The sequence below is a fragment of the Lupinus angustifolius genome, chromosome LG05 (assembly GCF_001865875.1).
Source record: "Lupinus angustifolius cultivar Tanjil chromosome LG05, LupAngTanjil_v1.0, whole genome shotgun sequence".
NCBI lineage: Eukaryota > Viridiplantae > Streptophyta > Magnoliopsida > Fabales > Fabaceae > Lupinus > Lupinus angustifolius.
This window is the reverse complement of record NC_032013.1, coordinates 7,218,787-7,281,644: the sequence shown is the minus strand read 5'-3', so window position 1 is coordinate 7,281,644 and position 62,858 is coordinate 7,218,787. Positions and strand designations below refer to the sequence as shown.

General features: G+C 33.5%; 2 protein-coding genes, 1 long non-coding RNA gene and 1 pseudogene across 3 annotated transcripts; 2 read left to right on the top strand and 2 right to left on the bottom strand.

The window, feature by feature from the left end:
• Nucleotides 2,579–8,051, top strand: LOC109347601 (phenylalanine ammonia-lyase class 1-like). Its single transcript, XM_019587535.1, has 2 exons — nt 2,579–3,124; nt 6,106–8,051. The coding sequence occupies exons 1-2, from the start codon at nt 2,709–2,711 to the stop codon at nt 7,853–7,855; spliced, it is 2,166 nt and encodes a 721-aa protein (XP_019443080.1). The 5' UTR covers nt 2,579–2,708; the 3' UTR covers nt 7,856–8,051.
• On the bottom strand, nt 8,864–9,247 carry LOC109347547. Its single transcript, XR_002107613.1, has 3 exons — nt 9,174–9,247; nt 9,010–9,068; nt 8,864–8,929 (listed from the first exon to the last, which is right to left on the bottom strand). It is a non-coding gene; the product is annotated as an uncharacterized LOC109347547 (long non-coding RNA).
• LOC109346958 lies at nt 24,020–25,660 on the bottom strand (annotated as a pseudogene).
• Nucleotides 50,308–55,487, top strand: LOC109347600 (RNA polymerase sigma factor sigF, chloroplastic-like). The gene is made up of 9 exons (XM_019587534.1): nt 50,308–50,571; nt 51,560–51,711; nt 51,951–52,075; nt 52,192–52,395; nt 52,500–52,782; nt 52,868–53,098; nt 53,556–53,696; nt 53,858–54,058; nt 54,870–55,487. The coding sequence occupies exons 1-9, from the start codon at nt 50,448–50,450 to the stop codon at nt 55,155–55,157; spliced, it is 1,749 nt and encodes a 582-aa protein (XP_019443079.1). The 5' UTR covers nt 50,308–50,447; the 3' UTR covers nt 55,158–55,487.

Sequence of the window (62,858 nt, the reverse complement as noted above, 5' to 3'; positions counted from 1 at the left end):
GAATTCGATTCCGAGTTACGGAACTCAAAAACCACTTTTTGAGCCGTACCGGGTGGATTTCGGCCCCGACAGTGGTTCAGAGCCGACTGTTACCAAAATTTACCACAAAGTAGGAAATAAAATTTCAAGACTAAAACTCAACTAGAGTTTCGTCGAATTATTTACGGAAATTGCCCAGAAATTCATTTTCGAATATATAATTAATAAAAATATTAATAAAATCTTATAATTCGAAATCGTAAAATTCGCGGTGTTATACAATTCTCTAATTTGTTTTCTTAAATTCCTATGCCTCCAAAAGGATAAGTTAATAAAATAAAATAGTGTTGAATTATAGTTTAGACACCTTGAGTTATGATTTAGACTTTAAAATGTGGAAACTAAATTTTATATCCCCAAATGGACTTGTATTTACCAAAATCTGTTTTTGGAATATGTCTAATGCCATTTTGATTCCAAATTATAGTTTAAGTGAAAATCACTTGTTTTATTATATATAAAAAATTACGTTTTCTCTACTCGTTTTTATATTTTTTTTGTTTATACATCGGGCTTGAGATATATTTAATGACAAAAATCAAATATTCAAACTCATTTAATCAAACAAATTAATTAATCACAACCATTTTTTTATGTCAAAATTATCAAATTTATTCAAAATCGATTTTGTTAATTAAAATTCATACACAATACACTTAAAATTGCATGCCAGAAATTCACTATCTCTGTGGAGTATGTCTCCCGACATCTCCACATTAATGATGCAGGTAGGTTGTAATAATTTATTTGGGCAAATTGGTCCCATTCACTAATACTTTTACACTTATATAGAAACAAAGAAAAATATAATTACATTCTTCTGCAGCAATAACTAAAAATAAAATTGTACATAATATAGGTGGGCGGTTAGTAGTTGGTGTTCCTAGTACTTTTTTATGAACAAATTATCATGTTGAAAGGCAAATATTTAATTTTACTTATATTTTTAATAGTAAAAGTGTTATTCTATTATATATAAAAAGATAAAAATGTCTTATATATTATGTTTTTGTCGTTGTAGTATTTGTTTATATATTAATAAAGATGATCTTACTGTTTTTTGAACAATGATCCTCTCTAATAGCAAGTATTTGATTTTACTTGTATTTTTAATAGCAAAAGTATTTTTATATTATATATAGAAAGATAAATATATCTTATCATGTTATGTTTTTTTTGTTTTTTGTAGTACTTGTTTCTATTAATGAAGAGGATTTTACTCTTTTTTTAACAACAATCCTCTCTATTAATAGAAAGATAAATATTTGATTTTACTTGTATTTTTAATGGCAAAAATGTTATTCCATTGTACATAAAATGATAAAAATGTCTTACTATATTATATTTTTCTTTGTTTTTTGTAGTACTTGTCTCTCCACTCAGATGATCTTATTCTTTTTTGAACAAGAGTCCTCTTATTAATAAATAGACAAATATTTGATTTTACTTGTATTTTTAATAGCAAAAGTGTTATTCATTTTAAATAAAAACATAAAAATGTCTTAACGATTTATGTTTTTCTTTGTTTTTTTATAGAATTTGTCTCTATTAATGGAGATGATCTTACTCTTTCATGAACAATGATCATCTCCTCTAACGGAGAATCAAATATTTGATTTTACTTGTATTTTTAATTACAAAAATGTTATTCTATTATATAAAAAGATAAAAATGTCTTACCAAATAATGGAGAAGAATTTAATCTTTTTGAGACAAAAATTTAATTCTACTTGTATTTTAATGAATAACTTACCCAGTTATAATTTCTTGTGTTTTTGTAGTACTTGTCTTTCCACATGAGGAGGATTTTACTCTTTTTTGAACAAAGATTCTCTCTATTAAGGGAGAGATAATTATTTGATTTTACTTATATTTTTTTAATGTTAAAAGTCTTATTCCATTATGTATAAAGGGATAAAAATATATTATCATGTTATATTTTTCTTTGTTTTTATAATATCTCTCTCTATTAATAGAAAAAATCTTACTCTTTTTTTTTTTAACAAGAACTCTCTCATTAATGAAGAAACAAATATTTAATTTTATTTGTATTTTTAATAACAAAGATGTTATTCCATTATATGTAAAATGTTAAAGATATCTTAGTAGAGTGGAGATTTACTTACTCGAGAATTTACTCCTCATCATAGCCATCAATTCTATAAATATTTAATTGTTTAAATTTACTCACTAATTCGAATTATTTAAAAAACTTATCTCTTCTCAACTTAGTATGTTATGTTTTACATTTATTTTATTTTTACTTGTCACCAACTACTTAGTTTCTGTTTCATAAGTTAACATCGCACCCAGCTACCAAGGACGTTCATACGCATCAAACCCCATACGTGGCTTAATTTCTACCGTCCGATTCGACACCATAATCGAACGTCCGTCATATTTTCTCCACCAACCCCATCATCGTGCATCGTGCATCGCTTCCACCCCTTATTCTCACCTACCTACCAAATACCAACGCATGCGATTTCAAATGGCCCCAACACTGTCCATTATATAATCCCTTCTTCTCTCTCCCTCCACCTTCAGGAAAATCCACAACACTCTTAAAAAGATTTTTCCTAACTTCAATTCATATTCTCTCAATCCCTTCCTCTGAGCTACAACTTCTTCTGGTGTAATAATTCAACATTTGTGATTATTACTATAACATGGAGGCTTTCAACAGGAGTAACAGTCACGTTGCAAGCCAAGTTGATTCCACCTTCTGCTTGGGTAATACGAATGATAGTATTGGTGACCCACTCAACTGGGGTGTTGCTGCTGAATCACTCAAGGGGAGCCATTTGGATGAGGTGAAGCGTATGGTGGCTGAGTACCGGAAGCCAGTGGTTCGTCTAGGTGGCGAAACGCTTACGATCTCTCAGGTGGCGGCCATCGCCGCCCATGACCAAGGGGTGAAGGTGGAGCTCTCGGAGTCAGCTAGGGCTGGCGTTAAGGCTAGCAGTGACTGGGTTATTAACAGCATGAAAAATGGCACTGACAGCTATGGTGTCACCACTGGGTTCGGTGCTACCTCACACCGGAGAACCAAACAGGGCGGTGCCTTGCAGAAAGAGCTCATTAGGTAACTTCGTAACTTTGCTAGACATGTAACTATGTATTACTTACTATTGTTGCACTTGATGAATTCCCATACGAACCCACGTGGTCTCTTTTCATCATGGCCGGTGTTTTTTAAATTGTGGGTGAAATTGATGTCATAATTATGGTTATTTGAGCCAGTTATTTTGCAGCCAAATACAATTTTTGTGTTGTGACTCGATCTAGCTATATTATGGCTCAATACGGTTGTCTTGTGGCCTAATTGCATACTATTATATTTGTATTATAATTTGGTACCATATCATAATTATAATATGATTTGGTGGCAATGTTCATTACATATAAATCTTTATTTTTACCAACTTTCTTAAAAATTGTTTTTATGTTGCATTTATCATAGACTATGAAGAATAGGGAAAGCTTTTTTTCTCAAATATCTGAAATAGACATTTTTGCCAGTATAGATATTGTATTTTGACTTGGTCATATTGATATTAATATTCTACACCAATCGACCACAGTTTCAAAAATCGATTTTTGGGTATACGTGCGAGCACTGATTACGTGTTGGTTGCTTACAAGTAATTTGGTTGGAAAGGTATAATATTAAGAGCTGGTATTTTTTGTTTTCTTAACATCATACCTTATATTTATATTTTTATACCATATATAATTTCAAAACTTAAAATAACTACTATTATAATTCTATTTTTTATTTTGCCTTTAATATTTTTTATTTATAAAGTAAAAGCATATAATCCTAAATAATTATATATATCTCATTTTAAGTTTGATATTATAATAAATATAAAAATTATAACATCACATTCAATTAAAATTAAAGAAGTCCAACTGAATCTCTTTGTTTGTTACCTAGCTAAATACATAACTACCTCCATTGAACTTTTAGAAAAAATAATTATTTTCTATTATTCAACAATCATCATAATTAAGAAAAGATGTAGAGAAGCTGCTTACCTTGAAACAAATTAAGATTTTGCAGTTTTTTATTTGTACCATATTAAATTATGAGTGTTGTTTTCGTTAGAGTGGGAAAATAATTTTATGAGTAATATTTAATTATAAATCAATGAATTTTATATCAATTAAAATCTTCAACCAAAAACAACTTTCTCTCTCTATAATTACTATTATAAATAAAATTACAAATTAAAAGTTAATTTTATCATGTTTTATTTACTCTTAGTAAGGAATTTACATTATTATTTTACATCATATTCTTATTATGTATCTATAAATTAAATTTATTATTGTCACTAATAATAAATTTTATATGTTAAAATTTTAAAATTTTATTTTATATTTATGTAAGTTTATATTAGTATTAATGTATAATAATAAATTTATTTCACTAAGACAAATGTGGGTTCTATCAAAAAGCTAGTAGGCCATAATGAAAACCTGACTTTCTTTTATCATTTGGTAAAAATAAATTAGCAAAACTATATGATCCCTAACCTAATAATGTTAGCCTTATTTATTTATAATTGATGCTTTCATAATTTTATAATTATTTTAACTTTAAATATATATGAAAATTATATCAAACCTTTTCAAAGTTCAAGTTGTTATCTTCTAAAAAATGTTTTCAAAATAGTAATACTAAAATTATTATTTTGGCTTACTATTGAAATAAGTGTTATTTAAATTAATGTATTCTTTTTCTGGATAAATTGGGATAATTTTCATCTCTAACAAAAATTCTCTGTAATCAACATAAGAATGTATGTATATACATAAATAAATAAATAAGTATTAAGGTTGAAAATAATAAAATATCTTCTGCTACCATGGCATTAAAGCTATGAAGTGTGTATTATTATTTTTAATTTAAAAATATTTTTATCAAAAATAATTAAATAGAATATATACATAATTTTAACAAGTATATAAAATAATTTATATTATGATACAAGAAGATATTTTATTATATCTATACTAATAACTAATGGAGTAGAGTCCGAATAGTTTTCTGACGATATTAAAAAGTGAACGAGTTGATCGTGTAACACGCGAAATAATAATTTAATGATATACAAAGGTTGTGAGTAGAAACATGTCCACGTCCACTGCCAGCCTTGCCACATGTATCTGGGCTCGTATTGTGTTGGAAGTAACGGTCCAGTGGTGAGTTAATGAATTAATACATGCCGGTCTAAAATTAAACATGAATATATATAATATAGTGCATAAAATTCATCCAATGTCAATATATATATCTGCTCAATTTTTGGATAAGAGATTAACTCTTTTCAGGTTAGTTTGTGATTATCTCTCTCAACAAATATCGATTTCATGAACTGAAGCGTCGATCTAAGGGATCTAATGTGACATTACAATATTAGATCAACATCTTGTTGATAAATACTATTTATTTGTTAATGAATAGTTAATATTTTTTTTTGGCGGGCGGCAATGAATAGTTAATAACAGAGGACATAGTATATTACTTAACAATCAAATAGCCACTATGTAAACTGTTATATCATGAATGCTACAAACATTAAAAGTTACGTTATCATAAATATTTAAACGTAAAATTGAAAGTATATAATACGTATTTGTTGATATTTTAAAATATCATTTAAAATAAACAAAATTAAATTCTCCTTAATTTAGAAGTTAGAGAGTAGGTTTGGTTGCAAGGCACTCGTTGTGGTAGGTAACCCTTGACTGCTTACATTTTAACTTTCCTAGTCTTCTTAGCTCAGCATCGTTGACCACATGGTTGTTCATTTTTTTAATTTCATTTTCCTTTCATTTAAACATGACGGCTTTTATATAATTCGTCACCCAACTATGTATTATATGATATTAATTAATTGAATAATCTAATCCTCATATCTTCTTCTTGTTAATAGTGTTTCATCCATATAACTATAACTAATTCTAGTTTGTGGGACTAATGTTCGGTTGTTATTATGGTAGATATAACTATAACCAATCCTAGATAGTGAGACTAATGTTTGAATGCTGTTCCAGGTTTTTGAATGCTGGAATATTTGGCAATGGTACAGAGTCCAATTGCACCCTACCACACACAGCAACAAGAGCAGCAATGCTAGTGAGAATTAACACTCTTCTCCAAGGGTACTCAGGTATTAGATTTGAAATCTTGGAAGCAATTACAAAGCTCCTTAACAACAACATCACCCCATGCTTGCCACTTAGGGGAACAATTACAGCTTCAGGTGACCTTGTACCCCTGTCCTACATTGCTGGGTTGCTAACTGGCAGACACAATTCTAAGGCTGTGGGGCCCACAGGAAAGATCCTTAATGCCAAAGAAGCTTTTGAGTTGGCAAAAATTGGTCATGAGTTCTTTGAGTTGCAACCCAAAGAGGGACTTGCACTTGTGAATGGCACTGCTGTTGGTTCTGGTTTAGCTTCAATTGTTTTGTTTGATGCAAATGTATTAGCTGTTTTGGCTGAACTTATTTCAGCAATTTTTGCTGAAGTGATGCAAGGGAAGCCTGAATTCACTGACCATTTGACTCATAAGTTGAAGCACCACCCTGGTCAAATTGAAGCTGCAGCAATTATGGAACATATTTTGGATGGAAGCTCTTATGTGAAGGCGGCTAAGAAGTTGCATGAGACTGATTCACTTCAAAAGCCGAAACAAGATCGTTACGCACTTAGAACTTCACCTCAATGGTTAGGTCCTTTGATTGAAGTGATCAGGTTTTCAACCAAGTCAATAGAGAGGGAGATAAACTCAGTCAATGACAACCCTTTGATTGATGTTTCAAGGAACAAGGCCTTGCATGGTGGTAATTTCCAAGGTACTCCAATTGGAGTATCTATGGATAACACTCGTTTAGCTATCGCGTCAATTGGGAAGCTCTTGTTTGCTCAATTCTCTGAGCTGGTCAATGATTTTTATAACAACGGTTTGCCTTCAAATCTCTCTGCTAGTAGAAACCCCAGCTTGGATTATGGTTTCAAGGGAGCTGAAATTGCAATGGCATCCTATTGTTCCGAGCTTCAATATCTTGCAAACCCGGTCACAACCCATGTCCAAAGTGCTGAGCAGCACAACCAAGATGTGAACTCTCTTGGTTTGATTTCATCTAGAAAGACTAATGAATCGATTGAGATCTTGAAGCTCATGTCTTCCACGTTCTTGATCGCGCTTTGTCAAGCAATTGATTTAAGGCATTTGGAGGAGAATTTGAAGAACACTGTCAAGAACACTGTAAGCCAAGTTGCTAAGAGGACTCTTACTACAGGTGTCAATGGAGAACTCCATCCTTCAAGGTTCTGTGAGAAAGAGTTGCTGAAAGTTACTGATAGGGAGTACCTATTTACCTACATTGATGACCCTTGTAGTGGTACATACCCATTGATGCAAAAGCTAAGGCAAGTGCTTGTGGATCATGCATTAGCAAATGCTGAAAATGAGAAAAACTTGAACACATCAACCTTTCAAAAGATTGCAACATTTGAGAATGAGTTGAAGGCTATTTTGCCAAAGGAGGTTGAAAGTACATGGGCTGCATATGAGAATGGCAAATCTGTAATTCCAAACAAGATCAAGGAGTGCAGGTCTTACCCATTGTACAAGTTTGTGAGAGAGGAGTTAGGGACTGGGTTGCTGACTGGGGAAAAGTTAGTGTCACCAGGTGAAGAGTGTGACAAACTGTTCACAGCAATATGCCAAGGCAAAATTATTGATCCTATTCTTGAATGCCTTGGGGGGTGGAATGGTGCTCCTCTTCCAATTTCTTAGCCAATTACTTTGTCAAATGGTTTCTTTGTATCCCTGTATTTGTATTGATATCAGCATTTGGTTTGTCTCTTAAGCTAAGGCAAACCCTTCTAGGTTTCAGACTCCTTCAAGTCATGGAACTTAAATTTCATATGTAATAGTAACACATTTGTTTGCCACACATAGTTATGGATGACAATGTAATATGAAAGATTTTCAAAATTACAAACAAGATAAATAATGGTGCATGATAAGTATGATATGATTGTGTCGCCTATAACAGTTATGTCCTAAGGATTGAATTCTACTTATGGCATGTTTTTACTTTTTTTGACCAAACATTTTATCATAGCGAAAAATTAATTGAAGGTGGTTGAGAAAATTTGAGTTTGGCCACTAGGCCAAAAGTTATATAGTGTTAGTTTATGATCCTTATTGTTACTTAAGTTAAATTTTCGTTGATTGATAAACCTTTTTCAAAAGTTATTTTCTTTTTCCAAGCAACATGAGTTGACCTATAAATAGAACCATCTGCATATGGCGAAGAATATTTTTTTTTAGAATTTCACTTCATTCTTTAACTCCAAATTAGTAATTACCCTAAAATACCATATTAATTATGCTTGGTGTAGACTATGAAAACCAAAGTCAGATACTCCATTGTATCTTGAATGAGATTTGCTGGTATATATATATTGTATCCAAATTGCAAAAGAGATTAGTGATGGCGAATAGAATCTAAAGCTTAATATTCTACCCGCCCTTGAGATTGTGCATTAGTTTGGTTATTTTTATACTTCATTGCATGCTAAAGCCCAAAAATTTCTAACAATTTTTAGGTTCAAATTTCTATTATAATAGTTGTGAAAATTGATTTGAAAATTGGCCTATTTGTAATATATTAATGCAAATTCACACAGATATCTCAGATATGATATGTGATGGACACAAATGGTTGTATCATACCAATGGACACAAATAGTTAAAGTATAATGTAATCATAATTTCATTACCAAATGGTTGCACTAGTTGTCGAGATATGCAAGCCACAGGAGCACGCCAAAACCATAGAACAAATACTATGTATGTTACATACTACATGACACAACCAAAAAAGTGTCACTCTATAAATTTCAAAGCAAAAAATGTTATATATATCTAGAGCATGAAGATACCTTTGAGATGAGGAGCAGCTTCGAATACAAAACATAATCCTTGTTATGTAGATTTCGATCTGCAGATAAGTTTTAATTACAATTTCATGATGTCTATCTTATCAAAATTAAAATAAGGACATGAAAAATAAAAATGGACAAATTGTAATAAGAGATACACTCACACTTTGCAAGTTCCTTCTCCTTGGCAGCTGCTAGTCTTCTGAGTTTTGCAGCTTGTGCAAAGGTTGAAGGCCTAATTAGAGGACAAAAAAGGAACCATTTACTCTTTTTCAGTCTTACAAATACATATAATAATCATTTATTTTTTCAACTATTTTCTAGTTTTTTTTTGTCTTAAGAAATTTGCTCTCACCTCAATGGATGGAGATCACCTGTCCCAAATGGTGTCCCACTCCATGTCCCAAGCCAATTAGAGTGTTCCATTTTATTATATTTTGCTTTTAAATTTTTTATTTTATGCACATGTTAATATATGATTGATTTGGGATAGAGAATGAGACACTGTTAGAACAGGTGATCCCCATCCTAACTTCTCACAGATATTATAGATAAATTCTTCTCATTTTGTACACGCTTATAGAATATTGTGAAAGCTATAAATGTTTTATGTTTATGAGCTAGAAATATGACTAATGACCGTCATCAACAATGAGAAAACTGTATTTCAAACCTATAAAAGTTGTCTTTGTTTGACAAAAAAGATGAATATGTAACATCTCTAGTGATCTTGAAGTACTATTGGAGTTAATTCAATAAAACAATGCTTCAACATGCTTTCCCGTCTAGCATGCACCATAGACAAAGTCTGAATTGAACTTTAGATTTAACAATCCTTTCTCAGGTTATGCTTTTTCAATTTTGAGATATAAATGATGCTTGCATGACCTAAGCGTCTTTTGCCAAATCCATTTCTCATCATCTATGGATATTAGACACAATAACATTTTCAAATCAATATTATATAGATTATGTTGCCTAGGGGTGTAATATTTCAGTTTTAATACAATTTAGGGACGATGAGTGTGAAATTATGCTACATTTGTATTGTATTTAACTTGTATTTTAAGATATAATTAGGACTTTAGGGTTGTTCTTAGCTTTTATTTCTCATTGTTCGGGATGAGCGAGTGTTTTTTGCTATCTTTTCCAGTTTGGATGGATTGAAGCTAAAAAGAGTAAAGATTGAGTGCAACAAGATGAAATTCAGTGTTGAGGCTATGTGAAGACTAATTGAATGGCCAAAAGAAGTTGTGGATGTTATATTCTATTCATATTTTTTAAATTTGTTTTTTTGTGCTTAACCCAATATTTTGTAATTAGGATAAACAAGGGTTCTTCCTCTGACTTTACACTTTATATTACAATTCTCTAATTTGGAATTTGGTATTTTCTTCTCCATCACGAGTGAGTAATTCCCTTTGTTTCTAGGATTGAGCTATGCATTTTTACATTTAATAAATACTTGTTTTTACTTCTATTTCATTGAGTATTGTGATTTGAATAATTAAACCGAGTTTTATTCGTGTGAGTTGTCTGCTCAACAAATTACACCTCTTAGATACATTGGGGAAGGACCAAGAGGTGAACCCAACTATCTGACCATTCAGTTATTCAAATTAGAATTGTAATTCACGAGAGTAATATTAGGATTCTCAGGAGTTTCTGAAATTCACCTTGGGTTGCTACAAAACGATTGGATAGAAAGATCCAAGTAAAGGAACAAGGATTTTCAGAAATTGAACAAGTAAATAATCAAAGAGATAAGGGAGAAGAGAATACACAAGAATTTTTATACTGGTTCACCTTCTTGTCCACCGAAGGCAATGTCCAGTACTCTTGCAGCACAAGAGATTTCTTCACTAAATATTATGAGTTGCAATTACAATATCTCACCCCGAGATCTCTATGTACCTTACACACTCCCTAATCCTAATTGCCTCTTGGAAAAACACATTTCCAAGTGATTCTAATCCCCTTTCTTATCACACCCTTGTGAAAGAAAGTATTCTGCAATAATAATGAAGAATGTACAACAATGGCATATTGCCTTTACAAGTTTGAAAGTGATATAACTTGCAATCCAATCAACTCTTTTGTATACTTAGTAATAATGCTCTTTATAAGTTGGTAAACTTTGAAACACTTTACTTTAAGCAACTTTAGAAAAATCAACTTTGAAAGTTTAAAAACTAGTTGCCAAAAGTGCAGAAAATGATTTCAGAATGTGTGTAAGAGCTTTTAAAATTTGTATGAGAGTTGTGTGTTTGTGTTGTGAGATATAATGCCTTTAAATAGAGTTTCCAATCACCCATAATGCCTCTACGAAAAGGTAGGAATAGATTGGAGTGAAGACATTTCGTTTGGGATGAAAACCTTTCATTTTGAAATNGAAATCTGATGCAACAAATCTCAGTAATCGATTACAACCAGTGGGTAATCGATTACCCAAACATTCTGTCCACTGGGCATTTAAATTCGATTTAGAGTAATCGATTGCAGCAAGTGAGTAATCAATTACTCAACTTCACTAAAACTGGTAATCTGTTACTCAAGGAAAGTAATGGATTACTCTGATGAGTTTTAAGTTGGATAAATCTTTTCTCACACACATAACCTGTTACTTAGATGCAGTAACCTATTACACACTACTTTTGAATTTTTTTTTGAGTATATTGAAGTGTTTCAATTTTCTTTTAAAAATAGTTTGAGAATTACTACTGTTGTATATTCAAGAGTATAAGATAGAAGTACATATTTAGACTGACTAATTTGTCTTGAAGCTTTGTCTTCATAAGTATTCTTCCTTTTCTTCTTTTTGGTGATGTTGGTGTCTTCATCAAAATCGTGCCAAGGTTAGGAGCACAAATCTTCTTCACAAAAGGGGCAAAGTTGATACAACTCTTTTTATACTAAAATTAGAAAATAATGTATTATTAATACATATTTATGTAGATGATATAATATTTGGTGCTACTAACGATTTACTTTGTATGAAGTTTTCTGATCTTATAAAAGGGGAGTTTGAAATGTCGATAATGAGTGAGCTGACATTCTTTCTAGGACTACAAATAAAACAAATGAGCAGCGAGATATTCATTCACCCAACAAAATATTGCAAGGAACTATTGCAAAGATTGGAGATGGATAAGTGTAAAGAAGCAACAACACCTATGGCATCATCCTGCTATCTCGACAAAGACGAAATAGGTAAAGCAATTGAGGTAACAAGATATTGTGGCATAATTTGTTCTTTATTGTATCTAACTGCTAGTCGTCCCGATATAGTGTTTAGTATATGTATGTGTGCAAGATATTAAGCATCACCTAAGGAATCTCATTTTAGTTTTGTAAAATGTATTATGAAATATCTTAAAGGAACAATATCTATGGGTTTATGGTATCCTAAGAATGTTTCGTTGTTCTTAATAGGATATTCCGATTCTAACTTTGCGGGATGCAAGTTAGACCGGAAAAGTACTAGAGGGACTTGCCACCTTTTGGGAAACTCCCTAGTATCATGGCATAGTAAGAAGCAAGTTTGTGTTGCTTTGTCTACCGCTGAAGCGGAATATATTGTCACAAGTGTGTGTTGCGCTCAAATTCTATGGATGAAGAAGCAACTATCAAACTTTGGCTTAAAACAAGTAAAAATTCCTATAAAATGCGATAACATTAGTGCCATAAATCTATCGAAGAACCATATTCTGCATTCTAGAACTAAGCATATAGAGATTAGACATCACTTTTTTAGAGATCATTTACAAAAAGGTGAGTACATACTTGAATTTGTTGAAACCTCGAAGCAATTAGCAGATATTCTCACCAAGCCCCTTCCACCAGATACATTCTTTGTGTTATGCAGAGAACTTGACATATTTGATGACAAATATCTAAACTAATTTGCTTAAGGTAATTATGTGCCTTTCCTTGATCTTGATTATATTTTTATGAATGATATATGTTATGAATGCATGCTTCCTTGTTTAGATTATCTTCACAAATGTTTTTATGTCCTCTTAGTGTGTCAAAATCCTTTAGGTTTGTGTCTTAGCAATAACACTCTAAGCATACTCTAGAAATCTTTAAAATGCACTAAAGTTTGTGTTAAGCTCTGTCAATAATCGATTGTTTTGTGCCTTAATCGATTATTTTAAGTTCCAGTAGCCAAAATAATTTTTCATCTTGTGTTTTAATCGATTAATACTCATTTTAATCGATCACATGGGCTAAATATTTTTGAAAATCTGAAAATTATTACCTGATTAATCGATTATCGTCAAATTCAATCAAATACCTAGGCTCCTAAATTTCAAAATTTTGAAAACTTTAAGTTGGTTAATCGATTAACTTCTGTAGATAATCGATTAATGGCAGTGCTATATCAGATTCAAGTGACATTTTGGGTCATTCTTCACTTAGAACCCTAACCCTTTTTGCTTCCCCCCTTCTAATTCAATCCCCTAAATTGAGTGCTCGTATAGAAATCAATAGAAATTTCAAATACTATCTCGTAGTTCTATCTCTCTATAACACTCAATCACTACAAATCTGAATCCTCACCATTTTCCCTCTTTCAAAACCCTAAAACCTCAATTTGGAAAATCGATTATCAAATTGATTAAATTAGTGTTATACCTACGAAGATGAGTGAACCAAGAAGTATGAGAGTGAAGCACGACGCCAAACGTGTGAGAGGCGGAGAAAAAGGATCTTCCCCGGCTTAAGGTCGACGAAAGAACCATGGAGACCTTGACTACTCTCCCATTCTCCAGGAAGCTAGATTGGCCATGTTTTAAGGCCGAAAACAAACTTACATCTGGCATGCGGATGTAGAATGGTTGGTTTCACAAGGTTTCCAATTCCCACATGAGTTAGAGACCCAATGAGCAAATAAATTCTTGGAATTGAAAGGTAAACTTTATCCTTTGCTCATTAGGGAATTATATAGCAACTTTAGATATAAAGATGAGGTGTCTTCTTCAATGGTAATGGGGAAGATGATTATTCTGGATGAAGAGTTGTTTTTGGATGTTGGAGGTCTTAATAGTGATGGATCGAGGCTATGTGACTATAACAATGATTCATTGGACTCATTTGATGCTATTGAAATGTACAAGTCTTGCCTAAGAGTGCCTCACTTATTTGTGCAAGGGGAATTGACCAAAGCATGGTCATTGTCTATAGAAAACTGACTCTTACACTATCTGATTGCATATATACTAGTTCAGAGGAATATCAACCACGCTCAACCCACCATCAATGATCTGAAGCTTATGTTCACCATACGGGAAGGCATTGCGGTGAACTAGCGTTCAGAGATTCTGAAAGTTATGCAGGGCATAGATTCATCTTCATCGAGACTGCTCGCATATGGGATATTCTTCTCTCGTGTCATTGACTATTACGAGAATGAGACATCACATGTGGACACTATCATGACAAACTCCCGAGAGAATCTTATTGGTGATAATCTGATTCACAAAATGGGCATTTAAAATATGGTAATGAATGGAAATATCAAGAAGATCATAATGTCAGAGTGAACGAGGATAAGCCAAATGAAGATAATGTTGCAAATCCTAGTGAGCCTATCCCTGAGCAACAAACTACCGAGGCATTTGCTGAGCCTCAAGAACCATTGTTTGGGCTTGCTTAGCTGGATGCCATGGAACAGCGCCTCAATGCATGTATTGATGGACATTTTCAGAGTATGAGGGATTCCATGGCCGCTGAATTTCAGCAGTAGCAGCAGTAGAGACTATCCGAAGATCTGGAATGCATCATTTTCATTGTGCGTGCTACACATGGCTCATCCCAACCACCACCTCCACAAGATTAGCCTAGATAGGATTGTCTGGTGTGTCTAGGGTGTGTGTGTGTTATACTTTGGAGATTATCTTCTAGTGTTGATTATAGTTTGGTTGTATTTTGATGTTCTTTCTGTTGAACTCTTATGTACTCATTTGCACTAACTCTTATGGTTGGTAAAACTTTGTTGCTAATTTGGATTACGTTTTCAATCATTGTGTGATCCTTTGATTTTATCTACATGTGTATATCTAATGTTGAATAATTATTTTGCTCTGAATATTGCCTTATCATTATCATTGATCATTCTATGACATTCATGTTAAACTTACACGAATAGATAAATCGTGCAATCAATTATGTCATAATATGATTTATTACTAAATAATCGATTATCTCCATATAATAATCGATTAATGCTAAACTTTTTGCACATGTTCAATTAATTTTTAGGATGCTTAATCGGCTTTCCTTGATTAATTAATCGATTAAGACCAGTAAAATGTGTATATCTTACCTTGCTTTTGGCTTTTAATATCATAATCTACAATAGCTTTTTGATCATGCCAAAAGGGGGAGAAAGGTGTTGTTTGAGTTGTTTTGCATGTTGAAGTGAGCTTCCGCAAGTAATCATGTTGCTAGCCTAGCATTACCTCTTACATGGTTTGAGGGGGAGCAGCGCATTCTGATTCAACCATTTGCAAACATATCTTGTCCAGCTTCAAGAAATCAAACAAAGGAATTGTTTTAGTGGTTGTCATCATCAAAAACGGGGAGATTGAAATGGCAAATAGTCAAAGGATGTCATTATAACCGACCTACGAAGTTTCGATGAAGACAAGGTCTTATATGGAAGCTTGAGGACTTGGACATCTTAACAAACAACATAGCAAGAACTCAAGGTCAACGTCATAGAATCTAGGATTTATTTTTACATTCTATAGTCCTAAGATGATTGCCTAGTATAGAGTCTTAGGTTAGGTAAACCCGAGATGGAAGTGTCTCACAAAAAGTCTAAAATGAAAATCATATAGGATGATGCATAAATCTACATAGATATATATTATAAGTAACACTCATGCATTTGCATTAAGCATACATGATTTTGTCCATAAAAGGTTTTAATCATTTCTAAAATCATGTTGCATGATCATTCATTATATAGGGTGTTTACCATATAGCTAGAAAAACCATTTCTAAAACAATATTAATCGGTTAACCCACTTGGTAATTGATTAAGTCCTGGTCAAATCTGTTAATCGATTAAGGAAAGTCATAATGGATTAAATAGAGTTACGTAAGCTAACCTCCCAGAATTTCTGCACATTAATCGATTAAGCAAGTTTTTTAATCGATTAAGCCATAACTAAAATTTTGTTTTCAAGAAACCCGTTAATCGATTACCTTTCCATTTAATTGATTAATATCAGTTGAGTCACTTGTGAAGTAAATCTATTATTTTGAAACATAATCAAATCAGGTTTTAAAATAATATTTTCACACTTTCATTGAAGGATCGAAAAATACTGAAAGAAAAGAAAAACAAAGAATCATTGTACTTAAGTTTTAGAAGCTACCTTGTTGATTCTTTGAAGTTTTTCTTACATACATTTTCAAGAGTGAAAAGAGAGAAAGTATTTTCAATGTGCCAACATTTTCATTCAGTTGAAATACCTTGCATGATTTCTACATATATTTCTTAGGGCTGTTTGTGAGATCATTTTGTCAAGGGTTATAGAAAGTTGATTTCAATGTCGTTATCCGCACAATCTTGTGTGCAAAGTAACTCGAAAAAATTCAGTAAAATGAGGATAATTCTCGTGGTGTGTGGTATCATCACAAGTTGAGAATTAGTAGTCTTCACAAGGCAGGGAGTCTTGATTCGAGCGAAAGTTTCGGCCGGGTCCAAATTGCACGATAGAGGTCATACCAAACTTGGTGGCTCAAAGATTTCAAGAAAGAAGTTTATGCTAGGATTATTGGAAGTGCGTTTGTAACTGAATTACATTTCTTATAGAGAAGAAAAAAATCTCATAGATCAACCGGGAAGCCTGGATGTAGTTTGTAAGTGTACCCGCAAACGAAACAAGATAAAAATCCTCGAGCACATTCTCTCTTTCCCTATCTCTTTACGTTTTTGTCTTTACTTGCTTTCTGAATTAATTTGCATTCTATGATTAATTGCTAATTGTTGTGAATTGGTTGATAATCACGAACCAATATTAAGATAGTACAGATCTAGATTCATCACTGTTTTACAAAGCAAAGAAAACTATGTTTCAAAGAGTAAACAACTAGTATAATTGATTAACGTACTGATCATAATCGATTAATAGAACTGTCCTTAATTGATTAACCATGTTGATAATCGAGCAACTGCAGCATCTTTGTTTTATGCCCAAATATTGGAAAAGCGGGATTAGTGATCCGCTACACCTATTCACCCCCCTCTAGTTAATTGAACCCCCTATGTGTGATCAACGTGATATTTTATATGCTGAAATTTGTGATTTAAAGGATAAATTGGCAAAGCTCACATATAGTAGTTATAACCTGAACAACCTACTTGCTACATCTAGATATGTAGGTAATCATGGAGGTCTTGGCTATAAACCAAAGAAAAATAGAAGACCATATAGGAGGCAAGTAGATTACATGCATAATATAACTAATCATAAAATGCCTACTTGTTTTTATTGTGGTAAACATGGTCATACATCTATATCATGCTACATTAGGAAATATGGAGTACCTAGTGGTAAATATGTATGGATGTAAAAAAGGCAAGAATCTTTGATTACTAATAAGAAAGGACCCAATATAACTTGGGTACCTAAACAATGCAAGTAAAATTATTTTGCAGGTATGCCTTCGAACTCATGGACAACACTAGTACTTAGACAATGGATGTTCGAGGCGTAAGACAGGTGACAATATTAAGATAGTAAAGATCAGTTGATAATCTATTGATAATCACGAATCAATATTAAGATAATAAAGATTTAGATTCATAACTATTTTAGAAAGCAAGAAAATTGTTTTTCAAAGAGTAAACAACCAGTATAATCAATTAACGTACTGATCATAATCGATTAACAGAACTGTCCTTAATCGATTAACCCTATTGATAATGGATTATCTGCAGCAACTTCGTTTTCTACGCAAATATCAGAAAAGCGGGATCAATGATCTGTTACACCTATTCACCCCCCTCTAGGTGTATTCTTACCTCACTGGTACCCAACACATATAGACTCATATTCAAGCTTCAAGAAAGGATCATCAAGGCTAGAGTAATCTTTTTATTTTTAGGTCCTAAGATGCTTTAAATGGATAAATTCTAAGTTGGGTGAACCTTATGATAATCTCACATAATTAGAGTACGAACATAATGCATATGATATTTTCATACATTATATGATTTTGGTGCATTTAGCATACATACATGATTTTGATGCATTAATACTTATATCATTTTCAAAATCATGTGTCATGCATGAACCATTCATGTTAGTGGTTCATGGAAAAATAACTAAGTCTTTTCCTAAATTCCTTAATCGATTAAAACATTGGTTAATCGATTAAGTTTTTGCAAATGGAAAACCCGCTAATCAATTAAGGACACGGTTAATCGATTAAATCAAATTTTGTTTTGAAATCTTGGACATTTTAAAGAATCGTTAATTGGTTAAGTAGTTATTTTATCGATTATCCCCAACAGAAAACAGTTTGAAATTGAATGGTATTTCACCATTCTTTCCTATAGGCAAAACAACTAGCACACATAATATTTTTACAGAAACTTGATACACAAGAATACACGAACTTTCAAAAGTGATTCTCTGAAAAAAGAGTGATATAAACATCCAGGTGAAAAGAGAGAGTTTTGTGATTATTTGAAAGAGTATATTTTTAAAACATTGAGTGTTTTGCAAAGATTTTCCTTCTGTGATTCATAATCATTAACAATCATATAAGAGATTGTTATATTCATCAAAGGATGATTTGTTAAGGATTAGCACATCATAGGTGCAAAGAACTTTGTACATATTTTATCTGTCGATTTGTAAATTTGTCTCTTTGGGGTGTGAGGCATCACCTTGGAGGAAGATAAAAAATTAGGAGAAATCCTAGGTTGCGGTCAAATTCCAAGAAGAGGTCTTTTTGGGTATACTTGGTTAGAAGTGGTATGGAATAATTAGAAGCTAGGTCCAATAGAATTGTTGGTAGAAGAAGTGTTTGTATAAAAATTTGATTTCTTCATAGTAAAGCATATCTCCCAAGATCAAAAGGGAAGGACTGAATGTATATTGTAGTGGATTGGCAATCGAGCCAAGATAAATCAATTGTGTTATCTTCTCTCTTTCCCTACTCTTTTACTTATATGCAATTATTATATTTTCACTTTATTTGTTACATTCATATAGAGATCATTGCATAAGTGTATCTACATTGTTAATCACTTTCATTAATCTATTTATGTGCATATAAGATCAAATTAATCATTGTTTTCTTGATGTATCAAGAACAAAAACATTTTCAAGAAAACTAGACACATTAATCGATTAAGTAATATGTTAATCATTAACTAAAACTTTATGTTAATTGATTAAGCAATCATAAAATTGATTAAAATCAGTAGTTTTGAGATTATCTTTTGTATTCTAATTTATTTTAATTGTTACTTGAACCACCTATTCACCTCTTCTAGGCGAAGTTAGAGCCTTTGTTAACCAACACTTGATAGCCTTCAAAACAAGTTTCTTATTTCGGATGCTTGATATGACAAATGATCTAACCCTTGGTCTCAGCTTCACATTATTTGTTGATTTATCTAACAAAACATTTTTTGGATATTAAAATCATATTTTAGGTGATTAGTCTAAAATAAGAAATCAGAACGAGTACATAGAGCTAAAGAATGTTACACCATGATCTAAACCGAGAGTATTAGCCACCCAACATGGATGCTTTTGGTTCCAAGTGTTGATCCAAGAATAAGTACCAAGATCACACTTGTTCTATTGCTTGTGGCCTACCTGGGTTCCATTGCTTGTGGCCTACCTAGGTTCCATTGCTTGTGGCCTGCCTGGGTGCACCAGATGTGCTTCGCCCATGATTTTCGGCCTAACTTGGCCCGTGTGTCATGGGTGTGACCGATAATTTTTTAACTTATGTGACACTAAATCTTTTTGGGCCAAGCAGCTTTTCATTAAAAAATTCAAAAAATTTCTCAAAAAAATAAATAAACGTAGGGGGGAAATGATAGAAAGAAAATATATATTTATATGGAAGTTGCCTCCCATCAAACGTTCTTTTTACATCAATAGGTTAAAGCATCTTTCTTTCTCATTCTTTTTCCACCACCCTTTATTCATCAATATCCTTTCCATTCAGGACAACATTAAAGTTCTCCCTTGGATTGGCCTCTACGTTATATGAAAATGTCAGCTTTTAGTTTTTAGTTAATTGATTTGCCAATTATCCTATCTAAAGATCTTCTTGTTCCTCAAGAAAGCATTTCTATTTTTCTGGTTGGACATTGTCATTTGCATATATTAATTAAATGTGTCCTCTAACCTTGTATTTTTGTCCTAATTTGGATTTATATTGATTTTGTCTTTGATATGATGGTGGTGCCTTGTTAGAAGAAGCTCCCTGGTCCTATCTCCAAGTCTGACTGTTTTGATACTAATTACTGCCACCTTGGGTAATTATTATGATATTCTTGTCATGGAGATTATTCACAAATTGGACTTCGTCCTCTCTAGGCTGACAATGACCCATTTGTTGTTCTTCAACATCACCACATTTGTACACTGGTCTCTTTGGAGAGTGCTCCTGCAATTCTTTCAGATATTTAGGGAAATTATTTAACTTTTGTTTTACTTCATCAAACTATTCATTCAACCTATGCTTGGTGAACCACTTTGGATTGACCCTTCTGGTCATTTTGAGCCATAGATTTAATTATGTCAATAACCTCTAGAGGTGGCTTTGAAATCAATGACCCCCAATTGTTGCATATAATATCCACTTCTGTTGTTGATGTAAACCATTGATAAATATGTGGATCTGGGTATGAGCATCAAACTCGTGATTAGGGTACTTCCTGAGCATAAACTTGAATCTATCCTACGCTTCACAAAGGCTTTCTCTCATAGATTAGATGAAGGTTGAGATGGTAGTCTTGAGATCCATATACATCCCTTGGAGAAAGTATATTATCATGAATTTCTCTTCCACTTGGTTTCAATAAGCTTGGACATGTTATGGAAGATGTAGAATCCATTCTTTGGCTTTTCCTATTACAATCAAAGGTTAGAGCCTCAGAAAGATGGTCTCCTCCTCTGATTAAGCTATTCTCATAGTGCCCACTACTTCATTGAACTTAGTGAGGTGATTGTATGAGTCTTCATGGTGTCATCCTACAAAATGATTAGCATATATTAGTTGTGTCGAGCCTATTTTCATCTCAGGTGGCCTTTGAGTCATAATTGGCCTTCCTATATGAATCATGTTCCTAGGAACAAAGTTTACAAAGCCTTCAGTGGCCTCTTCAGTTTGCTTCTCGGCTCTATATCCATTATTGTTGGTTGATTGTGCCATTGATATTGATTTTGAAGGGGTTTAGGAAGACTCAGCTTCTTCACCATTTTTCTTGGAAAACTAGGATTTCTTCTTTGCTTTGCTCTTGTTTTTCTTCAAAGTTCTTTCTATCTCAAGATCAAACAAGAGTTGAGTAGGTAAAATCATGTTTGACATACACAAAGAAACAAATACAAGCTAACTAAGAAGATCAAGTTAGGAAAATAAAGAGTATATATAAGAATAGAAACCGAAAATGATATGCACAAAGTTGTTATACAAACCGAAAATTATTTACAAAATAGTTGACATATTTACACTTGTTGATGATTAAAAACATAATTAGTTTTTCTATAAACACAATTCCCCATCAATGACACCATTTTTTGAAGGGAAAAATAGCTTGAAGAGCATGTGTTTTAAAAAATGGTTTCAATTCAACAAAAACAATTTATATGTCACTTACAATATTAACTCTCAAATCTCTTTCAAGATTCAATTGTAATATAGTATAGGGATATGTAGATTCTACAAAGAATTTCAATAGAAATGTAAGCCATATTTTAGTTTTAGATCATTGAGAAGAAGAAACATATAGTTGGTTTGTTTTGTTGTTTACAAATTAATAAAGTGCAAGATAAGTAAAAAATAGCTATTGACAATTCCATAGAAGAATAGAGTTTGATAATATAGATGTAAATTTATTTAAAATTTCAATATCAAAATAATTTGTTTATGCAAGTTGTTTTTATATTCTTGATTTCACTAGATATCATTTCGCTAACCTCCTCGGGCATGAGCAAAATAGATGATTTTCAAATCTTGTTTAATACACTTAAGAAGATTACTACCATTAGAGGAGGTTTTTACAATTCACTATTTGAGGCGTTTAGAGGAGATTTTTAACCTCCACAACATAAATAGCATAGGCTTCAAAAACTGCTATAGTTATGACCACTAGAAGCGTTTTGTGGATGTTTTAGAAAACCTTTAGTACCTATAAATTCACATTGGTTTATTTTTGGAGGTTTTTAACCTCCACTATTTGAGGAGGTTTTCAACCTTCACTGTTTAAGGAGTTTTTTGTAGTGTTTACCATAGAGGCTTTAAACCTCTAATATTTGAGAAGGTTAATTATGGATATTTTCAACCTCCATTACTTGAAATATTATGGAGACATGCAAATGTTTTTAGCAAATTAATTTCATTATTTCACAACTTTAATTTAATTAATTTATAATGAATATTTAAATATACAATACTAAATACATATGTTCTTAGAAATAATAAAATTTCATTGCAAATAACCAAGGTAGCGTAACAAAGTTGAAAGAATTACAATTTATCATTCGTTATAAATCCAAATACACCATAAAATCTCAAAAAACTAAAAGTAGTCTTATATGACATTTTAAAAACAAAATACATAACAAATATCCTAAACTTTGATGGCTCTGGATGATCATCTTGCACCAAAGGTGTTTCAAGCATACTTGCATCACCATTTTCCTGAAATAATAAAATAAAATCATTTAGTTGGAACAATATATAAAACAATGATAATTATCGCATTATTATATACACTAACTAAGAAAGTAAAATTAACAACAACACTTTTTTGTTCACTATGATGTAATCCATAAATACAATCTTAAAAGTGCAACAAGTGTATAATACTTCATAAAGATATAGTAGTTTTATGTCATTGGTGTAATATGAAGCAATAAGAGGACAGAGGTTGCTTGCGCAAATCTAGCTAATCTGGGACAAGCAATAGAGAGAAGAACAAAAAAGAAGATTTAGATTTGAGAGAGAGAGAAGAGGGTTAAGCCAAAGCCAAACAAAGTAGAGAAAAGAAGAATTATATGATACCCTTCCAAACAAAAAAACACACCAACCAACCATTCATTTTCTCCTACATTTACTACTAAGAGGTCATATTATGTTTTGACAGAAAATGTGCAGAGACCACAACTTGTAGCTTCTTCAACTACACATTCACCTTTTTTTCATTTATTAAGCCAACCAATTTCGCCCCTTCAAAAGAAAAGAACAAATTAGCACATGCATCCCCCTTCTCTCTCTAGTCTCTAAGTTTGAGTTTTATTATTCATATTACCATTATGTACTTATCCCATTATCTATTCTTCTTCATGTTATTCTTCAAATGTATAAAAAGTCACCTTTATTTTGTGGGGTTCATCTGATATGATGGTACTACTATTGTGGCTTGTTGTTGGTTTTAAAATGACTTGCAACTTTCAATATATCATTCATAGTATCACTGCTACTTCAATATAATACCACCAATTAATATACCTAAACATGTAAGTAAAATAAACAAAAAAACAATTATCTAACCAAAAAGAACAACTTTCAAAAGCTTATTATATTCAAACCAGAAAAATCAGACAAATAAACAATATTCTGAATAATATAATGGTACTTGCGCATACATGTGTAAAGAAGTTAGCCCATCCTTTAGAGGTCCCTCCTTCTTTCATTATGATGTAAGACTTAAATGTTGATTCAAATTTTTGCATCTATCTCGCCAATCATTAGAAGATGAAGATGCAGCAACAAATGATGAAGAATGGCTCAAATCACAAACTCAAAGTCTAGTATTCATATATGTATTCATAGGAACTACTCTCATGCCCATGGATTGCACCCTCCTAGAGTGATCTGGTCCCATCACTCTACCAACTTAATCATGAGGAGAAACTTCAGATTCATCAATGTCGGTTTGAGTCAAAGCCTCTTGAATTTGTTCCTACATGCATGCAAAAATGTTATCAATTGTAAAAAAATTGAAGATTAAAATTCAATGCATGCAAAGAAGATTACTGAATTAGATTGAACCTACCACTACAATCATTGCCACTTCATTTACAAATGCTTCATCCATCCTTTTATGAGTGGCAATGTATAAGTTTACAGGATCTGGTGGCTTCCCATTCACCATCTAAATTATAGAAAGATTAATTCAAAATTGAGCTTTTCTAAATAAATAGAAAGTAATAAGTGAAAAGTCTAAATAAATGAAAAGTAACATGATAGTGTCACTACCATCTCACGCCTTCTTCTTGAATTAGGCTTAGAATCACTAGTATACAGAATTACTTGCTTCTTTCCAATTTCTTTGTTTTTCGTAAAAAATTCCTATGAAAAATTAATTACACATTCACACACTAATCAAATAAAAATAGCTATAGAAAAATTCAAATAACCAAAGTAATGTCAATTTATATACCATAGTTAATGCTCTCAGACGATAGTGAACAAAACGAGTCCATTGATCTTTCTCTATACCAATTGGAACATTTCTTATGATTTCATCTCTAGTGTTGACTAGATCAAAGAACTCATCCCATAATATTTGCCTACTTGCACTCCATTTTCTCCTAAGACTAAGTTTACAATATCATCTTGAAATGCGTTCGCTAGTCCTAAAACAAAAGTGAGGCTTCGAAAAAGTGACATGAATTTGCCAATATCAATTTTAGTTATAAATATAAATAATAATAGAGATAAAAATTTACACATGCATAATTACTATACCTTTATGGTTGTATCAAAGCACTCTGTAAAATAAGTAGAAGGTATACCACTACGTCCACCTGACCACTTATCATAATCTATTGGAAACAACTTGTAATCAGGTGCCAATGTTCCTAAAAATCCAGCAAGAAGGCCTTGTGCATCACCATAGGATGTGTCTTGCTCATCAAAATCCACAATGATGCATAGCCGAATAGGTAAGTTATTCACTTATCTAACTTTGACCATAATATGCTTGACAACTCTTTCTGAGTCTATAACAATAAAATAGAACATCAAATATGTCCATTAAGACCCCAAAAAATTAACAAAACACAAACAAATAGGCTCACGTGCAAGTAAATATAACACTTGTACATATTGCCTTGAGAATCCAATAATGTATAGACTCGTGTCCAACCGTCAATGTTTCAACTTCTTCTAGGATTTTTGGAGCTGACACATCAGGAGCTTGTAAGGAATCTACTGGTGGGACTTCCGGAGCTAACACATTAGGAGCTTGTAAGGAATGTACTGGTGGGACTTCTGGAGCTGACACAACAAGAGCTTGTGAAGGGGCTTGAACTGATGGTCAAGGATTTGTAGGATTTATTGCTGGTGAAGAATGAGTTGGATCTACTATTGGACATGTAAAACATTGTGATTGAGGTGCTGATTTTAATGGATTCTGAAAACGCTTCACTTTTGACATGTCTTTAAATCAAATTGAAATTTCGCTAAGGAAATGTGAGATACTCTAGAGACCACTCATGAAGGAACTAAGGAGGTAAAAATATCAAGATTTAATACTCTCTCCCAAAAATATGAAATGTTTCACATGAATCATGGAGAGAAGATACTAGATCTACAAAAGAGATTTACCCACCTTACAAATCATCTAATGGCACTTGGTAAGACATTGTCAAATAGGGACTTGAAATTAAAAGTTCTAAGATCACCCACAAGACAACGACAACCCAAGGTGACAGCCATCTCAGAAAAGAAAAGCATATCAAAGATGTCATTGGCTACCCTATTTGGAAAGTCGCAAGAACACGAGTTGGAATTAAGCCAACTTGAACAACATGAATAACAAGAGAAGAAGACAAAGAAAAATTCTCTTAAAGCAAAATATGAGGTGTATTAATCCTTGGAAGATGATTCAGAAAAGGAAGACATGGAAAATATGAGCATGCTGGTGAAGAAGTTCAGCAAGTTTCTTAAAAGAAACAAAAGTGGTAAGGTTGAACAACTAAGAAGATTCACCAAGAGCAATAAAGTTTCTACTTCAAATCAAAACATTAATTATTTTGAATGTGGAAAACCTGGTCACATGAAGATGGACTTTCCTACACTAAAGAAGAATCCATTCAATGAAAATCCTGAAAAGAAGACCAGTAGACGGGCTTATATTGCATGGGAGGATAATGAATCAAGTTCCACTTTGGAACTAGAAAATGAAGAGCAAGCTCATCTCTCTCTAATGGCGTCAGATCATTCTAATGATGAGGAGGTAAGTGAAACTGAACCTTTAGATAAGTCATCATTTTATGAATTACAAAATGCTTTTAATGAATTTCATAGTGAATACGTCAAACACACCAAAATCTGTTTTAAACAAAAGAATGAGATTGACGCATCCCAAAATAAACAATCTTCTTCTTGTTGTCCAAACTGCATTGCTCTTGAAAATAAAGTTTCTACTTTGAGTCTTGAACTCAATAATCTAAACAAGAATAGTATAAAATTGGATGACATGCTGAAAATGCAAAGACACTCCACCGATCATAGAGGTATCAGTTTTTCCAAACCTTCTCTATACTCATCATGTCTCTAAATCTAAAACTAGGATACAAAAGCATCAACCCATATGTACTTACTGTAAAAAATATGGGCATACACATAATACTTGCACGGTTAGAAAATATGGTGTACCCCTAGGACATTTTCAATGGGTAGAGAAAGGTGTTAACCCTGTAGGACCAAAACTGAATTGAGTACCTAATACTACTTAAACTATTTTGTAGGAATATTTGTGAGCTGCCAGCAATTTATGGTATTTGGATAGCGGTTGCTCAAAACATATGACGAACGACAAAGGAAAGTTCTTTGTCCTTACTCCGAAGGAAAAAGGCTACGTCACATATGGTAAACTCAATAAAGGAAGAATACTTGGAGTTGGTAGAGTCGAGAAGCCACCTTATACTACAATAGAAGGAGTTCTATACGTTGAGGAACTCAAACACAACTTACTCAGTATAAGTCAACTTTGTGACAACGAGTTCCATGTGGCTTTTTATCCCGACAAGTGCATCATTGATAGTAAGATATCCAAAAACTCTAAACTTATTGGTAAGAGAATAAATCATCAGCAAGCGCTAACTTTATTCATCAGAAGGATGCATACATTGCTTTAAAAGTAGTAGAATCATTATTGAGGGAAGGTCCACCTATATATATTGTTCATGATAATTTTATAACTATAGCATCTTACACTAGAATAGATCCTGATATATATACCAATGTATTTATTCAGATGGGTCATCCTATTAACTTCATTAATGATTTGATTAATATAAATATTATTATTCCATACAAGCATCATTATCTAAAAGACCCTTTAAACAAAACTAGTTTAATAAATGATGAACCAATCAATGATTAATATCTTACTAATATATTTAATAACTTATTACCAGCGACCTATAAAAGTAAAGTAAAACGTAAAATATGAGATAATAAAGTATCAGAATTTTTTAAGTGTTACAATACCCATATAGAGAATGTGTGGAATAAAGACTCATCTATCCTTAATGAAAATAATTGGTATCAATTTCAGAAACTTCTAGAGAACAAAAGTCATAATTACAGTGTTCATTATTAAAAACTAATATATACTTATATTTGGAGAAAAAATGCTTTAGCAGAGTACCTTTAGTTGGGCGTTCTATCCTAGTATTCTCAGTTGAAGGAATCCTTTATATCTCTATAAGGATGGCGAGAAGTGGGGGTGTATTATAATATTAATATGATTGCTTTAAATGATTCTTCTCTTCCCATTAAATGTTTAGCTATTAATGATCATGGTGCATGGTTATGGCATAGGAGAATTGCTCATATACATGTGGATCATATTTAAACTGATCAAGAAACATTTAGTTGGTGGTTTATCTAATATGAAGTTTGTTAAAGACAAACTATGTAGTGCTTGTCAAAAGGGTAAACAAACAAAAACTTCTTTTAAACCAAAGGATATGGTTTCTTCTGATAGACCATTGTAGTTACTACACATGAACTTATTTGGTCCCTCTCAGACCAAAAGTTTCAGTGGTAACTATTATGCTCTTGTAATAGTAGATGACTTTTCAAGATACACTTGGACTCTATTCTTGGTACATAAGAATGAGGCGTTTAATGCCTTTAGCAAGTATGCTAAGAGAGTTCAATAGGATGATATCACCAATGTTTCTCAACTTAAACCATCCAAGATTGATGATTCAATCAAGGATGAACACTGGATTCTTGCTATGTAAGAGGAACTTTACCAGTTTGAGAGAAACGAAGTTTGGGAACTTGTTCCAAGACCTAAGAATAGACATGTTATAGGAACACATTGGATCTTTCGAAATAAATCAGATGAAAATAGTATTATTAAAATAAATAAAGCAAGACTTGAAGCACAAGGATACAACCAGGAAGAAGGTATCAACTTTGATGAAACTAAACTGCTAGATTTGAAGCTATTAAGTTATTGCTTGCATATGCATGCTCTTTAGATTTTATGTTATATCAAATGGACGTAAATAATACATTTCTAAATGGTTATATACAAGAAGAGTTGTATGTTGAACAACCTCTTGGGTTTGAAGACTACAAGCATCCCTCTCATGTCTATAAGCTTAACAAAAGCTCTTTATCGCTTTAAGCCAGCTCCACATGCATGGTATGATCATCAAATGAACTTTGTACTTGATAAAGTATTTACTAAAGGAAAGGTCAACACTATATTATTTATTAAGAAAATAGATCATCATACTTTACTTGTTCAAATCTATGTTGATGATATCATTTTCGGTTCTACTAATGATCTATTGTATGGTGAGTTTGGTTAAATGATGCAAGGGGAGTTTGAGATGTCCATGATGGGAAAGTTGAACTACTTTTTTGGACTACAAATCAAACAACTCAAGGATGACATCTTTGTTTATCAGCCTAAATATTGTAGGGATCTGCTAAAATGTTTTGAAATGGATGACTGCAAACCTATCGCCACTCCTATGGGTTCTGGAACATACATTGATGTGAGCCAAGATGGGGTGATCGAACATTCATGGGTTAAGTCCTTAAAATGTCTTAAGATGACCAGAAGCCCAAAATCTGACTTTGGCCAAGAATTTGTCCAAGCCATGCAGGCACCACGCCAGACCAAGTTTCTGACCGAGTTGACCAGGAGTAGGGCCATATGGCCTGGACAGATGCACGAGGATGTTGGACAAGAGCACCAGGGCGCTGAGTGTATGCACCAAAGCGTTGGGCGTTTGACAAATCCTGACCGAGGCACTAAGCCAAGTCTGACCGAGGCACAGGGACCAGACCTGGTCAAGGCGCTGGGCGCATGGAACCAGACGCTAGGCGCAGGACCAGTCCTGACCGAGACAGGACGCACCAGGCTGGGTGTGGGCGTGGCACACAGGCCAGCTAGGCGTGGCCAAGCACCAGGCCAGGCGTTGGGCACACAATCTGGCCAAGTGGGCGTGGCAACTTTTGCCCAACCATAAGTTGGCCAATTTTGGTCCAATGAGTCACGTGGGATCCATGAGCAATTTTGGCACATCATTTCCACATTGAATTTGATTATCTTCAGCATATTTTAATTAGTTTATTTCCAATAAATTGCCTTGTAAATTCATGAGTAAAAGAGCCATTAAGGTGTAACCATCATAATTAAATGATGGAAGGAATGTGGCTGCATTGCAATAATGAGTGAACTAAATGAGTTCTTAATTATGTTGAGACCGTTGTGACTCAATGGCCTTGTCCAACCGTGGAGCTTAGCTACATTTGGAAGAGTATCCATGACTTGTAATCCATTACAAGTCAAGACCATGAGCTAGCACACGACTCATTTGACAAACTTCTTGACCATGAAGAATCAAGAATCATATGCTTACATTTATGCTAACCGTGAAGACCAATTGAAGATAGGAACCCATATTGATCAACATTCCATTATGGCCATGGAGACTTTATGAGGGCATTATGACATGTTTTCGACCATGGGCTCAAAGTTATGACTCTCAAGGCCGGGAACTTCAATGGTGAATAGAATCCAAGGTTTCTAGCCTTCAATGACCCAAGAAACCATGGACAATATGAAGAATTACTCAAAATGGAATCATGTGATAAAGCCAACATTTATGTTAGCCATAAGAGACTTAATGGAAGAATAATTTCATGGTTAACTCATATGATTCAATGCTTAGCCGTGGAATCAATATGGCATCAATGTAAGAAAGGTATCCAATGTGTCCAAGACTTCAATACCATCATGTACACGTGCAACAATAGAAGAACAAAATCTAAGGCTCATCAAAACTCATTCAAACCGTGGAGCACAAGGAAGAATAACATATAGCATCTTATGTTACTCTTTATTTGTGTTTAATGTAATAATGTAGGCAATAAGCATGTGTAGAATTCCTTAAGTTGCCTAGTCGTGTAGTGGCATGAATATACCCATGTATTTCGTGCAAGTTCATAGGAATCATGGTATCCAATGTTGGATAGCCATGAATTAGGCTTTAAAGTGTTTTAATTTCTTGTCTTTACTTGGAGGCCGAGTATGGCTAGCCATCCTATAAATGTAGCAACGTGCACTATGGAATAAACAAGTTAAAGTTGAATTGGAATTGTTTTCCTCTTTATTTGAGCATAGGCTCCTAAAACAATTCTTGGTGGAACCAAGAATTATCAATCTTATCAAGGATCATTCCTTATGGCGATTATCACTTGGCTTATCAAACAACTGAATTATTTGTGGCGCCATCAACTTTCAATCTTATCCATTTCTTGTATCCTATCAAATACATCTCAACTGCCCAAATAAAATTGGCCTAAACAACATTCGGCTCGGCCAAAACCAATTCTGACCCATCCAGACTCGGCCAGACCAAGCCAGACTTGGCCAGCATCACACAGACTTGGTCAGAGTCAGTAGACCAGGCCAGGATCAGCTAGACTCAGCCATAATCAGCAGACCATGCCATAATCAACCAAACTCAGCCAGACAGGGCTAGAAACACCTAGGCACGGTCTGAACAGCCAGCCTAGGCCAGGACTGAATCCTAACTCGGCCAAACAGCACCAGCCCACAAATTGGCTCGGTCCAAGAGAAATTTTTCCAAGCCAGCTTTTATCTACAATTTGTCTCGGCCAAAATAAAGTTAGCCTAGGCCATGGTTCAAGTCATCTCGGCCAAAGGTAATACACCATCCAAGAACGATCGCAACGATGACCCTTTTACCCAAGAGGTTAACATCATACATTGATGCTTATGAGACTGGAAAATGCATTGACATCTCTAAGTATCAAGGTATGATTGGTTTCATTCTTTATCTTACTGCAAGTAAACCTGATATTATGTTTACTATCTGTCTTTATGCACGTTATCAATCAAAGCCTAAAGTCAAATCTTATTTTCATGAAAAGGATATTAAAATATCTTAAAGGCACACTTGATGTAGGACTATAGTATCCTAAGGGAAGTCTATGTGACTTGGTGGGATATTCGTATTCAGATTTTGCCAGATGCAAATCCGAGAGGAAAAGTACAAGTGGCACTTGTCACATTATTGGAAATGCTTCAGTCTAATGGTCTTGTAAAAAGCAAGCATATGTTACTCTAAGTACTAGTGAGACATAATACATAGCAGCAGGTAGCTGTTGTACCCAAGTATTATGGCTCAAGCAACAATTGCAAGATTACGGATTAGACTTAGGATGCATTCTCTTAAGATATGATAATACTAGTACTATAAACCTTACAAAGAATCTGATTATGCATTCCCGAACCAAATATATTTATATAAGGCATCACTTTCTTACCATGTCCAAAAGAAAGATGTTCTCTTGGAATTTGTTAATACACATGAACAGTTAACATATATCTTTACAAAAGATTTAGATAAAGAACCTTTTAATAAATTTATACGATAATTAGACATTCTTGATAAAACATATTTGTCCTAACATGTTTATATATATTTTGTATATTTCATTGTATGTATTTCATGCCTACTTATGCTTAAATGTGTGCTAATTTGCTTTAATTTTATTATTTTGGGGTGTGTAATCGATTGTTATCATAGGGTAATCAATTACAGGGCATCAGATAGCCTTAAAACTCAAACATTGATCAGTGCAATTCATTAATACATTTAATTAATCAATTACTAGCCTGAATAGTAGCTTTGAGCAATCAATTGCTCAAAACGTGGTAAACGATTACTCTCTATACTATATAAGGCAAAAACTCAGATTTTACAAACTTAATCTTCTCTATTTCACTCTCTCAACTGTGGTAACCCCCAACTTCGAAAAACCATTATTCTAAACTGTTTTGAGTGATTTTTGAGTTGATTCATACTACATTTTCAATTCTAAACACATTTCAACCATCATTATCGTGTTTAGAAGCCAAAAAAAAAAAAAAACCCAAATCTCCAAACCTTCAAAACTTAAGTTTTCAAAACTCAACTTCATGGCTTCATCACCTAGAACCAAGAAATAATGTACCAATGTGACTCAAGGAAGACAACAAACCTCTAATGAAGTCAATATATTGGATTTGGCACGTCTTTTGGCTAACAAGGATCAATGCAAAACCTTCAAGGAGCACTTCTTACAAAGACCCATTTTTACTCCAAAGTATGGTATGTTAAGTTCTTTTGAGAATAATGATTTCATTTTCTCTACCTTATTTAAGCAACAAAGACTCTTTAAGTATTATGAAATGCATTGCTCTTACTATCCTGAACTTGTACGGTATTTTACTACAATATAAATTTCAAGAAGAATAAAATCTTCTCTTTTGTCAAAGGCAAAGAAATTGTCATAGACTTCAAAACTCTAAGTTCTATTTGTGGTAATATGTCATACATAAGGACGATATTTGAGTCCAACATTCAATGCGAATTATAAGGATATAATAAGATGAATTTCTAATACTCTATGTCAGATATTCAAAGGGGGAAATTGAAATGCATAAGCAAAGGTTTGTCAGTGATTATGTTAGAAACCGAAATATTTTAGTTGTTGGAAATTTGAACCTAGAGGACTGCTTGCTTCATTACTTTTTGAGTTACATCGTGGTTCCAAAGATTTCAAATCATTCACAATTAAATGATATGGAACTATAATTTATGTATGCAATTAAACATAATGTTCCAATTAATTAGTCATTAATGGTAATGAGACAAATGTGGATCTTTAGAGGTGATAGACCCTTGCCTTATGCTATTCTCATAACTGCTATACTTGAGTATTTTGGTTTTTCTTTTACTGGAGAGTCTAAGATCTCACTCGATGCTCGTGATAACAAATTTGATGTGGATGTGATCCAGAAGATGTGATACTTTCGAGATACCACCGACATGATTTTATAAGTATCATGGTGATCAACAAGCTGCTAATCTAGAAAATCCTTCTATCGACCCTCTTACTCAACCCTCATTTTGTGTTGAATTATCCTCCTCTGACTCCACTACTTCCAATCAAATGATTATGGACGAGTAGTTTTTACTTCGATGTTTGTCAAACCGATTGGATTACATGCACTTGGATTCCCAATGGGCTGATCCAGATTCTTGGGAGTAGTGGTCTAATGATCTAGGATTTTACTTAAGTCATTTTTTATTGTTGTTATTATTTCAAATATGATATTTTATGGTTGTTATTTGCTATCTTACTCATTGTTATGTGTGAACTACGTTTTAACTATTTTAAATGTTATGTTATGACATATTGATTATCTTTTAGCATTTGATATCATTCAAAAATTTATACTGCTATTATTCTGACATTGGCTTTTCAATAGTTCAACATATATATATATATCTTGTTACTCTTTGCTATATATATGTGTCTATTATGCTGGATAAACTAGCTTTTCTTCTTTTTGATGAAGTCAAAAGGGGAGAAAAGTTGGAGTTGTGTATTTTTCTGTCAAAACATTTCAGACACATGCTAACAACTTTTCGATTAATAGACTGTTAAAAATCAGTTTTCTATTACGTCTTAATCGATTATATGGTGTCTTAATCGATTAACATGCTAACAACATCAGATCAGTTAGTAAGTGAATTCTAGATAATCGATTACACAAACTACTTAATCGATTATACTGAGTTAAAATTGTTTTTCTTGATTTATGGTAAACTACCTATATGATATGCACATGCTATACATCGCTTTTCAAAATTATTACCTTTTAATGTATGAGACTATGTATGTGTATGCATGATCCTACTTTTCATAAGATATCTAGAGGTTATGTCTCAATATTAGTCTTATTCACTTTTAGTTCTTGTGAGACTTTCCACCTAGGTTTACATAACCTAGACTCAATCTAAGGTAATCATCTTAAGACTTCTAATACAAGTATATATAATAAAGCTCTAAGTCTATGGATGCAACCTATGAGTCTTCGACTCGTTTTTTGTTGTATGATCTTCAAGCTTTCTTGTATGTGCGTTTTTTTCATCAAAATTTCGGTTAGCCTTAAATGTGCAGGTCTTGACTCTTTGCACTTTCACTTGGTGTTTGTAATAAACATCAAATGATCCATATTACTCACCTGGAATTGTTTGATTTTTTTAAGAACATGGTCCTTTTCTTCAAAGTATATACCTATAGCTTCATAGAATAATCATCAATAAAAGTAACAAAGTAAAGTGCACCACTAAATGACAGTGCCTTCAATGGACCACAAACATCATGATGCACTAATTTAAGGAAGTCTGACTTCCTTGAAGGAGGATACTTCATAAAGGATATTATGCTCTGCTTATGAGCCATGTAATGAGAATATTTCTCTAACTTTGCACTCTTCAATCCAGGAAGTATATCCTTTTTAGCTAAACAATTCAACCATTTTTCATTGATATGACTAAGCCTATAGTGCCACAAAGAAGCTTCCATATCCATGGCATTCACATTGTCTTTAGAAACCAAAGCTTTTGCCCAATATAATTTAGTAATTTTCTCCCCTCTAGTAACAACCAATTTAACTCTAGTGAGTTTCCATTTCCAAAACCAAAGTGATTATGACAGCCACTATCATCAAGCATGTGCATAGAGATCAAATTGAAACATATATCTAGGGCATGTTTAACTCCTCTAAGCAACAACTGCACTCCCATGTTGGTATGCAAACAAACATCACCAATACCAACTACCTTTGACGTACCATCATTACCTATCTTCAATACTCCAAAATCACCATAAATGTAAGATATGAAGAAGTCCTTTATGGTATAATATTCAGTGTAGCCCCACTATCAATTATCCACTTTCTCTCATCTAATCCAGACTAATCGAATCAGTCATAGAAAATAATAAGATCGTCATAAGTAGTAGTGCTAACACGATCACCATAATTGCGATTCTTCTCTTTCTTCTTCCCCTTCTTTTCTTTGCTCTCTCTTTTCCAATGAAACAATTCTCTTTTATGTGCCCTATTTTGTGACAATAGTGACACTCCACTTTCTTGTATTTAGACTTGGACTTACTTCTACTCTTTTCCCTATCACTTTTCGATTCTTTTCTCTGACTTCTCCCCTTCCTTTCAATGACAAACACCTCAAAATGAGATGAACTACCATGTGCTTTCCTTCTCATTTCCTAATTAATAATAATTCCCTTTATACTTTTTAAAGAGAAAATACCATTTGGGGATGAGTTTGTAACTGAAACGCGAAATGTTTCCCAAGAATCTAATAGAGAATTCAATAGCCAAAGTCCTAAAACTTCATCACCAAACTTAATACCCATTCTTTATAATGATCTAGGTACCCTTGGAAATCATTCAGGTGATCTAAATTAGGAGTGCCCTTACTCAAATTCATCAAGGAATTCAAGAACTGTAATTTTACTATACCCTCATTTAGAAACATACAAAGACTTAATCTTCATCCCTAAGGATTTTTCATTTTCCTCATCAAAAATGTGATTGTAAACATTTTCTTCTACATACTATCCAATGAAACAACAAACCCGTTGATATTAAAAACTCCAATACTCATCAGAATTAGAGTCTGACTTCTCAAACATGAAGATTCAAATTCTTCAAAAATAACAAATAATTCAGAGGATGGATCCACTTACACTCTATGAATATAGCTAATATCAATAACTCAATAACGATAAATAATAAAGCATAACTAGAATGATGTATTAACTATATAAAAATATTATACTATTGTGTATACATAGTAGACTCTATATATGGGGAGGGATCCACTTAATCAACTTACTCCTCATCCTAGTCATCAATTCTAGGGAAATCCAATGGTTTCAATTAGTGAGTAGATCTAAATCATTAGATGTCCATATAATTGATGGCTAGGATGAGGAGTAAGTTTAAAAAATTTACTCTTAGAGTAAGTGGATTCCCACTCAATAATTAAATATGCCCTTCCACAAATGATAATTAGTGTCATCCAAAAAAATTGTCCTATTTGTATTTTCCTCCACCATTTAATTAAATTAAATAACCCCAAGCCAAAGAATTATACTACAACTCTGATTAGAAATTCATCAAAATAACAATGTCAACTGAAATAAAGTAGTATATAGCAGATGATAATTTCTCTAACTTACGAGAATCTATACTAAGATCACAAAAGGGAACCAAGATTTTAACATGGAAAATATTCCCAATATGAAAGTCAAAACCATGAGTACAAGCCATATAATCAAGCTCCACTATAACCAAAATAGGAATAAAGAACAAAGAGTAGCATAAAAAACCAAAAAATCAACTATTGTGATTGCTTGAATTCTCCCACCTCAGATGACTATCACCAATCCCTAATTGTTCATAATGTATTACCATAAGTTTTTAACCTACTTTCCAAATTTATCCTCAATCCAACGGTAAACAAAGACCTAGTGACAAATCTAGCACAACTACTTTGAGTTCTATCGGGGTTTATTTCTCTTCTCTACTCAGGGAAAACTTCACTTGCTACGAATGCAGGAACCCTGTCAAATTAATGTTGATTGTCATTCCTTAAAAATGAAGAATATAGTGAAATGAATGACATATAATAAACCAAGAAGAACATATATTGCATGGGAGAATAGTCATGTCAGTTCAAATCAAAACCTGAGAATGAGAAATAATTACATCTTTCATTGATGGTCTCACATCAATCTAATGATGATGTCGACGAGGACTTGAAAGCTATAAGCAAAATGTTATATCTAGATAGTGGTTCTTCAAAGAACATGACAATATACAAGCCAAAATTTTCAATATTAACTCCACAAACGATGGATTCGTTACATATGGAGATAACAACGAAGGAAAAATACTTGGAGAAGGTAGAGTTGGTTTACTACTATTGATGGTGTTTATATGTTCAAGGTCTAAATCCTAATTTACTTAGTTGATAAGTGCCAAATTTACCTTTTTAATATTAACTTTTCATGCTCTTTTTAACTTGAAATTGCTCACAATGTCATAATTTTGATGCATAAGTGTGTCTATATTGATACAATTTGCGATTGACAAAGTCTCATGTATGTTCCATTGTAGGTCAATTAATGAGAAAAGGTGTGAAAATATGAAGAACCATGAAATAAGGACTTTCGCTCAGCGAGCAAGGATCTCGCTCAACAAGCATACATTCGCTCACCAAGCTTAGCTCTCTTTGAATGAGGCTAGAACATGGAGTTTAGGAAAACATGCATAATGAGCCACAAGACTTCTCCTAAGCGGGATGGAAGGCTTTGCTCAGTGAGCCAGACAACATCACTAAGTGAACCCATTTTCACTTATTGAGACAAACATAAGAGATTGTGAAAATGTCGCTCAACGAGAGGAAATACCTCCCTTGGTGAGACGGAAGGATTTTATTAGTGAAGAAATCCTCGCACAGTGAGGATTGGGCAAAAAATCAGATCTCGCTCAGCGAAACATTTCTTGCTCTGCAAGAATGGTGTACCTGGCAGCCTCGCTCAGCGAGTACATCTGAATCCATAAAACTTTAAACGTAAAAAATATTCTTTTTGGGGGTTATCTTTTGGGGATCCAAAAATTCACAATAACTTATCATTTTCTAGGCTTTTAGCTTGATTTTGACTGTTCAATCGAGGGAGGGAAGTTATAAAAGTCAACATAGAAACTTGGAGGAGCTCATTCTTCTCTTCAAGGATATTATTCATCTTTTTCATCTCTTTGTTTTAGGTACCTTGAGTTTAATAACAGTAATGATGTTTCCTGATTTAATTAATCTTTAAAACACTATTAAATTCAACATCAAGAGATTCTTCTACAATAGCAGTTCTACGGTTAATGACTCTACAACTTTTGGATATTTCAGATAGGTTGGACATAACATGAACTAGATCTTCTCCAATAAAATTTTTGTGAGGAATGTCTCTTTCTTTGGTTAGACTTGGGCATAACATGTCAAGTTTTCCCACAAAAGTTGTAGAAATGTCTAGCAAAGGGATATTTAGAGACAAGACTAGTAAATGAAGATTTAGTGACATGTCTAACATGATGCATTTTGGAGATATATCTAACCTTTGTAGACTTGCTATGCTCAACAAACAGGTTTTACCTAGAATAGCCAATACTTTATTTGTTTTGAGAACTTATTTATCTACCAAAGACTTTAGACAAGTTTTCTCTTCCATTTACAAACATAGAAAACTCGAAGGCCAATTCCTCAATTTTATGTTAGAGTTTGATTACCTCTATAGATGGTAGAATATTTTTGAGATAATTTAATTTCAATCTTAAGTTTGTCATTTTCTTCAGGCCTGGAGTATTCTTCAGATTTATGAGTAAACAGAAATAAGATTTTATCATACTTTCTTTTAAAGCTTTGTAAGCCTTAGAAATTTAGTTAGATTGTTCTTTGAAGTTCATCATATGTATTAGCTAATTTACTATGTTCAAAATGTACCTCATCATGTGACTTTTATTCTTTACTATCAGACAAGATATGCTTCCAACTTTTCTTCCTTAAGCTCACTTGAGCTTTCATCTTCCTAAGTAGCCATCATTCCATTTTCATATATGGGTTCTTCTATGAGAGTTGCATCTTGATATTTGGACAATATGCCTTGATGTGTCCTGGTTTTCTGCATTAATAGCTAGTGACTTCATCAAATTTGTTGTCCTCTTCTTCTCCAAGTTACTGTTTTGTCTAAAGAGTTTCTTGAACTTTCTTTTGCTACAGAGTTTCTTCATCTTTCTCCTAGTAGGGATAGTTCATCATCTTCTTCATACTCTTCTGATTCTTCAATGGACTTGTCAAGCTTGAGAGCTTTTGGAGTTTCTCTATTTTTACTATTTTTTTTTCATATTGAGAGTAACGGATTTTAAAGTCTTGCCATTATTATCATCTATTAGGACTTGTTCGTGAATTTGGAGTGTTTCAAGAAGTTCATCCAACTTTATCATAGACAAGTATTTAGCTTGAGACACTACTGCCACCAGAGGTATACATTATTTTGAAATAGTTATGTGGATCTTATGTATGTGTTTCTCAGTCTTGTATACTTTGTCCAAAGATTTCAACCCATTGGTTTTGGTTTTAAGTTGTTTGTACATTTGTCTGATATTTTCTCCATAATTCATTTTAAAGATCTCGTACTTTTTGACAAACTTGCTGACATTGGATTCCTTCACCTTGCATGTTCCTTCGTCGGCAATAATAAGTGAATACCACATCTCTTTTGTTGTCTCACTGGCACAAACTGTTTCAAACTTTTCTTTGCTCAATGCACACATGATAACATATCTAGCTTTAGCATTGAGGTGACATCTACTTTTATGTTCATTCTTCATGTTGGCTTTGAGCATTTCTATTCCTCTATCATTTTTAGGTATATATCCATGGATAGTCTTCTATGATATTCCATCTATGAGAGTTTGTGGATTTTAAGAACCACTTCATCTTTTCTTTACAATAGATGGAATATTCTCCATTAAAATATGAAGGTCTTGTCGTCGAGGATCCTTCCTCGTTATGACTTATGCTTCTTGTTATTATTATAGCTTAGCACAATTATAAATGACATGAAATAATACTTAATGGTTGAGTCACGACCAAGTCGCTCTCTTAAACACGTTTCATGGTACTGCACAAAATGTGCAAGTATACTATCAACCACGTTGTCCCTAAGATAAAACAGGTCAGTTCTCTGTTATTGAATTTTTACTACACTATAAGAAATGATCTTGAATGCACCCACAATATGGCTATCGTTCCAGTCCCATTAGAGAGATCCAAAATAGGATATTCTGAGCCTATAGATCGATCCCGCGTCTATTCGTTCTGTGACCAGTTCCATATACAGGGACCATGTGCCACCAATAGCAAAATAAATGGCGGCCAAATCCAATGCTAGTCCCAGTAGTTGACTCCATTGACCGAGTATAGGCGCCATTCCGCCCGCCCGGATTGGTTGTTATTGTTAGGAGACTGAGCTTGATTGATATGATGCAAGAACCCCCGACGGCTAGGCTACCCATGCCAATTCTTTTCCCATAATCTGATTATCAGTGTTAATTCTCAAAATTCCCACAATTTGGTTACTTGTGCCAATTCTTAGTGCCACAAAATTAAAAGGGGATACATTTGCAGGAAATGCTTCGGCTGAGAGTATGAGGGAGAAAGAATAAAATCAATGAAATATTGCTCGATTTGTGCAAGAAAATAGGAAGGGAGGAGGCCTCTATTTATAGCATGAGGCCTTGGACCATCTTCATCTGACGTCCCAGATGGGAGATGCATTCCCAACAGTTATATGATCCAATGGCCATTTCCCCAACGGTCATATTCCCAATGATCACATTCCCAATAGTCATATTCTCAATGACCATATTCTTTACTCTCCTTTATAGTTTTTTCATTTCACACCTCTATTAATTTAATGATGAAAACCATCAAATTTCAACAATCCCCACTTGAAATTAGAAAACGATTTTCGGGAACTTCTTTGGTCTCAATAAGATTGTGAGTAAATAAAGATGGCATGCGACTTGAACCTTTGCATAGTGAATAAGATCCAGCTTTTATTAGAGTGTCTCGTAGTCTTGAACTCTATCTTTGACATCAAACCAAATATAACCTTTTCAAAGGTGTATTCCGTCAAGTCCATGTGTTAAAGGTCATACACGTCTATCCTAGTATAGTGAATACTCTAAAACTTTATGCCCCTAATTTCATAGGAAGCGGTCCCCACTTCCACATTCACATAGGTGAGTCTATCAAGAGTACTCCTATAGTCTAGGTACTCAACTCCAATTGGAGTATAGATTTCATTAAGAGTTTAACGCATCCTTATCTACTACAAAAATCATGCTTCTCATAATTTTATATCATGTCCACTCTCATATCACTTTGCAACTTGTTATTACCCATTAAACCTATTTCTTGGGATCTTTAGTCAGTTAGGTCGGGTTTCCATCATGAGTGATCTTCGTTCTAAGCGTAATAGTCTCGTACTCTTAGAAGTATTATGGACTTTCTCTCTAGCTAATCCTTTCGTCAAAGGATCTGCTAAGTTATTCTTAATGCGTGCATCATCCACTCTAACAGTTTCACTAAATAGTAAATCTCTAATAGTATTGTGCTTATGACATATTTGTGATTTCTTACCGTTATAAAAATTATTCTCAATCTTTACAATAATTGCGGTACTGTCACAATGGATCAAAGCAGTTGGTATCAATTTTTCTGATAAGGCAATCTCTATAAACAAGCTTCTCATCCAACGCGCTTCTTTACTAGTTGTTAGTGCTATCATCTCAGCTTCCACAGTGGATTGAGCCAAAATAATATATTTCTATGACTTCCAAGAAACAGCCCCACCAGCTATGCTAAATATATAGTCATTGGTTGCTTTAGAATTATCTTAAACAGTGTTCAAATAAGCATCGCTGAATCCTATTAGGACAGTTGGAAACCTTCAGTAATGTAATCCAAAGTTTATTGTTTTCTTAAGGTACCTCATTACCCTTTCTATAGCATGTAAATGCTCCATATTAGGTCTATTAGTAAACCTACATAATAATCCCACGTCATAGACACTATCGAGTCTAGTGCAATCAGCGGCATGCTGAAGGCTGCTAATGAAGTTAGCATACTCAATTTGTCTTACATCTTCACTAGTGTTCCTAAAAAGTTTTATACTTAGAACATATGGTGTGCTAGGAGGTTCACAATCAAAGTATTTATATTTCTTTAAGATCTTTTCCATATAGTGAGATTAATCCAAATAAAGTCCTTCTTTTGACCTAGTAATATTTATACCAGGGATTACACTTACCTCTCCAAGGTCTTTCATATCAAATTTGTTACACAATACTGATTTCACATTATTCACAACATGAGTGTTAGAATCTAATATGAGTAGTCATCTACATAGAGACATATGATAGTGCAAATGTCAATTTTTGATTTGTAATAAATGTATTTGTCACTTTCATTTACCTTAAACCCATTCGAGACAATTAAACTGTTAACTTACAAACCTTACTTTCTTGCCCATAGATTACAAAACCTTGAGGTTGTTCCATATAGATTTCTTCTTTGAAATTGCTATTTAAAAAAACAGTCATAACATCTATTTGATGTACTACTAAATCATGGATCGCAACAAGCGATATTAGTACTCTAATGAATGTTATTCTAGTAACTAAAGAAAATGTGTCAAAGAAATCTATATTCTCTCTTTGCTTGAAACCCTTGGCTACAAGGTGAGCCTTGTATTTATCCACTGTGCCATCGGGTTTCAGTTTATTTTTCAATACTCACCTACATCCAATTGGTTTGCAACCAGGTAGCAAGTCAACTAAATGCAGATCTTGTTAGACTATAGAGAATCCATCTTTTCATTTATGGTCTCTTGCAACAAGTCAACATCCAAAGAAGTTAAAGTTTCTTGGAAAGTTCATGGATCCTCCTCCAATGTATAGACCATATAATTACTTCCATACTCTCTAGTAGCTCTTGTTCTCTTACTTCTTCTAGGTTCTATTTTTAACCCTTCATTTTTATCATTATCTCTAATCACAGGTATGTGACTAGTTGATGCGCCCCCACCATTCCTTAATTCAAACGAGAATTTATTTTCATTGAATTTGGTATCATTACACTCAATGATCACTTTTGTGTTAAGAACATAAAACACATACGCCTTGTTGTATTAAACATATCCAATGAATACACATTCATAGGCTCTACTAGCAAGTTTAAATCTCTTGGAGACTAGTAGCCTGACATAAGCGAGATAACCCCAAGTTCTCAAATAAAATAAATTTCATTGTCTATTCTTAAAATTTTCATATAGGAATATTTTGCTTTTAGCTTTGGGGACTCTATTTAGAACATAGAAAAAATTTAATATAATTTCGACCCACCAAGACGGTGTTGCACCAAAACTTAACATAACAACTACGACTAATTCAATTAAAGTTTTATTCCTTTTTTCAGCTTTACCATTCATTTCAGGTGAATAGGGTGCAGTTCTTTCATCAATAATGTCATTCAATTTATAATAATCATCAAATATGCTAGAATCATACTTAGTGCTTATATTGCTTCCGAGTTTCTTTATTTTCTTATTGAGTTGATTTTAATTTCAGTCATATATAACTTAAACATGTCAAACGCTTCACTTTTATTTTTCTTAAGATATACATAAGTAAAATCAGAGCAGTTATCAATAAAAGTGATAAAATAATGTCTACCATTTCAATTTAACATTCCATCCAATCCACATATTAGAGTGTATCAAATTCAAAGGCTCAAATTCTCGTACTACTAATTTATGTGGTTTTTTAGTTATTTTAGCTTGACTACATGATTCACAATTTTCAAAATCATTTTTAGATAACTTTGGAATTAAACCTAGTTACTCAACTTTGAAATTGCACGTTTATTAATATGACAAAGTGATGTGAACTCTTTTTGGAAGGTTCTTATGCACAATCTATCTTGGTTAGTGTTGGCCAAGATCACAGTTAAATTGAGCCTTCTATTAATGAGTAAGCAGTAGAATTGATTAAGTAAGATAAAAGAAGATGAATTAGATTTGAGGTGATAGAGCGCCACAACACTTGCGATGTTGATAAGCCTTGGTGATGCTCATTAGAAGAACTTGGTTCTTGATGAGAACTTTTAATCTTGGTTTAGCGAAGAAGATTTGGAGAATACACATGCTATACTAACAAGGAATTTATCCTCAATTCAGTATGAATTATACTCAACTTAACCTATTTATTTCATGGTGAATAAGCTTACGTATATAGGCAAGCCAAACTTGGATCCCATGAAAAGAAATGGACAAGACATTAAAGTCCTAATTCATGGTGATCCAACATAGGATACCATTTGACTCATAAATTATTCCTACACATGCTTAATTCGGGTAACATGTGTTTTATTACAATGAAGAATAGAATTTAAGACATTAAACATAAGAAAGAAGACATAGGATTCTTGTGTGATGCTTATGAGTCCACGACTTGATGAGTTGAATAGCATGAGATCATTTGCCTTATTGATGCCATGGTTTAAGACATGAATCAAGTGATGAAATTCTTGTCTTAACTTCAAGTTATGGGTCCTGATTGAAGAATGAGTGTTGGTAACATATGATTCTTCTTCCACTTATATGTCACGGCTAGAAATAACTTCACCTTGAACACATGGAGAAATAAGAGTTAATTCACAACTTAAATGTGTCCCACGGCTTAGAATTGATGAACATATGATGTCATCTTTAAGAGTAGAAGTTCCCTTGTCCAAATGAAGTTTGTTAAAAAAATAGCATAGGATGTCGTTGGAATGATTTATGTCCAACAAGCCAAGTCCCAACGGCTAGAATGAAGTTAGAGTGATGTTTGAGCACATTAAGGCTCCCAATGTGCACTTCAAGTTTCCCATGAGCAACTCTTCTCCAACAGCTCTAAAAATGACTTAGGATGATGTTTGATGATTTGTGCCCAGATGAATTATACACCAACGGTCTAACACATGGTGTAAACTCACCATTATGACCCATTTAATTCCTCTTCAGTCATAATCATGATTCCCACGAGCATTTCCTCTCGAATAACTTTATTAGTCTTAATTTACCTGCCAAATAACAATAGACAAAGTGAGTGTGTCGTTGGTTCACGAAAAATAAAATGTTGGTCCAAGCATTTAAGTGTCGATTATACTCTTAGGCTTGTTTTAATTCCCACGAGCCATTGTTCAAAATATTCATTATTTCTGGGAAGATTTATTAAATAAACTCTAAAATGGAATATACTAAGAGTTGGTCCAAACTTGGGCCACACACTTATGATTGAAAATAAAAATAACCCATACTAAAAATGTTGGCTAAGCCTAACTCTATCAGGCTACGCCCAGCGTGAAGCTTGCCACGCTAGATGCATGCACCTCGATTAGAAATCCCAACCAGGCCAGATTAGCACAACACCTGGGTCATTGCGCCAAGCCCCTTGCCTCGGTCAGATGCGCCTGATGCGCATATGCATGTGCCTCGGTCAGGCTTGGTGCCTGATGCACCTGGCCCCATGCCACAGTCAGATTTAGCGCATTATCCAAGTCTTTGGCCTCTCTCATGCGCATGACCTGGTCCATCCTTGACTCGATTAGAACCATGGACCATGATGCAATTGAGCATCTTAGCACCCCCTTGGGCTAACTTTGGCTCACCATCATGGATCAAACTTATGAGTTGTCCAAGGGAATTTGGAGCACTTTTTGCCTACGCCCTAGTCATTGGACCACTCATGCCTTCAAGACCATAATTGTCAAGCTTGGTTTCCTTGGGTATTGCATCACAAAGCCTAGCATGCCAAATATTAAAATCACACAACCTGTAAACTGAATCAAAAATTTTATTCATCAGAACATCAACATTTACTTTAAACATGTCATCAGTGGTGTACCATTTCTCTACAAATACCTAATTCATAGTAAGAGTTACAAGTTTGCCACTATGGTATGGGTAAAACTAGCTTTATTAAGAAGAAAACCAAAAAATAAATTATTCCTCATCTCTAGAGTGTGCATCACATCTTTGAGAATTAGAGTCTTTCCATATGTAAACTTCAGCTCCACATCACTAGTTCCAGCAACAATTGTAGTGTGGGAATCACCCAACAATATTTTCTTGTCATCAACATTCGTGTATGTTTTGAACATAACATAGTCATAGAAGACATGGCGATAGGCACCAGTATCAACTCACCACCCATCAGATGTTCCAACCAAAGTGATCTCAGATAACACCGCCACAAATGACTCATCAATCATGTTGGCATGTGGAGGACGATTCATTGGTTTATTTTTGTACTTGCATACCATATAATCGGGCTTCCCACATTTGAAGCATATTAACAAATTGATAGAGTCATTCTTAACAAGCGGGTTGACATATTGGACCTTCTAGGGGTTCCAATTCTTATTGTGACTGGTGTTCCTGGTCTTCTTCCCATTGTGGTTCTGATTCTTAAAATTATTGCTAGTAGGTTTCAGAATCGCACTTGAGAGTTTCTTCTTAGTGCTATTGTTGAAGACAATCAACACCTCATCTCTTTGATCTTGTCTACGAGCAACGTCTTCAATGTGAAGACGGGTAATCAGAGATTCCCAAGAGAATTATTTGGTCTTGTGCTTGAGAATATTTTTGAAGTCCTTCTAGCCAAGTGGTAGTTTATCATGAGCAATTCTTTGTATCTCATGGAATTGCGAATCAACTGATTTATCATCAATCATATGACACTTGAGGTAGCGGCTAACAACATATTTTTTACTCTCAACTTCCTCAGTATCATATTTCTTCTCAAGTGCATACCAAATTAAATTGGCAGACTTTATAGGTTGTAGTAATCATAAATATCATTAGACAATCCATTCAGAATGAAATTCTTACAAAGGTAATCATTTTCATTCCAGAGAGCTATATCAATAGCTAGTTTATCCTTCTCCTCTTTTTCAGCTTCGTACGACTTCATTGGGATATCAGTTTTCAAAATATGGGCAACCTTTCTCATAGTGAGAAAAAATTCCATCTTATGTTGCCACCATTTGAAATTAATCTCATCAAACCGGAATGGTTTGTTAAGGTCAAAGTTGTTCGGTCTAGTAATACTATCTATGAATACCATTCTAGTAGGAAACGTCTTAAAATTGTTGTTACCGTAGCTTGCAACAATTCTAAATGGCACAAAATAATACTTATTAGCTGAGTCACGACCAAATCGCTCTCTTTAAGATGTGTCAAAGTACTGCCTAAAATGTGCAAGCAAACTATCAATCACGCCATCCCCAAGATAAAACAGCTTAGTTCTCTATTATTGAATTTTTACTACACTGTAAGAATCAATCTCGAATACACCCACAATATGACTACCAATGTCAATTCTCAAAATACCCACAATATGGTTACCCGTGTTAATTCTTTTTCCACAATCTGATTACTAGTTTCAGTTCTCGAAATTCCCACAATTTGGCTACATGTGTTAATTCTTAGTTCCATGAAAAGAAAGGGGGGGAAATTTGTCGGAAATGCTTCGGCTGAGAGTATGAGGGAGAAAGATGAAAATCGAGGAAATATTGCTCGATTGGTGCAAGGAAATATGAAGGGAAGAGACCTCTATTTATAGCATGAGGCCTCCAACGACCATCTTCATCTGACAGCCTAGATGAGAAATGCATTCCCAATAGTCACATGATCCAATAGCCATATCCCCAACGGTCATATTCCCAACGACCATATTCCAAACAACCATATTCCCAATGGCTATATTCCCAATGGCCCATTAATTTGTTGTGGAAAACTATCAAATTCTAACATTCATGCTATCAACTCTTGTCATGTTTATATTTTTTTCCAACCGAGAGGCTAAGCTCTAATTCCTACTAAAATAATAAAAAATAATGCAACAAGGAGTTGAATTGTGTTTACCAACATTCTACTAAACTCAAAACTTTATGCGAGTTAAGAATTGATTTAAACAATAGTTTAAAAATTTAGACAACCGACTTTTTTGTTTTATTTCAAACAATTAAGCCATCTTAATAAACACTTCATGTTTGAATAAACACTTGATGTTACAATGAAAAGCTTAGAAAAAAACTATAAAAGCTTTAAATAAAAGGTGTTAAGAGATTTAATGTTGAGACTAATTATATATTTGTTCACTAGTATTGTATGTTGCATCTAGTTTCTTTGAAGCATCAAGATTTTACTATAATCCAACATTGATTACAAAAATTGTAAGTGTTGTTATCACATTCAACTTCTCTAGTGTCAACAACTCAAGTATTGTTTGCACAATTAGTCTCTCCATGCTCAAAACCAAACAATGGTTTATGTTAAAATAAGTTTTATAACTTTGCAAGTCTTTCAGTCACACTTATAGTGGAATAAGTATGAAAGATAACAACTTTGAATTTTGTAGAAAAATATTGAACACAAATGTTGAGTTCAGCTCAAAGCTATTTAATACAAGTGATGAAGAAAATCTTTGAAATAAATAAGAGTTTTGAACGTGTTTCAAATTATTCTCTCTTGTTCTATTGAGTTGTATGTTTTATTCTATAATTTTGAGGCTATGTATAGATGAGACAATTAACATTAGAATACTCAGAAAGGCTTATTTTGGAAGGGAGCATACTGATATGTGAAAGAGTTGTTAAAGAAAATTAGGAATTGAGCAAGATAGAGCCACATGTTTGCTAAGGTGGAGGTTGTTGCTTAAATTTCCCAAAGAACGTCATATTTGTCTATTTCATTCAAGTTAAAGATTATTGGGGTGCTTGAAATATTTGTATAAAGTCCCACATTATAAGGTCAAAGATTTGATTCCTGAGAGCGCACTTGTTAGGAGGGGCAGCCACACACCCCAAAAGAGATTAGTTCCTTACCCAAAAAGTGAGAGAATACTCTTGGTTGTACCCAAAAAATGGAGATGAAAGACCAAGCTTATATATTGGGCTTAATTTTCTTGTTACAACTTGCATTAATTATAAGTAGTGTTATAAAACTCGGCTCGAACTGGCTAGTCCGACTGGTTCAACCGTGAATCGGACATCTAACCGGTCCGAGTCTATCATCTAACCGGTTTTACATCAAAGTCGGGTTGATTCAGTTAGTTTAAGCCTAAAACTGACGACTTGGATGGTCAGATCGGTTGGACCGACCGAGTCAATCAAAGAATATTTTCTTACAAAAAAACAACCAAATTGATGTCATTTGTAGGTGAAAATCAATTAATTTTAACTAGTTATGTTTGTCATTTGTTAGCTTATGTTATAGCATTATTTAATTAAATTTTAAATTTATTATACGTTTTTGTTGTAGTAAAAACATAGTTTATATGTTGTGTGATGATGTTTCAAGTAATTTATGTCATTTTTAGTACTAAAATCTTCTTTGTTAGTTGTTTAATTAGATAAACTAATGTTTTTAAATTTTGAGTATATAATTATTAAATATTGTTATGTAGTATTATGAATTTTTTAGAAATTTTAATGTAAACTGAGTTAACTGATCCAACCATTGACTCACGTTGCACCAATGACTCATTGACGTAATGTCATGACCGAGTTATTGACCGGTCTGAGTTTAATAATACCGATTATAAGTATCAATTAGAAGCACTAATTAACACTCCATAGGCCTCAGGCTCATCGGTGTGCTAGAACTTACAATCCTCCAATAATGTACTCATAGTTGCTCCATGCTTTCAAGTACATAGTCACAATTGGACGAACTCCGTTAACAAATTCTTTTTTTACATCTTTTATTTATTCTATACCATTTATTTAATTATTTGTTACTGCACAACAATTATTTTTGTTTCTATAACAAAACATACTGCTCCTTTTACAAAGGCCGGTGCCCAACATTATAGGAATGTTTGAGTAAATTGGAGAATATTAGAAAATAATCACAACCATAATTTAAAATTTATACCCATATAGCAATTTTTTTAAATGCTCTCGCTATCTGGGCCTAGGCCCATTCGACATCAATTCATCACATTATTAAATGTTAAAAAAACAACCTAATCCATTGTCGTAATAAACCAGAAATTTGAGGTCTGAAATAAGCTACGAAGCCATTTGCTTTCACTCTATGTCTATCTTATCATCACGAGACCATGAAAACAAACTACACATATATCTCTAGAGAATGGATAAAGTGCAGCTTATTACTCATACTACACTAGTTTAATGATATGGTACTATAATATTTCAACCATGGAATCTGTGAGGAGCATGTTTTGTTCATCTCCACCGTTTTCTCAGAGAACTCACCATGGGAACACTCTTCTACCATCTTCACCTTCTACTTCAGGTACTGTATTCGAATTCAGTACTATATATCTTCCTATATAAGTATATCTTATCCATTCAGTTTATTTTGTCTTCATTTCTGTTTCTTAGTATTTTATTGCATAATAATAATAATTAAGTCCTGAACAAGGTGACATATATCTATCCTCCTGGTACCCTACTGAGTAGGAGCCTCGTACATTGGGATACCCTTTTGCTTAATACTGATAAACACAGCACAATAAGATGCTTCCACTTAATCGGGTCTAGAGAAGGTAGAGATATACACACCTGTTTTGACTTAATTGTACTTGACAATTGTGTTTATGTTGTAAATGTTGTTAGCATAATGTTAACATAAACTTCAAGTAAGTTAAGTGACAGCATAAACCTCAATGGGCAAGTTTAATTGCAACTTAAACCTTAAAAGGAAGGTTCGCGTAATTTCTGAACAGGAGAGCATGGAGGTTGATGCATCAAGTACATTGCTCTTAGTGCCTATTTTCTAACACTTGTAGGATTCCAATATTGTATTTATGCATGATTTTACATTGGGGACCCCGTCTATGTTTGTATACATTGTATATTTGTATTGTAATTCTTCACATATGCTTTATGAAATTCTTTTTTTTTGTACTACCAATGGTATTCCCTCATCCTATGGATAATGAACTAATCCCTTTTGGGGTGTGCGACTGCCCCTTCCAATAAGTGTCGCTCCCAGGAATCGAACCTTTAATCTATCTGGGGATCTAGCGGGACCTTACATCACTGGACCAATGTCTCATATCCTTGATGAAATTCAATGTTATTGAAAAATCCCATAAGCTAATTAATTTTATAGGCCAGTTTAATTTCCAAGTGTTTAAAGGATTCCTTCTGCTAATTTTTGTGTTTTCATTTACTTCTAGTCTCCATATAAATGTTCCTCTTGGGATTAAATAGTGTGTGTCCCTCTACCTACCTGTTGGTCTAAGTTGAAAATGTGTTACCTGCCTATGCATCTGCAGTTTTGATGATTTGCGAACAAGCTGCCCCTGCAGTTGCTGCTCGGTCTCGTGGTTGTTCAGTACAGCATTTTCCCACTTCGGTGCTTTTACAAGAGCAGCGTGATGAATATAGGCCTGCACTGCACATGTATAAGGAAGACAAGATATCCCAGGTTCAAAATTTTGTTGATATAATGACTTCATCAAACTTAGGCTTATTTAGTTCTATATAATGAAATACTTCCTTCTTTAATTCTGTATAATGAAACCCTTAGCTCTGTCAAGTGTAATGATCCTATTTTTTTGCTTGGAATTCACCATCTGGTTTCTTATGTTGTAATATTTAGATTCTTCCAACTTCATCACATAATCGATGCACTGTCATTAATCTTCACTTTTTTTTTTACCAAAGGAAATATTAAATATGAGGCAGATGGAAATGGCCTCGATTCATGAAGAGAATAATGCCGGCAATGTTGATCAGTTAGTGCAGGACTTTAGGCGGCAATTGCATCTCTGGCCTAGTTTACAGAACTTGTAAGACAAATAAAATTGTTTTGCCGTGTACCTTTAATCAGTTAGTGATTGTTAATACAATATTTTTGCCCATCCTGAATTGTCTCCTTATAGGTGCATAAATGTTTTTATTGCAGGTTGACTTCCTCACAAGTAGGAGAAATTGCTGCTGCTTCTTCAACTCTAGAGAATGTTACTGTTGAATCAGAGACGCCTGCAGATGGTGTGCAATGTAATACAGTTCCTCTTGCTAAAAAATCTTCGTTAGTCTCAAAACAAGCAGCCTCGGTAGCTGAAGACTTGAAATCAATTAAAGCTGATGATGATTCACATCCTTTTGGGTTAGTTCTATCTCCTCGGCCAACTCTGACATCCTTACTATGGTTTTGATGTTTACAGGTTAATTTCTTTGGAGTGTAATGTTTAAATAAAAACTTCCTTTCAGTCTGGCCTCCACTAGTTTGGTTGACTCTTCAGTTGGAAGCAAGAGAACTGTGAGGTCAGCACGGCTTCTAGAGAGAAGATATAAACAAAGGAAAGCACCAAAGTCTAAAGTTAAAGATGAAGAAAGTTATATTGCAAGGAAAAAAGATGTACTTGTAAAAGAAGAAAAGAAGATACATGAAGGGTTTGAAAAGGATGACCCCCTGCGCTTGTTCCTTTGGGGTCCTGAAACGAAGAAACTTTTGACATTTGAAGAAGAATCTCAATTGGTTGTACAGATACAGGTGTTACAATGAATTCCTTATTTCATTATATGAATGGAATGCTCTATAAGTTGCTTATTTTGCCTTAATGTGGACTGAGGAACAGGAATTAATGAGATTGGAAGAAGTGAAGACCAGGCTTCAATCTCAATTTGGACAGGAACCAACTATAGCGAAATGGGCTGAGGGGGTGGGACTTAGCACTCGAGTGCTGCAGACAAAGCTTCATTTTGGTAACAGAAGCAGAGAAAAGCTGATTCAAGCCAATTTGCGCTTGGTAGTGCACATTGCTAAAAGTTATCAGGGGCGTGGTCTGAGCCTTATGGACCTAGTACAGGTAGCTTTTGAGAAATTAAATATCTTCCCTCCCCCATAACAAAAACTGTTTACATTTTATTACTTGGTCAGTTTGAAATTGTTGGAACAGTTACTATTATTTATTGTTGGAAAGTATGTCTCATATCGCCTACCTCATTATCTCGGGAATGGTTTAAATACCTTTTGGGCTACTTCTCTCACTGTCAATTGGTTTTGAGATGGAACCTTAACATTTATTACTACTTGTTTACCGTATATATGGCTACATTATGTGTGATTGTGCGAATAAAGAGCCCATAAATAAATGTTTTAGCTAGACTTCGATCATAGATTGGGGGAAAATATGCTTTGCTTTAGGGGTCTATTATTAATATATTTCTTTTGAACAGTGTTGCAATCATTGTCTTTAGTCTGTAGTAATGTCAATTACAATTTGCAACTACATATCTTACATTTGTTTTCTGGTGCTGATGCAGGAGGGAAGTATGGGCCTTATTAAGAGTGTAGAAAAGTTCAAGCCCAAAGCCGGTGGCAGATTTGGTTCTTATTCATACTTGTGGATAAGGCAAGCAATACGGAAAGCCATATTTCGACATTCCAGGACAATTCGTCTCCCGGTAAATTTAGCTGTTCAAATTTAAGCTTTCATCATTTTAAGTGGCTTTCATGAAATTTATGTTGGAAGAGAACAAAAATGATGTCGCCATTGCATTCATATTTTTGTAGTATCTATGTTATTTTAAAAATAGAAAATAATTATATTTGTCCATCAATCCAGGAGAAAGTATATCGCCTTTTGGGCAAGGTAATGGAGGCAAAGAAATTGTACATTCAAGAAGGAAATCTTAACCCGACTAAAGAAGAATTAGCTAGAAGAGTAGGAATTTCAGAAGAAAAGATTGGTGAATTGCTATTTGTTGCAAGATATCCAATTTCTATGCAGCAAACTGTGTGGGCAGACCAAGAAACAACTTTCCAGGTATTTATTATTAAGTAGCTAGTGTAATCCTCCTCCCCCAATATGATGTAAGATCTTAGATCTATGAAGTGAATCAGTAAAAAATCAAGTGCTGTGTCAATATTTAGAATGTTTAGAACAGCTGAAGGTTATTGAGCTTCCTATTTCATTAAGGTCAGTGTTAGTACTGATGGTCCACCTTTCGCTGACAATTGCAAAAGCAAATCGGTGAAGCCTAATGGCCAAACTAGGAAGAATCTTGACTTTTCTTAGTCATTGCACTCTGTTGAGAGTGATGGAATAGTAACACCAGTAGCAGCTTATAGTTTTTTAAGGACATGGAGTAGCTGTTAGATCAGAGAATAATATTTTTCAGTATGAGATTAGCCACCAAACCATATGGCCGACTTTGTAAAAGACATGACTGAATATTGTTTAGGAGTTGTTGTGATGAGACTGAAGTCACAACTCTGTTCTGTTAATTACCAAAGGCGAGATCATTTAAATTTGCATGTGTTAATACCTACCACTTCGTCTTGTCTACTTTTGTTGACTTGTAGAGACAATTGAGGACCTAATATTTTCTTCTATTAATTCAAAATACTTTTCTACTTTTTTTTTTGGGTTTCTTTTTCGCCACTAAGAAAGTCAGTCACATTATCCTATTTTTCTTTAGCAGCCCCAATACTGGATTGTTAAAACTATTCCCATATTACTTTCTTGCATTTTTTCTTTTCAACTAGTCTCTAAATGCTGTCTACTTCTTAAGCAACATTATTTTTTAAATGCTCCTCACATATGAATATTAATTACTATTTTCTTATAATTGCAGGAGATTACTGCAGATGCATCAATCGAGGCCCCAGATACGAGTGTTGAAAAACAGCTTATGAGGCGTCATGTGCTCAATGCCCTACGTATCCTACGCCCTAATGAAAGGAAGATAATCCGTCTAAGATTTGGTATGAAAGATGGTGAACCAAAAACTTTATCAGAAGTGGCTGAGATATTTGATTTGTCTAAGGAAAGAGTGCGTCAATTGGAAACCCGAGCGTTATACAAGCTCAAGAAGTCCCTTGTCCATCAAGGACTTGATGCCTATACAGACTTGCTTGTATAGTTGAGTATACACCAGGGTTTATGCAGTTCATTTTACACTGCTGAGACTTTTGCTAATTACGTTTTCATACACCGGTAAATGCATCGATCATCCGAAGCCAAATCCAACACTGCAACCACTGTAATTGAGAGCTGATTAGAGATCCTAATAGCTGGAAGTTGGTAAGAGAAACTTCCAAGTATTTAAAAGACGAGGCTTATATAGGAGAATATCTATAGGCAAAAATATTGAATTTCCATAATTATTTGTCTCTACCCTACATATGTATTATTTTGATTGAATTTCGAGTTCCCTCATAGTGCTTACCACGAAATCCTTTCATATGCTTTCTATGAGGTGGTTTAGGTTTGTTTCATAGCATTATATATTACGTTCTTTTGAAGGAAAAAATTATGAAAAATTGTGTTCATACATCTAGATATGAAATCAGACCAAATCCCCATCTATATACTAATGTAACCGTTAATATAAAAAACTACGCAATTAATTTCATTATTAACGTCGGAGAGCTGCAAATCAATGAGGATGTCATTGATATAATAAGCACAAAGAAGACGATTATCCATCATTTCAATGTTGAGGCGGTAAAGAGTAAAAAGCTCCAGAGGAATTTGCCAACATTTCTTAACTTCTTGGTGTAGATTGTGCACCATATCGATCTCCTTGATCTTTACATACCGGTTGCTCCCAATGTGCTTCACTAGAACATGGAGTTTCACATGGGATGGTAGTGAACTAACACAACGGCTAAATGTTGAGTCTTTGCTCAAGCCATAGTCTTCAATGTACTCAAGGTCTCCCAACTCTGTGTTGTTATATTAGAGGCTTTGCCTATGCGCTTCTATGTTCAATACCTCATGAATCTTCTCTTTGAAATCAAAACTGGTTTTAGATAATGACATTTCTATCCCAAGCACTACCTCTCCACCAATTATTGTGAATAAGACCTTAGGTTCAAATGAGTTTTCAGCAAAATATGTTATGCTTTTTTACTGTTCTTTGACTTATGTGTAGAAGTGTAATAACAAATGATGGAAAACCTTTTTATGGGCTCATAATGCTTGTGAACTTGGTTGGTAGTTTGTGAAATTGGCATGCCAATCTTATGCTGAGTCATAAACCTTGTGTTGTTTTGACCTATTGTGAACTTGTGTGACACTGATTTATATACTCATTTGATTTCTGTTAACATTTGTTTGTAAAAGTTAAGTGCATTATCTATGTGATCTTAGATCCATAGAAATGCCTATTACAATGATTCAGCTACTAAGTTGCACATAAAGTAAGAGTTGCAAGCATATTAAAAATCTCAATGTAAAACTAATCAAAATGTTTCTCAAACACTTCATGCCAAGGCATCATGTGGCTAATCTTTTGGATGTTCTCCAAACCCAACATTTATTTGCCTATTATGGGTAAGTTTTAGCACCACATTACTTTTTAATTGGCATTATACTTCCTTATATTTTTTCCTCAATCCAAAAAATATCCACACAAATATCTCTGGATGTTTAAACAAAACAAAATATGCAACACACGAGATTTCAAAAACCTTTTCATTCTCAAACTCTTATTTAGAAATCAGACCACCTTCTAAACTGCCTCCTTTTCTGGTTGCAACAAAACTCAACAAAGCTATATGTAGTGGCAACATGACTCCATGCTATAATTTTCGGTGGTAAATATAAAATTTGCTTAATCAAGAACAAGTTTGACGTGAACTAAAAAATTGAAGAATAAGAAGGATATAATAATATCTCAATGAAGTTTTATTTGAACTTGAATGAATTATGATCCACCCCAATAATGATCAAAGTTCCTTTTATATACAAACTCCTAAATAACTAACTATCTAAAACTAACCTCCTTTAATCTAAATGTTACAATTTAATCATCAAATCTAATGGTCTATACTTATCCATTAAAGTTGCTTGTAATACAAGCAAGCTAGCCTATGCCTGCAACTTGTTTCTTATTCTACATGAGAATCACATCTTGGCCTGAGCCTTGGCCTTATTCGTCCGGCCCTGTCCTTATTCGTCCGGCCCTGTCCATGCTTGACTCAATCATTAAGTTACATCATCGCATATATGTCATGTGTCAAATGATGTTTGGCTCACCTTGGCCTGTATCAACACATATTTATCCCTTGCTATATGGTATTTGGCTTGCATCTGGCATGTGTTTGGTCCCACAATTGGCGCATGTGTCTCAGTCGGATGTCTTGCTTAGTGCATTAATGTCTCAACCAAGTGCATTACTTGGTGCATCAGTGATTCGCCAAGTGCCTTTCTTGGTGCATCAGTGTCTCGGTCAAGTGCCTTGACATGGCACACTTCTAGCATGTACCAATTACCTGTCTGACATGTGTTGGCGCACGTTGAGTATTCCCATTTGACGTGTCTTGGCTTTGGCTTGTTTAAGCTTGATACTTGTCTAATAGTGAAGTTATTATTAGGAGATATTCTTTGGTGATAAGGTAGACGTGAATCTGAGAGGAACTTCTGCCTATAACAAAAAACAAGACTTATCAATAAATTTATTTACACAATGATATAGTTTCTCGATGAAAACAAAAATATTTACAAACGTGTTTGAGGATGAGCAACTAGATGAAAACAAAAATATTTGGAAACAAGTTTAAGGATGAACAAGTATAATTAATAAAAATATTAACACATTAATGTATATCTATACTACTTAATAAAGCAAAAACATCAAATAACTACCCCTCCATGATGTTCCCTATTTTACCTTCACTATCTTCTATTTTATACTAAAAAACCATATACACAATATTCCCTTCATTCACATTATAATTAGTTTTCTAAAACTAACATCTTTATTACTCTTTAACCATGTCCTTAGAATTGTTTAAAATCTAGCACATTAGTTACTTAAAAAAAATTGCCAGTTCAAATACATAACCGTGCAAATATAGAACACATAATATTACACATGTAATAGTTTAAATATTGCACACATAATAGTAAAAAAAACTGTACACATCGAATATTTTGGAAGTTTTTAAGCAATAAAACACATCTTCTCACTATTACTATCATTTTTCATTGTACATAATTTTCACTTTCCATTTTTGTTCTCTACCTTCCTTCTCTTCCAAAAGGTATTTCTCTCTGTTTTCCTTTTCTTTTTCTATTTTTTCTTCTCTTCTACAATAATGTATTAGTGAGAATTAATAATGATTACACTTCATGATAACATAATTTATTCCATGAATGAATACAATAAATAAATATTCATCATTCTCTTTCCGCTTTTCTATTTTATTTGTAGTTTATATTAATGAAATTATGTTACTATATTGGTTAATTGTAAAGATGTGTTGTTGAACCAGGAAGAAGAGTTGCTGAAATACTACTTCCTCAATAAGAAGAGAATGTTGTTTCAATCAAGATGAGTAATGCATTGGCACTCCCCTTTGGTGTTGTAACCAGCTGGTATAACAAAGAAAATACTAATTTTCTTGGGGACACTTGAAAAGTTCATAAGTCTAATAAGTTGATTGACTTTTTCTTAACCGTTTCTAATAGAATCTTCACCAGCCCACATTCACATTGATGGATTAGATCAAGGAGTTCAGTTTTTACACCATTATCTAAATCTATACCCCAATATTCAATATATTAATTAATATAGGAGTGTAAAAAATAAGTATGTATGGCTTATGACTCAATAGTGCTAAATGATATAGTTAGTTTTGTAAATAGTAAAACAGACAAACATAAATTACTTCATAGATAGTTATTATATGTTTTCTCTTTCTCTATTAATAAGTATATATAGTATACAAGTATCGATAATTTGATGGCCATGCTGCATTTTATATAGTGTTTTATTGTGGTTATTGATTTTGTCAAAATAAAATTATTATATTTCCACGTTTCTATTTATTCATGTATTTTCTTGCACTTGCTTTATAATCATTGATTTTTTCAATGGAAAAGCCTTTTGATGGGTGGATGTAGGATATAAAGAAGATGTAAAAGTATAGACATTAAAATTTAAAATTGGATGATCATATTCTTATCAAAGTGGGTTATTGGTAAAAGTTTTTGATAAAGGAATATGTTAAACATGAAATGTTAGGAATAAATTTACATGTCAACACATGTTTTTTTCTTAATTTGAAGGATCTATTCTAAGAAAACAGTGGTCATATGTTTCAGGTTTAAAACTTTTTCTTGAAGAGGTTGATGAAGTTTTGCATGCCTAAATTAAAGGTATAAGTGGCCATCTTACTCATATATTCATTCATCTTTTTTATGTAATTGAGTTGAAGTTTATTACACATTCCAAGAGGTTGATTAGTTCATGCCCCAAATGTATTTATAATTTTTCATGCACAATATCATTTTTGTATTTACCTAAGTTGAAGAATTGAACATGGTTCAAGAGGTTGATTAGTTCACATGTTTACATTACACGTATATGTGCAAAGCGGGTTGACATGCATAAGAGTGTTTGTCAACAAGCTAGTGTTAATAAATGATAAATGTATTTTCACATGATTTTTTTTATTAATAGACATAACATAGTAATGCATTTTTATATAAACAATAAAAGTGGGAATCAGTGTTTTAAATTGTGGTTCGGTCGCAATTGCGGCAACGGTTGCAATTATTGTGATTATGGTCGTTGTAGTGTAAATTATGTTGTGATTAAAAACTATTTTTGAATTCGACGTGGTTACGTTGCGACCCGATGCGGTTACTTTGCGGCTCGATGCGGCCGCATCATTGTGATTTAGAATCAGTCTGCAATTGCAGTGTAATGCGGTTACGACAGTCACCGCAACCGCAATATTGCGGCCACATCACAATATTGCAACCGCAATTTAAATCACTGCTGGGAATATTGAAATGTACACAAAGTATGCAAGCCAAGGTAGGACCAAGCTAAGCCATGTTATGTAGGACAAGGTTGGCTAAGACTAAGCCACATCGTGCTAAGACTGTGTCAAAAGTTGAGCCAAGGGCCTAACCGATGTGCTAAGGTCATATGTGCCAGACGGATCAGACACATCAAGCAGCAAGGCAAGAGACCAAGCATGCAAGCACATGTTATGTTGGCTCATCAGAGGTGCATTTTGACGCATAAGAGGCCATGCAAGGCACATACCATATTAATCACAAATGTTTTTCTTTTAAAATAAAAATAAAACATATATTAATGGCCTCTCTCACGCTAATTTTTACAACATGAGTCTTCAATATAGTTAAGTATCAATTTTGATAGAAACATGTCTATAGAGCAGCACACAACCAATAAACTTTTAAATTGTCTCTACTAAACATATAAATATGAATTGAAAGAAGAAATTAAATGACATAATCTTCATGAAACACCAAAGAATAAAGTTGTTCTTTTATTAATGAATGCCTTTAAGTCTTGTGAGAACGAAAGATCTTTGAAGATGTCTCCTACACAAAAAATATACACTAAGTATGCAAGCCAAGGTAGGGACAAGCTAAGCTAAGTTATGCAACACACGATTTGCCAAGACTAAGCCACATCATGTCAGATCCTATGCCAAGACTATTCTAGCCACATTGTGCCAGATTCCATGTCAAGACTGTGCCTAAAGCTAAACCACATCGTGCCAAGATCGTGCCAGAGACTGACCCAATTGTCTAGGCGTTATGCCAAGGTAGATGTGTCAGATGAATCAGATGCATCAAGCACAAAGTCCAGAGACCAAGCATGTTGGCGCACCAGAGGAAAAAGTAATATTGGTGCATTAGAGGTGCATGTTAGTGCACAAGAGACCATGTTAAGGCTCATGTTGGCACATCAGAGGCCATTCCAAGGAGGATACCATCATTAACTACAAAGGCTTTTTTGAAGAATGGTTCTTGTAGCAGATCACTCTTTTTCTATATGAAGTATTATATTAATTAAGGGTGCGACTAACTTGTGAACTGCAAGTTAGATTGCATCCAAGCAAATTGTTTGGACAACCGTTGGATGAAAATGACGTTAATCTAAATCGTTAAATTTGACATGGTTACCCCTTGCATATAAAAGTCGGTATGGTACAAGACGACTTCAATATAATACAAAAGTCAGTTTAATAGGGGACGGGTTATGAAGTTTAAGTCTTTTTCGTCCAAAATGACTTTTAACCTCTAAAGTTGAAGTCGTTTTTGTCGAAAACGACTTCATGGTTGAAGTCATTATCATAAAAAACGACTTCAAAAAATAATAACTTTCATGACATTGCATTTGGTAAAAGCCATCTTAAGTGTTAAGGAGAACTTGGGTTCAACTCCCTCCTTTTTCATGGGGATGTGGGTTTCAACCCTTCCTCCTTCATTTGTTACCTATTTTTAATTTTTTTTTTCCATTTTTGGAAGAAATAAAACTTATTCTATAATCATAGTTATTATTAGTAAACTAAAAATATGTACTTTGAACGAGAAAGGGCTTGAACCCACATCCTTTTAGAAATTTCAACTATTGTTTATCGAATAAGTTATATCATACTTTGTTATTTTTAGCTTACAATTTAACAGATGATATTAAAGCAAATGGAAAATATGAAAATGAAGGAGAGAGTTGATCTGAGGTTCTCATTGATACTTAAAATGTCTTTTACTAATTGGGCAGCCATGTAACTTATTATTCTCTAACGTTGTTTTTTCTGATAACAACTTCAACCATGAAGTCGTTTTGGACGAAAATGACTTCAACTTCAGAGGTTAAAAGTCATTTTGTACGAAAACGACTTCAACTTCATAATTCGTCCCTAATGAACTGACTTTTGTACTATATTGAAGTCATCTTGTACCATACCAACTTCTATATGCAACAGGTAACTAGTGACAAATTTAACGACTCATATTAATGCACTTTCCATCCAACGACTGTCCAAACAGTTCGCTTGGATACGAACTAATTTGATATTCGCAAGTTAGTCGCACCCATTAATTAATATCCTTTACAAGTTAGTTATTTTCCCATTGCTTTATTTTGCTTGATTTGCAAGCTATCTTTGTAACCTATATAAACAGTTGTACTTGAGATCTTTCAATCTATGAAATTCACAAGGTTTTACTCGTTCATTCTTTTAGTTTCTAATAGAGAATGATTGCTAAAAAATGTATCATGGATACTTGCCTCATAGAAACAAAAATAAAATCAAGACCATTGATAAATTGTAGGGAATTCTAATCCAGAAAACATATATTAACAATCTAACATTAAAATGATGAGCGAAAGAATGAGAATGGGAATGAAGGGAATGAAGAAATGAACATTGTTTTGATGTGACATTGAAAAAAAGTTTAAAGAGAAAAGTAATATTGTTGGGATCATATTAAAAAACAATTAATAAAGTGTGGTGCTAAAGGAAAAGTTATACAATGAGTTGGTCAATAATACAAGTTCTCTCTAGATATTCAGATATCTAAAAAGCCAATTATGAATGTTTAATCGTTAGAAAAGATATCTATTGAGAAAGACAATAACACACCTATAATTTTTAAAAGGAAATCCTTAATTAATAAAATAAATAAATGAAAATTCTCTTATTACTAAAAGCTCCCCATTGTGGAAGAACCAATACTCAAGCTACTCATGGGTTTACATTTTACATACTTACGAAAATGGATGAGATCTTCTCAAGTATTGGAGATTTCAGTAGTAAAACATTAGCCTATGATAATTTTTTAGATTATT

Excerpts from the sequence above, each read along its gene's own strand:
- LOC109347600 (XM_019587534.1), top strand. The coding sequence starts at position 50,448 with ATGATATGGTACTATAATATTTCAACCATGGAATCTGTGAGGAGCATG. Across the intron at positions 52,076-52,191 it reads TGGCCTAGTTTACAGAACTT|GTTGACTTCCTCACAAGTAG; the intron begins GTAAGACAAATA and ends TTTTTATTGCAG. Across the intron at positions 52,396-52,499 it reads GATGATTCACATCCTTTTGG|TCTGGCCTCCACTAGTTTGG; the intron begins GTTAGTTCTATC and ends ACTTCCTTTCAG.
- LOC109347601 (XM_019587535.1), top strand. The coding sequence starts at position 2,709 with ATGGAGGCTTTCAACAGGAGTAACAGTCACGTTGCAAGCCAAGTTGAT. Across the intron at positions 3,125-6,105 it reads TTGCAGAAAGAGCTCATTAG|GTTTTTGAATGCTGGAATAT; the intron begins GTAACTTCGTAA and ends ATGCTGTTCCAG.